This window comes from Amblyomma americanum, chromosome 1 (genome assembly GCF_052857255.1).
Source record: "Amblyomma americanum isolate KBUSLIRL-KWMA chromosome 1, ASM5285725v1, whole genome shotgun sequence".
NCBI classification, from domain to species: Eukaryota; Metazoa; Arthropoda; class Arachnida; order Ixodida; family Ixodidae; genus Amblyomma; species Amblyomma americanum.
Genome location: NC_135497.1, coordinates 493,394,446 through 493,466,534, shown reverse-complemented (window position 1 = coordinate 493,466,534; position 72,089 = coordinate 493,394,446). Strand labels below are relative to the sequence as shown.

At 46.7% G+C, this 72,089-nt stretch overlaps 1 pseudogene; it reads right to left on the bottom strand.

Moving 5' to 3' along the window:
* Positions 1–19,033: 19,033 nt before the first annotated feature.
* Positions 19,034–43,501, bottom strand: LOC144127659 (uncharacterized; annotated as a pseudogene).
* Positions 43,502–72,089: the final 28,588 nt, after the last annotated feature.

Genomic DNA, 72,089 nt, shown 5'->3' with positions numbered 1-72,089 from the left:
GCTACGGGAGCTTCCAGTGTTAACATCGGGGTGCCCAGGAAACGTCGAGGACGAAGAGGAGGAAAAACTTTATATTGAAGTGAAGAGTTAGGCGAGCTAAATGGGTGGGGCCCTCAATCCAGGCCTCCATCGGTTTGAGCTTCCCTGCGGACCTGTAATAAGAGGGCCCGTTGGTCCTCCTGGTTATCGCTGGTCAACAACGCCTCTCACCCCTCAAAGGACGTGTTTCCGTCTGTACAGTGGTTGATTTGGCCCCACATCCCCACGAAATGTGGAAGATTGTATGGTGGGCCTCGTCAAAGGACCCAGTGCAACCGCTAGGCTGTGCTACCGGCAGGCGGCTGAGCACACCTCAGTTATTCTGTTCGTTAATTGCTGCGACTTCGCATGGAAAGCTGTAGAAGAGAGCGTTCCAAAGGTGCCTTAAAGATGTAACTCACGTCGCTGCATGCGAGAAGTCGCACAAGCTCCCATCTTGATTGTCCTCTGCGATGCTCATAGAAGCGCACCCGGAAGCTCATCGCCCTGCGGCGCTCTCAGGGTCTTCTTCGTGAAGGCGGCAGTCGGTGCCATGCGACCCATTGTAGAGTCTCCACTCCTTTGGGTGGAGATGCGTGGAGTGCAATACGAATGCGCTCCTACAGAGGCCGCCATCAGGTCAGCATCACTTTTCATCTGCACCCTGCAGGCAATGAAACAAGATCGTCTAATGAGAATAAGAAAAAATGCACGAATAGCTCAGAGTTATGGAATAGGAAAAGAACAACTGGATCCGAAAAAATCATCGCGGCGGCCAGTGCACGTTAAAGATCCCCAGGCGGTAGAAATTATTCCGGAGCCCTCCACTACGGGCACCTCTTTCTTTCTTTCTTCTTTCACTCCCTCCTTTATTCCTTCCCATACAGCGCGGTTCAGGTGTCCAATGATATATGAGACAGATACTGCGAAATTTCCTTCCCCAAAAATCCAATTATTATTACTATTAATTATTAGTCAGCCGCTGGTGTAGAGCTAGCACATGCAGGCGTCATTCTCTTGGCGCAGAGTGCGGTGATCCTTATTACCTATTGATTGGTCATTACAGTTTCATGTTGGACATGATGATATCGTTTATGACGGCAAAGTGATCAAAATAGGATTCTCTTGTAGCGCCCATATCAGCGAAACATAGCTAAGTGGTTCCCTGCCTCGCCGGAATAACTCAGCTACGCAGGTCACAGTTACTAAACTAAACTTTCCTTAAAACAGTCAAACGTAAAAATGAGCTAGGCACTGTTCTGCGCCTGTTTTGGCGATGTGAATAAAAATAATAATTGGTTTGTTGGGGAGAGGAAATGGCGCAGTATCTGCTTCATATATCGTTGGACACGAACCGAGCCGTAAGGGAAGCAATAAAGGAGGGAGTGAAAGAAGAAAGGAAAAAAGAGGTGCCGTAGTGGAGGCCTCCCGAATAATTTCGGCTCTCTGGAGATCTTTCATGTGCACTGACATCGTACAGCACACGGGCGCCTTTGCGTTTTGCCTCCATAAAAACGTAGCCGCCGCGGTCGAGTTGATGGTGGTAGTGGTTTTAATAAAGATAATAGTAAAAAGGAAGGAAAAGATTATTGCTAGCCCCGGCATTTGCCATCGATACTGAAGCACCTAAGCTGGGGCAGCGGAAATAAAATATAGCAGGCACAATGGATAAATGAAATGAAAGAGGTGAGGGTACAGGAAGAGAGGACAGGAGGAGAAGTAATATGTACAAACTATTTACACAATAAGATATGTGTCCAGGTTGTGCGCGTGATTAGTTCATTTTAGAGGAATTAAATCACACACGCGCACAGCACTGGGTTGGTTACAACTGGAGTGGGGCGTCCAGTTAATAATTGTTCAAAGTAGATCTCGCGGAGCTCGAACCCGGGAATTTTCCGGCGCAGGAAGTTTCGACAACAAAGTACAAGGCTAAATTTGATGAGATGAATATATGTGCGGCTTGTAATAATAAAATGAACATCATATAGAACTTGGTTCTGAGGTGCAAAAAACTTCACGCTGCCCTTACTATGGAAACAGCGGAAGCATCGTGAGCGGCAGATGTGAGCCTCTGGGACTTGCCGGGGAGGACGGAAGAATAGATTAGAAATGCGTTGCCTTAACAGAGGGTAGGTTAAAGGTTTAGTGGAGCAGGTCAGGGATGTAAATTTACGAAAAATATTGTAAAATTAGACTTGTTAAAGACAAACAAAAATTAAAGGCACAAAAAGTCAATGGGGAGGGGGATCATATGCTATAGGCAGCGCAAGCTGCCGCCCGATACAAAGGACAAAGCCATCGACATCAATCCATCCAACCTGTCACAATGGCGTCATTTGTGCTTTTAAGGTGCCAAAATCTAGGAGTAAAACAAAATAACGGGCTGTAAGCATTGATGCCATCAGGTGTCGGCAAGACAACGAATTGTGGCCGATCGCAACGATCTTGAAGGTCCAATCGCCTTGGGCTGAACGGTTCCGGGAACGATTCTTATGGCGCTACCGACATCACCCACACTACGACCGGACTGTAATCGATCGGTTCAAGAGGCAGGGAGATTGGGATCCCAGGTGACCAAACTGATCTGCGACTATAGCCCACATTCTTTGTGAGTACCCTTCCTACAGCGCAGAAAGACAGTCTCTCTGCCGTGCATTGGAGCATCTTGACCTGCGCACACTGACGGAAAGAAGAATCTCGGCCAGTGGCCGCGCCGGTCGTCGGCGATGAAGACCTCCAAGGCACTGCTCTGCTTTTTGAGGACTTCTGGCCTGCACGTCAGGCTGGGACTTTACTGAATGCTGTGACATTGCTTAATGGCTTTATTTTCTGCACTTGTCTTTTCTCCTTCATCTTTTTCTCCCCTCACCCCTTTCTCACTGTGCAGGGTAGCAAACCGGCTATTTTTTGGTTAACCTCTCGGCCTTTCCTCCTCCACCTCCTCCACCGAACATTATTCATCGCTTGGAACACCCGCGGATTTGAAAGGACTGAGCATACTGCCAGCGAGACTCGGCGCTCTCCAAACACTGCTCAATGAAGTTACACTGCTATCAAGTCGCCTGTGCCTGGTGAAGAAGACGAGGTGAACTACACGCGTACAATCGCGTACAATCCTGGCCAATCCTCCACCGTGGGTATGTGCCATCGTTTTTGAGGCAACAACAACAACAACGGCAGAGTTGCCACCTACGCCGCAAGACTTAAGCTTGTTTCACGTGCTAGCGAAAACGCGAGCGATTCCTGCCGCGGCAGCAGAAAAACCTGTTTTGAGTCGTCGCGGCAATGAGCGGCGAGGTTCCAACAAGGTGGAAAATTTCCCTGCGACGCGCCGGTCAATCGCTCAGTCGCTTGCATGTGAGCCAGCCTTTAGCCAGCATGCCGAAAAAGCTCAGCGAACGAATGCCTGTCCAGGAGCGGATGCTACGAGGGCCTTTCGCGACGGTGGCCGGAGCGCTGCTATTAGCGCTCAAATATCAAGTAGTCGAAGGTAGAGCTGCAGCGAGTTAGCGACGCCGCAACAAGTGGCAGTTCTTATGGAAGTAGTACCAGCAAGGTACCCATAAAAACGAAGGCCTTTCCAGTAGTAGGGTTGCATCTACTGTAACCAGTATGCAAGTTACAGAAGCCAAGCAAGAGGAGCCAATTACAGCACTCCCGTTTAGTTTCTGAAGCAGAGTTTCGGACGTGCAGATGTGCTAATCCAGAAGCGCCTAACCCAACTGCCGGACTTGCCAACAGTACGAAGTGAGCAGGAGGTAAAAGATGAGTGAAGGAAGTTGGGCAAGTTGGCATATATTCATAATTCGCAACAGTGCAGCAAACAAGAAAAAAGTGGAGACTAGACAAAACAAGCGCTGAATTAAACTGAATGTCATTATGGGAGGGGAAGAATATATACGTCATTGAATCTTACAAAAAAAATAAACAAAAACGAAACCCGCATACGAGGCTCGAACTATATGCGCACATGCCCAAGAACAAAAACGCCCTGATCAGAGGAATATAACACTGGACACATCCTTAATGCTGCTATCAATCTAGAGAGGCACCCTTCAGGAAAGCGAGTTCATTTTATGAAACCACTACTGAAAGGCGGCTGATGCAAATGTCTCCATAATTATGCATGTAATGTGCTTCAATTGTTTCTCTAGCCAATTTGTGCTTATGCCTCAAAAGGATGGCCGCAGCACAAAACACCTTGATGCAACCACACGAACGACGTTGCAGGGTGAGGTCAACGGGTGACTTTGCCGAGTTATTGCAGGAATTGGAGCGGTCCTGAAGCCTTTTATTAACGCATCGTCTGGTCTCACCTTTATACACAGCACTGCGAGAAAACAGAAGCCTATAAACTCCAACACTGCACAAACTGAACTTTGGGCGATGCTTGACCTGACACTCACCCGTTTCAGCGCGCATGTTTATGTCAGATCTCATTTTCTGTTGTGAAAATATGCCACTCAACTTATTCGGTGCCAAAAATACAAACTACATGCCGTATTTGCCCCCTATCTTCTTTAAACCTTGGGAGAACCTATGGATATACGGTACAACCGCAACATTCTTTGAGGCACTGGGAATCTGTTGCTTTTTTGTGCCACTTTTATACCAATCTCGTCACCCTTTTACACGCTCTGGTTATAAGAGACAAACATAGGGGGCAAATACGGCGTGAAAAGAAGATCTGACAAGCCTGGAGGTAAAACAGGTGGGTGTCAGGTTAACCATCGCCTAAACTTCATTTCTTCCAGTGTTGGAGTTGTTTAAGGTTTCCGCTTTCTTGGTGTGCCGTGTATATTGGACCGACCGGACGTTGTTTTAATAAAAAGATTCAGGAACACTCCAATTGTTGCGACAACTCGGCGAAGTCATACATTGCACTTTTACTTCACTTTATTTCCTTAAAGACCCTCGTGTGAGGGTATTGCATAAGGGGTGGGACACTTATAGATTAACAACAGAAAGAGTACACAAAAATTGACCGAGTTTTACAAAGAAAAATGATTATCGTGATGCAAGCAAACGCGTAATTTGGTTAAGAAACACAGTTTGGCATGTGATGGCAGCAAGTTCATTTGGAAGGCCGTTCCAGTCGCTAGAAGTCCGGGGAAAGAATGATGAAGAAAAAGTTGTGCGTGCTTGTGGCCGAGATACCTGCTGCTGATGTCCGGTGCGAAGAGAAAAGCGTAGTGGGGAGGGCAGATATAGAGTTCCTGTGATAGCTCGGAATAAAAGAATTTATGAAATAGGGATAAACTAGCATGTGGCGACGAAGTGAAAGAGCAGGTAGATTAACATTGACCTCAGCCTGCACTGTCGTTCGTTTGGCTGCATCCAGGTATTTTGTGCTATAGCCGTTGCTTTTAAGAATAATGACGAATTGGCTGGACATATAATGGAAGCATAATATATACATAATTCTGGAGACATTTGCGTCAGCCGACCTTCAGTAGTGGTTTCAAAATATGAACTAGATTTCCTCAAGGATGCCGATCTAGACTGATAGCACGATTAAGGATGCGTTCAGCGATATCTTCCTCTGGTTAGTGTATTTTTGTTGTTAGACAAGTGCGCATATCATTCGTAAATTGTTTGCTGGTTCCATCTTTCTTTATTTTCCTAAGACTAGAAGATATATACAACCTTACGTTCCCGTAATAAAATTCATTTGAACTCGGCGTTTGTTTTGTCTAGTATCCCTTTTGTATTTGTTTGCGGCGATGTTGTGAATCAGAAGGTAAGAGACCTGCATCGCCTGAATGACCACATGCAGCGCAACGTAAACGCTCTCAAGGCGCTTGGCATTAAAATACAGCTGCAGATGCATCCTAGCCTTCTCACTGCTATGAATGCTCCCAAGCGACCTTGTCATGCAATACCAGAAGCGTCTTTTAACAGACAAGTGGGATGTGCTTTGCATTATTTTTTTGCAGCATTTTTCTCAGAAAGGCCACCGCGGTGGCTCAGTGGTTATGGCACTTGGCTGCTGAACCGAAAGATGCGGGTTCGATCCCGGCGGCTGCAGTCGAATTTTGATGGAGGCGAAATTCTAGAGGCCCGTGTACTGTGCGATGTCAGTACAAGTTAAAGAACTCCAGGTGGTCGATATTTCTGGAGACCTTCACTGTGGCGTCCCTCATAGCTTGAGTCATTTTTAGTCGTTAAACCCCATAAACCAAACCAAAACATTTTGTCAAGAACGAAGTGGAGTTTTTGGAGAAGGTGCTGCAAAGTGGCACGAGGGAAAGTAAGGTCACAAAACAATAACAGAGAATGGTAGAAAAGGAACTCCCAAACGCTCAGCAACGACTTTTTTTACTGATCAATATAACCGGACTGCGGCCTGTGCATTTCGTGCTTCAAAAGGTTACATTACTCACGAGTGCCAAACATTACTATTTTTAGAAGGATAGAAAAAGGCTGTGGAAAGCATGTCAATGTTTCCAGTTCTGAATCAGGGGTCATACTTCTAAGGAGTGTTGCAACTAGAGAGTCAAATGTGAAAACCGGGAAAGAAGGTGTATTTCTCAGATGTGTTACCAAACTTAGAAGTTATCAAATAGCTCGACAACCGATTTGCTTGAATACCAGCCCAGTGTATGCAGCCCTATCGGTAATCACCGAATGCTTGAAGCTCTGGCAGCCTGTGTAACGCCTACTCACTCAACAAAGAGTAGACGTATGCAAATAAACAGAAGTCGTCATTGAATGCCCAGAACAATGTCGCCAATTTGTGCATTCCTATGAGTTTTCACAGGACCCTGAAGAACTGAAACTTCAGAGTTGTGAAGCAGTATTACTAAAAGTATATCATATTAACAGCCGGAGGTATCGTGTAGTTGAAGGCCGCACACTTCACTGGTACAGAGCTCTTTGAACACAGCAATAAATGTCTCATTACCATGCTGATGGAAAAGGCAACATTTTTACCATTAAATTCGTTAATTATCTAGCAGTCACAGAAAACAATATTATTTCCTCTATGCTGTGCTCTTAATGGTGATCTCCATTGGTCGATTTGGAGCGGCGCCCTGAATCCACGCCACAATGACTGAATGTGCCAAGGGCAACCAAAGCACGGTGTAAGAATAAGTCACTATAAATAAGCCGTCAAGAGAACGAGTGGGGAGGGGGCGATGAAAGGACGACTTAAACCGCAAAGAAAAGTTGAGGGAACCTGAAAGAACTTCCAGCAATGAAGAATAGAGTCAGCGTGAGCCCCGCGATCCTCCCATTGTTATAAACCGGGCCCCTCTTCCGACGTGTACACGAGTGCCCGTGCGCTGACGCCGATGTCCACCACGGACTGATATCGGCGCCTGACCAAGGCTCGCTGGTGTCTCCTGCAGTGCGCATGCGGAGACCGGCTTTCGCGTACTCCAAGAGTGCCGATGCTGAGCGCGTACGCCCAGGAAGGGCCCATGGAGTTGGCGCTTTAATTTCACAGTAAAATTACCTAGAGCTGGAAGGCTCCGGCTCCTAGATTTGTGCTGGCATTTTCGCACCAGGGCATTTTAGTTGGGCATACAACCTTAGGGCCAAGAAGGCTTTGCTTGATTATTTATCCGGCCAATCCAAAGTCACAAAGAACGGGGTAGTCACTTCTTGTCTGAAGGCAGCCATCACCAAGTCTTGCCCACATGCAATCAGTGAAAGCGTTGCGTCCCAGTTGAAGAGGCTAAAAGGCAATGGGTAACCTCAGCATGTAATCGTGGGAGCTTGCGGAAGGTTGTCAAGGTGGATGAAAGCTGGGTCGTGACCCAAACACCGGGCAACAGAGAGTCGAAATGTTGCCGTCATGCCATACGAGCACAGATTGGCACATGAAGTTAAAAATGTAGCAGGGCGTTACAGAATTCCCATTGTGTTTTCCGCCCCTCGAAAGTTGAGAACAATCCGTTGACAGGTGCAGAGCCGGATGGAAGAAGGAGGCCAAAGAACGGCACAACAAAAAAGATGTGAACGCAGCATCAAACAAAAAGCGCCGTTCGTTATCTGTGCTAGGGGGCTTGTATACAAATTGCCGTTATCTTGAGGCGCACTATACATCGGCCAAACTGGACGATGGTCAATAAAAGATTAGGGAACACCGAAGATTACTCGGAGGAGATTCCCTTGATAATCTCCCTAAATGTTGCCGGACGTGTAGCCCAATCGACAAGAAAAAGAAAATCCGACGCAAACCGCTTTTCGATAAAACGACCATCCTATTCAGGAAGAGAGATCAACTCACGCGTGAGCTCATGGAAACCTTTCATATGCGCATCAGTGGAGATAAGTGCATTAGTGAGACTTCCGTCCGCTTCTCTGAAAGGAAGTACCTGTTCTAGACCAAATCATCGGGATTCACCGGGGAACATGTGATATGTTCATGACATTTTTGTTTTATTCTTGTTGGTTTTTCGATATTTATTCGAGCATATGTCTGGAATAAACATTAAGTTGTGAGAAGCGCTCGTCTGTGTCTGTCTACGTTTCTCCTAGTTTTTTCCGCGCCACCTTCTTCAGTATATGCATCAGAAGCGAGTGCCTTCTCCTGCCGGAAAAGATGTTGCTCAGCCTACGCAGCATGCCGACCACTCCGATCTTTTCTCATCGACCTGCTCTAAGTGGGCCCGCCAGAAAAGTGAAAGATGATAAAGCAACTCTGAGGTATTTGATAGTACGAACTTAATAATGACATGATGTCGATAAACAATAGAGATAGTAACTGGATAAGAGAGCGGAAAAATCAATAAAGCATATTTATTCACTCTGAGACGAGCATAACCGTCCTCATGTGTACGCCGTGTGCGGGGCAACTAGGAAAGACTCGCCGTAGGAGATATCCGACTGCAGTCCAACATCTCCCACCCCCAAGCCGAGTACGATCGAAACCCGGAAGAAACCTGGCCCACATTCCCATGCCGCTGACCAAATGCTTCTCGTCACTACTGTCACAGACTACCTCAGCCTTCACCGAGGTAAGCATCGCTTCTTGTGTGCCGCGACTACGATTGAGTTGCCAGCAGAACCTCTGCAGTCTTCGGTGAGCCGCACAGGCACCACTAGCCAGGCTAGGTATTTCATGATTAAACTTGTTTCCTTGATTGCGCATCCTGTGTCTCTTTTCCTCTCACTCTGAGTAGAACCCCGCATGTGAACGCATGATCCTAGTCGAGGGCACCACACTGCCTGACAGCCGTCCTTATTAGAATGGTAGTAGTACCTTAATGAAGGACTATGGTGGCTGTGCAGTCGTTATAGATATTGTTGCGGGAAAGAATATATTTACAATTATTTACAAAAACGAATGAACAGCTACGGGCGGCACTCAGAACACAGCCAGAGATGAGTTCTCGTCTTCTTCCTCGTCCACTCGTTCACTCGCTCAATGTCGTCGTCGTCGTCTACCCGCTGCAGGACCCCCGGCTGATGAAACGTCGTCTCGGCGTTAGAGTGGTGGCGTAGGAGCGTCGTGATAAGGTTTGAGGCGGCATACATGGACGACGTAGGTAGAGGGGCCAGAGGACGATCGCGAGGAAGCAAGGGGAGCAATTTCATAGTTCGTCGGTGACTCGGCGCCCCACACGGTAAGGGCCACGGTAGTGAGAAAGGAGCTTCTCGGAGAGACCGACGCTGCGCGACGGTGTCCAGAGAAGGACGAGTGATCCGGAGTGATATTCGACGGCCCGGTGCCGGCGGTCGTAGGCGGACCTCTGCGAAGCTTGAGAGGCACGGAGCCGACTACGGGCTATTTGGCGAGCCAGCGTGGCCTGGGCGATGGCGTCCTGAGCGTAAGCAGAGGTGGGGACTGAAGAAGGCGGCATGAGTGTGTCCAAAGGCAATAGGGGGTGCCTACCAAACAAAAGGTAGAAAGGGGAATAGCCTGTTGTGTCATGCCGTGAAGAGTTATACGCAAATGTCACATAAGGCAAGGCTGCGTCCCAATCGCGGTGGTCCGGGGAGACGTACATTGCTAACATATCGGTGAGCGTGCGGTTGAACCGTTCCGTAAGCCCATTGGTTTGTGGATGGTAAGCTGTCGCGAGCTGGTGCTGCGTGGCACACGAACGAAGAATGTCATCAATCACTCTGGACAGAAAATAACGACCGCGGTTGGTGAGCAGTTGACGAGGGGCGCCATGGTGAAGAATTACGTCTTGGAGAAGAAACTCGGCGACATCGGTAGCACAGCTGGTGGGCAAAGCACGCGTGATGGCGTACCGAGTCGTATAATCAGTTGCGACAGTGATCCACTTGTTACCAGAGAGGGACGTGGGAAAAGGGCCAAGATGGTCGAGGCCAACACGGTGAAAAGATTCCGGAGGTACGTCGATGGGTTGTAGAAGACCGGCAGGCAAAGTGGAGGGCCTTTTCCGGCGTTGACACAGGTCGCAAGCGGCAACGTAACGCTTGACGGAACGATACAGACCAGGCCAAAAGAAGCGGTGCCACACTCGAGCGTACGTGCGGGACACGCCAAGGTGGCCGGCTGTCGGCAGATCGTGCAATTCCTCAAGGACAGAAGAACGTAATGTCGGGGTATGACGAGGAGCAGCGGAGGACCGTCGGAGCGTAGGTTGCGGCGATACAAAATGCCATTCTGGAGCACATAAAGTTGCAGAGACGGAGATCGGTTTGCAGAGCGGAGGCCATCATAGATAGGTTGTAAAGATGAGTCGTTGCGCTGTTCGTTGGCGATATCGGTGAGAGCAGTGATAGCTAAGAGGCAGGGTAGGGTCTCAGCGTCTTCGAGGTCAGGTGGCTCCACAGGGTATCGGGATAAACAGTCAGCATCCTGGTGGTGACGACCGGACTTGTACACGACTGAGTATGAATAGTCTTGAAGGCGCAAAGCCCAGCGACCAAGGCGACCGGTGGGATCTTATAGTGAAGACAGCCAACAGAGAGCGTGGTGATCAGTGTCGACAGTGAATGAGCGGCCGAACAGGTATGGGCGGAATTTAGCGACAGCCCAGACAAGGGCGAGACACTCGCGCTCAGTAATGGAGTAATTTTGCTCTGCAGCGGAAAGTAGGCGGCTGGCATAAGCGATGACGCCATCTTGGCCCTGTTGACGTTGGGCTAGCACGGCACCGATCCCATATCCGGAGGCGTCGGTGCGAATCTCTGTGGGAAACGACGGGTCAAAATGGGCGAAGATGGGCGGAGAGGTTAGCAAATGAACGAGGGAGAAAAATGAGTTTTATTGAGCAGGGCCCCAGATAAAGGGCGTGTCGTTCTTAAGAAGGTCGGTGAGGGGGCGAGCGATGCCGGCGAAATCTTTGATAAAACGTCGAAAATAAGAGCACAAGCCGACAAAGCTGCGCACATCTTTCGACGACCTAGGAAGAGGAAACTCCTTCACGGCTTGAATTTTGACTGGATCTGGGCGTACACCAGAAGCATCAACCAGGTGTCCGAGAATAGTGAGTTGGCGGCGACCGAATTTGCATTTCGATGAGTTCAGCTAGAGTCCGGCGTTACGAAACACTGTCAAAATACTGGGGAGGCGTTCGCGGTGCGTGGCAAAAGTAGGCAAGAAAACCACAACATCGTCTAGGTAGCAGAGGCAGGTAGACCACTTAAAGCCGCGAAGAAGGGAGTCCATCATTCGTTCAAAGGTAGCCGGCGCGTTACAGAGTCCGAATGGCATGACTTTAAATTGGTATAAGCCATCAGGCGTCACGAAGGCGGTCTTTTCACGGTCCTTTTCATCTACGGCAATTTGCCAGTACCACGATCGAAGATCAATTGAAGAGAAATATTTGGCGCCGTGGAGGCAATCTAATGCAACATCTATCCTCGGGAGAGGATATACGTCTTTTTTTGTGATGCGTATTAGGTGCCGGTAATCAACGCAGAAGCGCCAGCTGCCGTCCTTCTTTTTTACCAGGACAACTGGAGAAGCCCAAGAGCTTGACGAGGGCTCGATGATGTCTTTTGCGAGCATCTTATCGACCTCTTGATTTATGACAGTGCGTTCAGCGCTGGACACGCGGTACGGACGTCTGTGGAGAGGAGCGGCATCACCGGTGTTTATCCGATGCGTCACCACAGAGGTACGAGTCAAAACACGGGCATCAAAGTCGAAGATGTCGCGAAAAGATGATAAGAGGCACCTAAGATCGCAAGCTTGCATCGCTGGTAGGTCAGAACAGATCATGTCGGCGTAGTCATCCGTTGGTTTCTCTGGTGATGTCGCCGCAGGCAACAGGCATTGATGAGTGGAAGGTAAGCAGCTGTCCACCACTGATATGACACATTCGGCAGCAGGGCACAGCGTGGCGAGTGAGACGCCTTGCGGGAGCGGTTGGATAGACGAGCCAAAGTTCAGAACCGGAAGGTACGCACGGCTTGCCGACATTGTAAAGACAGTGTGCGCAAGCGCAATACATCGCGTGAGGGCAACGTCAAAGTCCGGAGTGACTACGTAGGGGCCATCAGGGACAGGGGGAACAGATGAGAAATAAATGTAAGCTGCGGCTTGAGGCGGTAGACGGACAAAGTCGACAGCACAAAGACGAGGTACAACTGGGGACGGCGACTCAGCAGAAAGAGGAAGGCCAAGCTGGACAACACTGGTGGTCCAGTTGATGAGGGCTGAATGCTCAGACAGAAAGTCGAGGCCAAGAATTACGTCATGAGGGCACTGGTCCAGAACAGAGAATAGAACGGATGTATGGCGGCCGGATATGGTCACACGGGCTGTGCATAGTCCAACCACAGGAGGCGTTCCGCCGTCGGCAACGCGGAGAACGGCTGTTGGTGCAGGGGTCAGTCCCTTTCTGAGGCGGCGTCGTAGGGTGGAACTCATGACGGACACGTGCGCGCCCGTGTCGATCAGGGCTCTCACAGGGACTCCATCGACATAAATAGCGAGCAAATTTTGGTGTGCGCGAAGGGCTAAGCGAGGATTTTGGGACTGGGGCTGTACTGCAGCATCACCTCCAGACACTGCAGCGTCTAGTTTTCCGCTTGCGAGCGTCCGTGGGGGCCAGGAGAGGAGCGACGGCGTAGGGGCGAACGAGACTGCCGACGCAGGGGGGACGGGGAGCGGCTACAGCGGGAAATCTGGCCGTCAACGGTAGCACTCTGCTGGGCTGGAGGGGGCGTGAAGTGGCGGGGCTGGTCATCGTTGCGGTGAGAGCTTAGATGACTGTATGTGCTACGACGAGACCAATAATTGCGACAGTGACGGGAGATGTGGCCAATGCGGTGGCAGAGGAAACAAATGGGTCTGTCGTCGAGTGTCCGCCAGTCGTTAGGGTTACGGCGACGTGGAGCGAAGTAGGAAGGTCGTTCAGGAGCAATCGCAGTGATGTCGGGTGGTGATGAAGGACGCACAGGGCTGACGGGCTGGAGACCAAGGTTTGCAAGCTCTTGACGGACGACGGCTTGTACCATCGAGATGGTGGGCAAGTGGTTGTCGCAATCACGTAGAGGCAGGGAGGCAGGGGACATAGCTTCGAGTTCGCGTCGAATGATGCGGGTCACATTTTCTGGAGGCGCAGGAGTTTGCCGGTGCAGCAGGTCTTCACATGAGGAAGTCGCAGCCGTGTTGGGGAGGCGTGTGTACGGCTGACTAATACGTCTGCTTTTAGCTTCCTCGAAGCGGCGACATTCCTTAATAATGCCGTCGACTGTAGTGCAGTTCTTGCAGACGAGCAGGTTGAAGGCGTCGTCGGCGATCCCCTTCAACTCGTGACCCACTTTGTCAGATTCGGGCATGTTATTGTCGATTTTGTGGCAGAGGGCCAACACGTCCTGAATGTAGGAAACATAGGATTCCGTAGACGTTTTAGCTCTGGACGCAAGCTCCCTCTTAGCGGCGAGTGTTCGGACGAGCGGCCGTCCAAACAGCTCGCGCAGTTTCTGCTTGCAGACGTCCCAGCTGGTCAAATCATCTTCGTGAGTCTCGTACCAGACGCGGGCGGTGTCTTTTAGATAGAAGATGACATTCGCGAGCATAAGAGTCGGATCCCAGTGGTTGTACGTACTCACGCGTTCATACATGTTGATCCAGTCGTCCACGTCAACGTTGTCGGTGCCAGAAAATGTCCCAGGGTCACGAGGGGAAGAAAGAACGAGAAATGACATTGCCGATTGTGATGTTTGCTGGGAGGCGTCTTGGGTCATGGTGAGCGAAGTCAGCTGGCGGCCGCTGCGGAGCTCCGTCTTCGGTAGGCGTAGAGGAAAGCCGCACCTCCACCAAATATGTTGCGGGAAAGAATATATTTACAATTATTTACAAAAACGAATGAACAGCTACGGGCGGCACTCAGAACACAGCCAGAGATGAGTTCTCATCTTCTTCCTCGTCCACTCGTTCACTCGCTCAATGTCGTCGTCGTCGTCTACCCGCTGCAATATGTTTCAGTAAGATTATATTTGCCTCTTCTACACCTTGACTGCGCAATGCCTGAATAACTGAATAAATGTTCGTGGAATGTATTTATGTAACCTCGTACCAGAATAAATTTTAGTTGTTAGTGCGCACTTGTCCTGTGTCCATCGTTCCGGTGTCGTTTTGTTAGTGTGTAGCGCGTTATTCAAACCAAAATGTACAAACAACTAGCCCACATTGCTGCCTTAACTGTTTAGGTTTCGACTGCGTGGAATTCTTCCTCGTAATCTATGAAGGCTATATATAACAGATGTTTGAGGGAAGCATGTCACTTTTTAAAAATAGGCTGTTTGAGGTAAATAGATATATTTTACTGCTTTGAAATGCCAGCATTGGTATTATTTTAGCGTTTAGCCTTTTTTGGCTAGTGTTTTATTCCTTTAGAATTGACGCATGAAATTCCAAAATAGAGTGTTTTACAGTTTTTAAATTTAAGGCTAACTCTCACAGAAAAGTCGATGTGTTGGGAGTACCATCCAATGGCTAACAAACCTCTCTTACCTTTTCACTCATCCCGTTCTAAACTTGTTGATAGCAATTGCTAAGCAATGCCTGAATAATGCCCTGAAAAAATTCTGTTGCTATTCAATCTGCCGTAGTTTCCAAAGGCAGGCGACGCGCTTCGGGTCAGCAGGGTATCTGCTGAGCCTTATTGTATCTGTGTCCGAGGGGATGCTGAAAGAAGCAAAGAAAAGGGATATGAACAATAGTGACAGAAATGACATCAGAACAGCGGTAATTCCATACTTGCATAACACTTAGCATAGCCTGAAGAAGATTGCGAAACGCAGGGGCGTCAGAGTTGTGCTCTGTGCTCCTGAAAAGCTAGGAAAGCTGGTCAAAATGACTAATCCTTTCCAAAAGCCTAAAGAGCCATTCACTATCAAACACCGTGATCCTTTTGTGGCATGTGCTTCTTGTGTGGTTTACGAAATTCCCCTTTCTTGCGGCTCTAGGTACATAGGTCAAGATGGCCGATGCCTAAATGAAAGACTGCTTGAGCACAGGAGGAAAGTAGGCAACTACAGGGACGAAAATCTGTCTGTACATTGCTATGACTGCGCTGAAAAGAACAAAAAGCCATGTAAACCGTTCTTTAGCACGTGACAGATAGTAGCCAAGCATAAATGTCAGGATGAAAGAGAAATAGTTGAAGCAGATCTGATTAGGAAAGCGGGTGTGTCATGAGTCAGCACGCCATCTGTTGCACTGACAGCCAAAGAATTTAATTTTCTGAGTGTGGCCATTTGAGGTCGCCAGCGCGGTTAGATGACATCATACAGCAAGATGGATTCAATGTATGTTTCTGTCAATAAAGTTTTCAGTTGGAAGTAAGCCGTCGTGGTGTCTCAGTCCCTTTCTTCGTGTGTTTGCGTTTTTTGTGTGCTTGTACATATTTGCAATATTATGATGATTATGGATTTTTATGGCGCAATGGCAGCTATGGCCAAAGAGCGCCATGTCACAAGGTATTTTTTCTTTTTCTCAAGATGGGGTCAAAGACCCATTTCCCCAGCATTTCACCCTAAATAAGCCCAGCACCAGACCAGGAGAAAGCTTGTACCCATTGTATCACCGGTGGGTACCCGGCGGCACTGGGGATCAAACCCCGCACCTCCCGCATACGAGGCGGATGCTCAACCACTTGGCCACCGCTGCGGTATATTTGCAATATTAGTTAACCCTCCCACTAGTAGCACATCTTAGCTGTATTCTTATGTACTACACCACTCACAATGCTATGCCGCAAAAAGAGCTCTTCTAACTCATAAAGCATATTTTTAAATGTTGTATAAATTCTTACGTTCAAAACCCTGAATACTGTGATAGAGTGCGCAGGCAGCGCTCTACGAGATGCACCTGCGCGGTCTATTTCCGAGGGATTAAAGTTGTCAGGTGACTCTGTAGCAACAATGCTGTCGCGATGAAAAGAAATATCAATACGCCGTGCGCGGCTTGCGGCACAGGCGGCGCAGCTTTGTGTCAAGTTCCTTGCGCCATTTTCCCGATTACCTTGAGCGATAGCGCAAACGTATAATTTTCTACCACACGGATGCATTTTGCGTTTCACTTGCATCGAATTGCTGCGGCTAAACAATAATGTGTGCGACACACGTCTTCGCACTGCTCTAACGGCAGCTACGAGATGCACTAGGAGTAGATTTATTTTCCAAAGTTTCTGTCATGCAGCGCGCGGTGCTGAAGGGCAGCGGCGAGGTGCTTATGGTTAGCAAAAAATTGTATATGAAAAAAAAAAGACTAATGCGTGCGCCGGGGCGCTCAGTAGCGGGGAGGACTCTGCGTAGGTTTTGTTACTAATGCTATGCCTATATGCATACGCAATTAACGCGCCGCCGCGGAAGTAGAAGAGTTTAGTTTATAGGGGTTTAACGTCCCAAAGCGACTCAGGCAGTGAGGGACGCCGAAGTGTTGGGCTCCGGAAATTTAGACCACCTGGGGTTCTCTAATGTGCACTAACATGGCGCAGTACACGGGCCTCTAGCATTTCGCCTCCATGGAAATTCGACCGCCGCGGCCGGGATCGAACCCGCTTCTTTCGGGCCAGCAGCCGAGCGCCATAACCACTCAGCCACCATGGCGGCGGAAGTAGAAGACTCCTCTCTCTGAGTCGTCTCATGGCCTTCTCCCACGGCGATGCTAAAACTAGTGACTTGTCCACGCTAGCAACGCGATCGGCTTTGGGACTGTGGCACAGTGGGAAGCAGACGACACACCTATGCTCAGAAAGCAGCGGGGGTGAGATTGAGTGAAAAAATCGTCTCCCATTTCTATGTCCCTACTTTTTGCGAAATAGGGAAACGGCTTCAGTTTCGGTTTTGTTTTTTCCATAAGTTTTCAATTACTTTTACAAGCAGATGTGCCACAAACACGAGCAAAAAATTGGCTTTGTAGCCGCATATAGGAGGAATTTCAGTTTGTGGAAATGGCGCAGCAGTTCCACCATCGCCAAGACGTTTGCGCCAGCGTAAGAATTATATCGCACCGAAGCCAACGAATCCTCTAGAGAAAAGCTCGATGCGGGCCCCGCTAGGGTTGGGACAAGTTTTCTGCCCATTCGTCCAGTGGACACGGAAGCGTTGAGTGCCGTTAGCCATCGATATAATAGGCGCGAAATGCCAAGCGGGCTTCGCAGTATCAGTTTGTAGGAAAATTTGACTTCGTAAAGAAGATAAAAACGCTGGCTTCCATGGACGCTTCCTAGGAGTAAAAATCCCTTCGTTATATCCAATATTTCATTGTAAAGTCTCTTTATTGCGAGGTTTGATTGTATTGCGATTTTTTTGCAGAAAACTCAATCGATGTCGTTCAACTAATCAGTACTAAGAAAAGAGAGGTGTAAGCTATTCGCGTTGTAGTACAAATATTACCGAGCACTACTGATGCCGTTGACTAAAGCCATACTGCACAACAAACTTCCCTATTCAACGCGTTAATTTGAGTCATGGCAAAGGTTGACAATTATAAGATAAATTCAAGTGGAAACTAGCACGACGTGAAAGAAATATCCTTTTACCACAAATAGTCAAGCAGCTTTATGTTTTCTTCTATTCCGAAAAATGCTTCTTACTGCAGCCACGTTTTAAACATGCGACTGATCAAAGAGTCTCCGCAGAATTTTAGAGCGACAGCTCTACCCATATAAAGCTGAAGGTCATGTGGCTATGAAATTTGACCTTCAAACCTGGAGGAGCGGAAGCCTTGGCTGCGACGTCATGCCACGCGACTCGCCACCGCTGCGCGCTTTGAGAGGTGTTGGTGGAGCCGACGGCGCTTGTTGGCATCGAAACCATCGACTCACGTGACTCTACGCCACAGCTGCGTATGCAGAGCAGACGGCACTCTCGCAACTGCCGGAAATCGCGTGCCGCGCCATTCACTATATAACACCGTGTGCTTACCTTCACACAAAGCCATGAATGGGTAACGTGCTGGGACTAGTGCTTCGATGATGTATCATCTTCGTCAAGCGGAATCATGATTTGTACGATATAGAAATGCGTAGATTGGATAACCATGTTTAACACAGCTTTCGCTAGTCTTACCAGGCTCAGCCAGGTTGAACCACAGCTAATTTTTTTTAAATTGGGGGTGAATATCACGTAATTAAAGCTATGAGACAAGGGGCAGGTCCTTATTTCAATTCTGCCAAACGCAGCAAATCTCTAACTAATTCTTGCATCTCTAAGATAAGATAGCGCATCAATGGAATTGAGTCTTGACAATTCAAAGATCTAATTTTAATGTCTATTATGAACAGGAAACACTGTAGTGCCAATTGCTTCAGCGAAACAACACAGTCCTTTTTAGAAGTCCGACTAACACTTTCTTCCTTCTGCGAGCTTGTAAACAGGAAAAGAGGTCCACACAAGCTCCCCAATAAACCAGACAGCACGCGAGATAATACCCAGGGCAACGAAAACGGGAAGTAGGGCGTCATCGCAGACTTCAAGCTTGCACTCAGGATCCTATATAAAACAAATACTACCCTTAAAAGTAGTGCGGCAGCTAGTAATCTAGTGGTAGCAACAACATTGACTTGAGGGTAGCGGTGACTGGTTAGAAAAGCTGGTGGCTACAGGGACAGAGTTTCTTCCATTGTCATGTGTTCTCTACTGCAGTGCAAATTCCTGGGGTTCATGGTTCCTGGTGGCCACGCTTTGCGATTTGAGTTGATTCTCCCTGAACGCCTTTGCACAACTAGTGTGATGGCTTCTGTTGCCACCTGTGCCTCTTATGCCCCGGCGATAATCCTGCCCTCCACCACGATGAATGCTTTGAGCTTCAAGTGGTTCGCAGTACCTGCCACCTCCTCCATCAATTGGCGAACTTGGTGATGGTGAATCCTGATACCGGTCCCCTTGATAGTCTTGATCACGATGCGCCTCCCAGAAAGAGCTCGAGTTGCCTAATGTGCGTGCACTTGTGCTGCAAGCCTCCCTGCTCGAGTTTTTTTCGTCGTAAGTGTCTGAGTGGTAGGAGCCACTGTAGTCTTGCTGGTGATCATCGGAGGAGTGTGCGTTACATTCGGCTTCTCGACGATGCCGTGGCGGCCTGTTCCAGTTCTGCTGCTGCTGGGAACCGCCCCCCTCACTTTCCCATGGTGGTGCGGGCGTGGTCTCCGCGGTGTTTGGTCCGCGTCTAACTTTTGAAAGCCTCTCCGCAGAAGATGATGACGAACTGCCTCCAGAATGTTCAAAGTAGCCATTGCTGAGGTGGTGCTTGTCTTAGCTCTCATTGGCGTCCCTCTGCTGTCTGTGGGAGGGCCTTGAATGCCGTTTCTCCGAAGGCCTCCAAAACTGAGGCTCTAGCTGCCTGTCGGACAAGTCGTGGAGAGGCGCGTCACTGGTTCGTGCAGGGGCTATGCTGCTTGTATGTCGCAGAGGCGAACCCCAACCCCTCAACTTGAAGGCTCCGAAACATTTGGGTGTCTCTGGCACACTGTTGCTCTCAGGAGCCTAAAGAAGTAGAATTCAAAACAGACAAGCAGTGCACTCTATGCTGCTAATATGGACCACGTAACAACATTGACTGAAATGTTACTGAAGCACTGAGGACAGTAAAAAGTACGTTTGGAATGCAGCTAAAACCTTACATATGAGGAAAAAAACTAAAAATTATTTCTGACCTCTCTCAGGGCAAATGAATTAAAGTAACAAATGCAGCACTATTATTTATTAATCTGTTAGAAGAGTGTGAAATTGATGTGTTGAGGTAACAATTTCTGTCCTGTCCGACTTCTGTGTATGCTTCAACAAGCACCACAAAAACATTAAAAACAAACATTACCTATTCCATATCTTAACTTAATTGTACAGACTGCACGTCCAGTTGAATTAACTTCAACAAATTTACCCAATCAGCAGCATGACGTCAAGAAGCTTCATCATAGTTTGGAGTCATATGCAGCTACTGGCGACTGACCTGCTACTGACTGCGTGTTCATGACACAATCTGGTTGTCAGAGATTTGAAAGCCTATCTGATCACCAGCTTTGTTTGCCACAGTGCCCCTTGATGCCACAGAAAGTCTTCGTTAGAACACATGATGAAATAATTATTTGTTTTGTACGGAACAAAACGAAGTACCACAGGAAACATTTTTTCAATGAAGAAAAAAATAAGCTTCAATTTGGAGTCTAGACCGCCTAAAAATAACCTGAAACACTTTGCGAAGAAGAAGAATGTATTCAGTATTAAAGGTTCCGCGAGGACAAACTGAAGTTAGCCTATGCCAATCGATTACAGCATTCTAGCAACAAAGGGGCTATTTTTGCCAGAAAAGGAGCTCTAGTAAACTTCAAATATTCCAAAAAGAGTACAGGTATTGCCACAGCAGGCGATTCTCGGAAGCAAAGTGTTATGTCGTCAATTATTTGTTTTGTGTGGATCTCTGATGCTATTTTGTTATGCCACATTCTTCCAGGAAGCAATCATGGATTCTATGATGTTCTCGATGTCATCATCATATCTGAGTTTCAATAGAGTGGCGAGTAAAAAACTTCATTTTCGATCCCAAATATCTTGGCAACAAATATGCCTTCTGCTGGTGAATGAATATCAACACACTCATAAAAAGGGAAATGCACCTGGACTTAGAACAACAGTTGGATAGGGTTGTCCCCGGTGCCCCTTTGAAGAACCTTACACAGACAAAATAATCCACTTCAGCCAAATGTTTTTCTTCTCGTTTGTTTCACCCCATCCTTCACCCATTCCTTTACAATACACTTCGTGTGTCCACTGTGATTAAGAGTTATTGATCTGTTTCTTTGTTCACAGCAATTCCTACACTGAAGGCAGCCATAATTTCTTCAACTGCTTACCTCCACATAATCTCAAACAGAAATTGGCTATGATAAAACTAAATGTGCAGTAACCTCACTCTTGGTGGACACCTCAACCACACCATACCTAGCGGGATGATAGTTACCATGTTCAAAAAAGTGCTTTGGAGTCACTTTAATAAAAAAGGAAAGGAGTAGCCAGCTCCAAAGCATGATCCCGAAATCCCCTCTACACATCCAAATAAAAAGAACGAGAAAAAGGAACCGAAGGGGCGCACAACAGAGATCTCGAGGAGGAACTTGTTCTTCTCAGCATCCACATTGAAGATGCCGCCCTGGCGCTGCTGGCGCACATACAGCTTGCTCATGCTGCGCTGCAGCCGCTCTAGCTCGGGTGTCATGTGGAAGTCTGGCTGCCGCTGCTGCTCGACGGGCAGCGGTGCTCCTGCTCCACCAGACCCAGCAATGGCGACAGTGGCAGCCGGCATACGGGGCAAAGCACCTGGTCACAAAACACTGCAGTACAGCTCTTTTTTTTTCTTGTAGTTTCAGAGCACTACTAGTGTGTGCTTGTTTCGCAACAAACTTGTCAAATACGTGAAAAACTATGCAACTTTGAAACTTTTTCAAACAGTAAACATTTTTTTAATAAACTGCAATTCCTGCTCTTATTCCCTAATGTTTAATTTTTGCCCTCTACAGGAAACATCAGTCAATGTGCTCATGACCTGCTATTACATAAACGATGCCACATATTGTCTGCAGAACTAAGCAATTGTTTAAGTCCTTTCAGTTTCTGTTCCGAGAGACACTAACTTTGCAGAGCAAGGCATTTATTATATTTGCAATACGTAGGCTTACTTTGATGCTAACAAATTTTTAAGAAACAACACAACTGGCATAGGGATCCCACCTTTGACATACATGTTGTCAGCTTGAGGGACAATAGAGTAGGTAGGAAATGTGAGTATGTATTTGAATTTAATTAACCAAGACTGTTCAGCAAAATTGAAAACTGAGCAACCTGGAAAGAGCAAGATTGCTCAATCAGCATTTTAGTTAATGGCTATGGGGTTCATTTTGTTTTGCAGCAGTACACAGCTGTACGCTAAATCTATTTTTTGCGCACATAACAAGCTGCCAGTTGCTCCTGATCAAGCTTTTTCTTTAGAAATATTTTGAGATAAGTAGCCTCAATAAGATGGACCCCATTAGAGCTTTATGTGGGCCATAAAAACGTTCTATTTAAACCAATGTTTCAAGGGTTTCTTGCATGTGATGGAAGTAAAGTTCCCCAAAGCTTGACAGCACGAGACCAGTGCACTGCACACACTCAAGCGCATTGTTGCCATGCATCTTTTGAAATGCAAGCTTATGAAAGAGCCTGGGTTCTAGAATTTTTTATCACACATGTACATGTCCCTTATGTAGGAATGACTATTGACCAGCAATTATACTGAACTGAAACGAAGGCGGCATATTGAAGCCCATAAGAAGCATTTGGATGTCCTGAGAACATAAGTCCAGAATTAAGGCAAAGACCTAAGAACCAAAGAAAGACACCACACCCATGACAATGCTCTGTAGTCATAACTTTTTCATCCCCATGTAAGCAATAAGTTGCGTTTCTATTGTCAGAATATCTGGATCATGAAGTGTAAGCAGCAATGTACCAACCATTCCTCAGGTCAAAACACCCCTAAACCTGATGACAGAAGACAACACTATTAAGGTATCAATAGGTGTAACTAAACCACACAGGTGTAAGTAGTGCCTTCAAGTAAGCAGGTGGGAATTCTGTTAATTCAGCCTTGTATCGTATCACCAACGAAATTCACAAAGCAATGTGCAGACAGTGGAACATTGATATGTTATAAAGCCATGACTACTTTTTTTATGAATAGTAGAGGAAATAAACACTTATATTGCGTGATTACTTTAAAAGTCTGCAGATATTTTTTGCAAAACTGTGAGAGATATTTCAGTGCAGTATGAGCAGGTGCACTGCATAAATGCCCTCTATAAATCCACCCCTGCTCCCCTGCTACAGCAGGAATGCTCACACTTGGTCCTGTGGAACTCTTGGTTCCCGGAGTGCGATACGGGTGTCACAAAATTCGGCGCATATTAAAAAAAAACGGCGCTGCGCGTAAGCAATCGCGCCCGGCCGCGGTGAAATAAAACAAAAAAAACAGCGGGGAAGAACCCCGGACATCGCGTAAACCTTGCGTGGGCATTTCACTTAGCTCGCCGGCGGGCGCCAAAGTAAACATGGCCACGCGCGGCGTCGGTTTGTCTAGAATGTCGAAGTTTCTGCTCGTTGCCCACGGAAAGGGGGTAACCTTGTCCGCGCCAAAATGATACCCTCTCCCCTTCGTTCCGGCGCCGATGACTCAGCTTGGCGAGAATGACCTAGATTTTTCTGGACGGTGATTTCCGCTCTCGACCAATGGGGCCGTGCGCCCGGCGCGAGAAGGAGATTGTGCAGTTGAAGCTGCGTGTATGTGCACGCCTGCCTTGGCGCGAAGAACAAAGGGACGCGGGCTGCGCCTATATATACGGGGCTGCAACCATTGTCTGTTAGCCCAAGCCGCCGTTTAAGCTTCCGAGAAGCGCGCCCACTCGACTCCCGGGAGAACACCACACGCCCAGCCCGGAACAGCGAGGCAACGTGCGCCAACCTGCGAGACGGCCCCGTCGAGCTCCTCAGGTCGCCGGACTGTCGCAGTGCCCGGTAAACAAATCGTGTTTTGGTTGTTTGTCTCTCTATGTGTTAAAGTGCAAAGGTTCTGTTAAATTGTAATCTGTCTCGATTGTTACTTTGTATGAGTTGCTTTGTATTTGAAATCACTTTGTATCTGCTCGTGCAAGTGATAGTGAAATCCTTTGTATCGTCTCTTCGCTGTATAAACTTTGTTTTGTTTGTGAACCTTTGGCTCCGACCCATTCTCTGGCTTGCGACCGGCGAAAGCTGCGTACCAAACGACCAACCCCCTTGTCACTTGGTACCTGGTCTCCGGCTGAGCTTGCCAGGCTTAGTCGAGGACATCTTCTTTGTGACCGAGACCGCTGCCCCCACACGCTCTAAGGGTGTCTGGGAGCGCACGCAAAAGTGCGAGAAGTGATGATAACGGGTACCCTGACCAACTAAGTCCGTGCATGCCTCAACCCATCAACGTCCCGTTCCATTACCGACTTTTTTGGGGACTAATCAGACTAACCGCTTATGAAAAGCAGGCTTTTCTCTACAGCCAGTCATTACAAAGTGAATTAAGGCACTTTCTCAGAACTATCACCTTTATGCACTTTTCTGCATGCATGCTAAGCAGGAAAAAATCGAATTCAACACACAGCAGGTTCCTTGGAACCTAAAGCTGCAAGGTTCCCCAAAGCTAAATATGCCGAAATCCTGTACTATAATACGAATATCTTTCCATTCGCCCAGCTTTCAGTGGATCTTACATTATGCTTGGACAGCGTGTCTCATTATAAAGGGAACACCGGCTGCCCAACAAGTAATTAGCGATATTTTCCCTGCCTTGGTAGCCGCTGCTTCTTCGTTGCCCCCAGTGGCGGCAGCGGCAGGCGGTGTCAGGCGCGCCTTGTCGCTCTCTTCCTGGGCGATCTGCTCGAGCGCGTGACGCAGGTACCGGGCCAAACAGTGCGAGTGGAAGTAATGGTTGCACTGCGTTTTGATAAACACATCGCCTTCGGCAAATCCGTACAGGCAAATGGTGCACTGGCAGCACGGGATGTTCTCCTGTGTCAGGTGTTCCCTTGCTACCTGCATGTTCGTCGCTGTGAGTGAACTTTCTGCTGCACAGCAAGAAAAAATTTGTTTGCTGGTTTGCACTTGCTGATTTGCACTCGTCTCACTGCTGCAATACAAACACAAATTTGCATGAGAACAGCGCTGATTTTCCGGGCACTTGCTTAGAAAGTGATTGGTGCAGCATGAGCTGCAATGAACAGGTGGAAATAACACAAGCATGGCACACTGAAATCGTGAAGGCACCGAAAAACTACAGTGAACTCCTTGCTTGCAGTACAACTGCTCAATACAATACAAACACCGAAAGGAACGACATGTAGCCACAAATGACCAATGGAGCCATGCATAAGAAAAGCTTTTTTCTCCTCTTGCCACAAACTCTTAGAGCTTTACATGGGTGCCGTGATTTTTAGAAAGGTCGCTAAACAGAGTATCTTGTCTTTCCTTTTTTTAAACTTAAACATCTCTGAAGATCAGCTCAGATACAACAAGGTATTCATACTCTAGTGTCTGCTGTCTTGAGAAAAATAGCCCTGTGGATATGCTTCAGGCCATGCAGTGTGACTCATTCTCGCATTACCAGTGTTCTAAATCTCTTGTAGGTGAAGAAAAACCCTTGTCCTCCTCTCTCTGCAAAGCTCAGGATTTCTATGGGTGCTAGAATTAGAAGCTAACCCCAAGGGTTGTATTTTTTGATAAAGGTTGTATATCTGAAACACTACTGAAAACAATCAGATAAAATATTTTTCTTCACTGAATAAAGTAAAACAAAGAGACGGTCCAATAATTTACTACTCCTAGTGTGGACTACCCTGCTAATACCTATGTGGTTCACACTAACTGAGTTTACAGGACTTTTGCTGCAAGCAAGAGAATATACAGCACAGTTCCAAAAATGTTCTGCAGGGAAGCAAACATATGCTACACAACTACAAAGAAGCATCTTCAACACCTCTGAAATTTGTCACCTCATGTTGCCTTTCAACCACTTCATACACTTGCAATTAGTATTATAAGGTGACTCTTCCCTAAACGAGCACTGTGAGCACACAAACTGTGCACACGCATTGCGTGCATGCTTTCGCTTTTTCCAGTGATGCATCAAGGCTGCCAACACTCTGTCAAATTGCAAGCTGTGTAACTGCGAAGCTCCTGCGCAGATGGCTAGAATCGAAACATAGGCTATGCTGTTCTTAACCAGCTTCTGTACAAGCTCATGCTATTTCGGAATATTTGTTCCATTTATCTCGGGAAATTTAAGGTTTGTGAAGGATTCCAAGGTTCTTGCATGGCCTGAAATTTTCATAACAGACCCCCTTCATGGACACTGAGCCAGCTTCAATTCAATGCTGCTTGCCCTTGTAATGGCAAAACAACAAAAATCAAGAACAATGCATGAATAGTTTACTTGTTTTATTACATGGAGCATGTAAGGTTGGTTCCCATAACATGTTTGTCCATCAGCCACTAAGCATGCATATTCAGAACATCACTCACACCTAGACCAAGGTCACTGACGACATTGTTAGGTACACACGGGGTAGCCGAACTGATGAATAATGAAAGCGGTTCATATTGAGAGCTCGTGAAAAAAAGAGGTCGTTTACAGTACTTCTATCTTTCCGCTGTTTCAGAGAAGGTGCCAAACTAGCATGAAAAATCTTGGCTGGTTCTTCCTTCTTACCTCAATGAGCTGATACAACATTGGGCCACCAACATTTTCTTGTGCTGTGTTCTCCAATTCTTGCTGAATCAGTGATTTTCTCATCAGACAGGCCACGAGGATTGCGAATCGTGATTTCGGGAAAAACTTCCGGGTACTGTGCATTGGAACAATCAAAAACAAAATACCAGTGCATAAATATTCAAAGCACATTTATTATGCAGGAAACTATGCTGCTGGATAGGCGTGTGAAATGCGACACACATGCCATATCCGTGCCTTTACGCAAGACTATGTGTCTGCATAAAATGTGAGAGAATGGGGCTGACAGTTCCAATTGACTGCTTACACATAAAGAAGTAATGATTTCACGAACTGAATATCTAGCAATTTGCAAAGCAATCATTTAGCTATGGACTGCTTCAGACGACTAGCTCTATGCACAACATTAGATTAGTTTGGATTGCCGCGTGCATTAAACTATTACCAATTATCAATCTGAGATTCTGCAGTTAGCTCTCATGGAGATGTGTGAGCTCATTAAGCGCGGAGAGAGAGAGAGATACTCTTTAATGAAGAAACAGAGAATTTAGCCGGCGTTTCAATATCGCTGGCATGCTATTCTGCGTAGGGAGGGGAATTTGGGAGATAAAGACTGAAGGAGAGCAGCGTGAAAGAGGTGGAAAAAAAACAAAGATAAAATGCAGCCTTGAAATTGGTACTAAGGATGCAGTGGCGAGTATTGATGTAACCTATGGAATGATGGAGTGCACAGTCCGACGAATGGGCTGACGAAGTTCACTGCAAGAAGAATGCATGAAGGTAACCTGCAAGTGAATTTAGAGCCTATCGAGATGTCCAATGTCTTTTAAATATGTAAAAAGAAAGTTCATTGCAAGTCTCTGTTGCCTGAAGCAGGCTAAGGGGCCTAAAACTTTGTCCATTGTTAGGGGCACTGGGCAGAGCTTCTGCATGCAATGTTCATAGTACGCACGCTCGTTAGCATACACAGGGCACTCAAGCAGGATATGTTCCACAGTTTCTATCGAAGCACAGTTGTCACAGTGCGGACTGTTCATTTGTCCAAAACGGTATCGCAGGCCATTTGTATATGCAGCATTCAGACGAAGTCGGTGATAAAGTGTTTCGAGTTGTCGAGGAATTCTGGGTGAGAGTCTTGATCTAAGATGTGGGTCGATTGAGTGAAGAAATTGGTACTGATGTGTCGGCAAACTCCAAAGCCGATACGTTTCTTCGTACGCAAAACTTTTAGCCATTTGGGACGCATCAGATTTCGTGAGAAAACTTCGAATGTATCTCTGATGTTGATGGCCCTTACGGGCCGCTTCATCTGCTTTTTCATTAGCCATAATGCCACAGTGAGCAGGTACCCACTGAAATGTTATGCAGTGGCCTGCGGAAATAGCTAAATGATGGATATACCCAATGTCCAGGGAAACTGGCTGGTGATTCGTTTTCTTCAGCAGGTTGGCCAGGATCTGCAGAGATGCTTTTGAATCGGTGAAGATAACCCAACGGCCGGCGGTTCGGCGCAGGATGTAAGAAACAGCTTCCTTAATGCCGTGAAGCTCAGCTGTTGTAGAGGAGGTCCTCCGCTGCAGCCGGTAAGAAAGGGCATGGCCTGTTGAGGGCACATAAAGGCCACAAGAAGAAGTTTCTTTAGTAGATGAACCATCGATGAAGATATGGGTGTGCTGCGTATATTCTTAGATTAAGTAGGCGAGAGTAGCTTGCAGAAGTGCTGCCTGTGGCATGCGGCTCTTTGCATTCACACCTGGAACAGACTTCTTCACCTTTAGAGGGGAGAGTGTCCATGGAGGAAAGGCCAGAGGTAGTAGTTTCTGAGGCTGATTAATAGTAGGAAGGGGCAGGAGCTGCACTGCCTGGCCAAAGCTAGAATTGCTGTGAGTTAGGTGGACACGGTGTAGGAAGTGCTTCTTCCCTTGCAGGACATGGCGGAGATGGGTACGCATAGTTTCCTTGGCGGCAATTACCTCTAGTGGGAGACATCCTGCCTCCGCTGCTGTTCCTGATGCAGAGGAACCCTTTGGGAGGCCAAGACAGAGTCGCAGGCAGTTGTTCCGTGCGGCATTGAGAGTCTTATTGCTTGATGTAGATAATCTTTGAAGCACTGGTAGAAAGTAGCGCAAGGTTCCTTCAACGTAGGCTTTTTCAAGCAGAAGCATTGATCGGCAGTTGCTACCCCACCTTGTTCCCGCCATGAACCTGAACACTTGCGATGCTGCAGTAATCCTCGCACGGAGCTTTTTGATCTGAGGTGACCATGACAGATTATAGTCGATTACAACACCCAGGAATCGCTGAGATCGTACATATGGCAGCGATCGTCCGCCTAGGAGCAGCGGATATCGGGTCATCGTTTTTCTTGTAAACGCCATTGCAACTCTTTTCTGGCGAGAGACGAAGGCCTCTGGAAGCCAGGTACATCGAAATGTGCAATAGTGCTCTCTGAAGACGTTTCTGGGTAATATAGCGCGAACGTGACGCGGTCCAGATGCAGATATCATCAGCATAAATTGTTATGCGGACCCCTCGCGGAAGGTGTCTTCTTATGTGAATAAGGACAATATTGAACAGGAGAGGGCTGAGCACCGCTCCCTGTGGTACGCCCCTCTCCACTGCGTGAAAGCGTGTTGGACCGTTTGGAGTGGTAATAAAAATTTGTCGTTCTTTTAAATAATGCCCAATCCACTTGTATAGCCTTCCTCCAAGGCCAAGACTGCCATAGGCTGCGAGAATTGCATGGTGAAAGACGGAGTCAAAAGCGGCCTTGATGTCTAGGAAAACGGCTGTTGGGATGTACCCAGCATGAAGGTACTCCTCAATTGATGAGACGAGGGCGATGATATTGTCAGTCGCAGATCTGTTTTGACGAAACCCGTTCATTTCTTGGGGGAACTCATTTCGGCTTTCTAGGAACCAAGTTATGCGCTTGCAGATCATGCGCTCCATGAGCTTACCTATGCAGCTCAGTAAGGCAATGGGCCGGAATGATGCGTAGCTTGTTGGCTGCTTACAGGGTTTCAAAACGGGCACGATTTTCGCCAGCTTCCATTCCGTGGGGACCTCACCAGCCATCCAGGAAGAATTGTAATACTCCAGGAGTCGAAGACGGGAGGTGTGGGGTAGCTTTGCTATGGCGTCATAGGTCACCTCATTATGACCTGGAGACGTGTGCCTGTTTGTCTCCGCGATAGCTGTGGATAGTTCTTCCATTGTGAAAGGCAGGTCCAACGCTGGCACTGCCGCCTTTGGGATGCCTGTTTGACCATCTGCGGAGAGTGTCGAATGGCCTGACCCTGCCGACAGCAGCTTGCAGTATTCTTCTGAGACTTCTTTTATAGATTTTTGTTCGTGAAGGGAGAGTGCAGCGAAGGGGTGGAGTTGTTGAAGTGGCGTGCGCATACCTCTAACTATCCGCAATATTGGTTACTGGTTTGCGCACATTCAGCGTAGAACAAAAGTCAGGCCACTTTTGCCGACTGAGTTTATCCATGTAGCGTCGAATGTGACGTTGTGCCCGTCGGCATGCACGTAGGTCATCGAGGCTTTTGGTGCGCAGAGCTTTCCTTTCAGCTCACCTGCGTATAGCGCAAAGCCTTTGGAATGTGTCATCATTTGAAGGTAGGTTATCATTTTTAGCTGTAAGTTGTGTACTCGCCCTCAGGCAATACGCAATTGTCGATGCTAATTCATCATTGCGAGTTGCCGCAGTAATTCCTCTGCTTACAGCGTCCTTGTATGCGTCCCAGTCTGTAGATTTTATAAGGAATTTCTTTGGGTTCCTCTGCGCATGGAAAGCCGATATGAGGATTGGGTAATGGTCGCTTCCAGGTGTCTCCAAATCAGTGCACCAGCCAAAGTTTTCGGCGAATGAACTTGTGACAAATGTCACGTCGATGCTGCTGGTAGTCGTCGGGCCTCGGAGGTAGGTGATGCTGCCGTCATTTAATGGCTGAACTGAATGCTTGGAGAGAAGTTTTGCAAGCTTGGCACCTCGGGCACATGTATGTGAGCTGCCCCAAATTTCATTATGAGCGTTGAAGTCTCCGCAAATAATATGCGGAGAGGGCGTCCTTGCTATCAAGTCTTCAAGTCTCAAAGCATCAAATGGCGTGCCTGGCTCAAGATATACTCCAATCAGAGTGTACTGTTGTCCGGCAATAACTGTGACAGCGCATACGTATTCATTGTCACTGTGAGGCGGTACATCAACCGGTGAGGCCGGGATATCCTTGCGAAAGCCTATCAGCAATCTGCTGACGTTATCTGGTCGTTGTGAATGATGGAAATAGTATCCATTGAGTCGGAAAGTTTCCTCGACGCGTGATTCACAGATGACTATGAAGGGGAAGCGGTACGCACGCACGAGCTGTCGGAAATCTGAGAGTTTAGAGCGTAGCCCGCGAGCGTTCCACTGGAAAATGGTGCATGTACGAAAGATGTTGTGGATTGTTAGCTGCAGTGAAGTTCTCGCTGTGGAAGCCATGATTACTGAAGTGTGGTATTACGCCCCTGCGGAGCGTAGGAGACCGACACCAACGGCTCCATTGCAAGGACAGCTTCTACTTCTGGGAGTCTTCCTCACGAGGGGTTTGCACGGATAAGAGCCTTGATGGCTGCAAACAGCATCGGAATCAGTAGGCATGTGACATCTTGTTCAGAGCTTCCGGTTTGCTGCCTGCCGCTGATCTTCTTGTCATGTTGTGGCGCCCTAGGGTCAGAGCAAGCGACGCTGTTTTTCGGGTCTTGTGTAGTGCGTTGCAGTAGCTTCGATGAAGGAGAAGAACCAACGGACTTCCCACGCTTCTTTTTTACCGCATCTGCGTAGGTCTTGTCAGCTGCTCTGCCACGCTGTGTTGACTGATTCTCGGAAAGAGCTGCCGTAGTCGTGAAAACCACGTCGGGGTTAAGTGGTGGTTCATGGCGCTTAGGGGGTTTCCCTTGTGTTTGCTCTGCCGTGCGAGCAACTGTGGCTGCTTTCTTTTTATAACACCCTCCATAGGAAGCAGGGTGGGGGTCACCGCAGTTAGCGCATTCAGGTTGCGCTCTCGAAGTGCATTCTTTGTGCGAGTGGGGGCCAGCACACACTTTGCAGCGCACGGGGCCGTTACAGTGTCTTGATATGTGGCCATGCCTCTGACATTTATAGCACTGAGTTGCTGCTCCGACGTATTCACTTACAGGGTAACTACCGAACCCCAGCGTTACTCGTTTTGGTAGCGGCGCATCTTTTGCGAATTCCAATATAACTGTGTGGCGGCGTACCGCTTTTATCTTTTCACTATCCTCAGGAGTGTAGGCGATTAGCCTCCTTGCTGAGAGGACACCTTGGTCGCGTAGATATTCCTGCAGATCTTCGTCTGTGTAGGTGACAGGTACATCTTGTATTTGGCCTCTACAGCCACTCCAGCCAGCTTATTTACCGTGAGCAGACGGTTGGCGGCGGGCAGCGTCGATACTGTAACCATCAGGCTCCCATCCTTGTGAATGCGATGGCTGAGGACTTTTTCTTGAGCCGATGCTACAACCGCCGAAGCCACAATGTTGGGGTTGGCTTTCCATAGGCTTCCTCCTTCCTCAGTTGGCCTGAAAACTACAGGAACACCGGTAGCTCTCTTTTTCTTGTTCGATACAACTGTAAATGATGCTTGGTCCATGTCCTCTGGATGGTCGGTCAGAGGCTCGTTGCTGGCTTGGTCGTCGCGCAGTCTCTTGTTTGGCGGGGCCTGGTCTGTAGCCGCAACTACAGGGGCCGTTGGACCCGCCGCTGGCGCTGCTGCCATCAGTGCAGCATGGAGTTCAGCTGGCGGTGATGTTCCGTGTCGGCGTTGATGCGGCGCACAACGCCGAGGAGGTCGCTTGACGTGCTTTTGCCGGCGGCCAGGGACCCCCAGGTCGTCGCACGTCGAGGACACACGCCAAAAAGACTGGAAAACCTGAAGGGATTTACAATAATCCACCCAATTCTTCGTTACAAAGACGTTGAAAAGCCCAAGCCTTGAAGGACTGAACCTCTACTAGGCACACCAATGTTTAAATACGACCGAAAAGACAATAGTTCACAAGTTCAAGCAAATTCGCCACGTGAAATAGCAATGAAGCTGTCGAAATTGGGAATTTTTTTTTACCTCAGTGGGAATATCGAGAACGAGGTCCAGACGAACGTATTGCTTTTCAGCATTGTCGGCAGTGGCCGGATGCAGAGATACCTTCACGCATGTCAGCCGCTTGCTGCAACCACATGGAAAGAAGAGGAAACTGATGAAAGAAGGAAACATTTACGGGTATTAAGAACCTCTGCCGTCGTCACCTATGCTCCCACGGAGTAAGTGCCAACACAGCTTGCAACACGCAAGCAGCAGCGATACTACAGTATTTCCTGCTCAGTTTAATCCAAACGCCATAATATTTAATCTGAGTGCCATTCAATTTAATCCAGGTGCCACAGAAATTAATCCAAGAGTCAAAACATTTAATCAAAACGCCAACCAATTTAATCCTCATGCATTCTCACACTAGACCGCTCAAACTTAAAACGCGGTCTACAAATCCGAGACGCGTTATCGATGACTTGTTACTGACGGAGCATTACGCACCCAATGAGCAAGTAATAATAACAGCTTTTAATCATAACAAATAACGGCCAGGTATTCATACCACCCACCACATCAACCGAAGTGCAGGGTGAGCGCGAAGCATATTCCAGATATGCATCGGCGGTGTCCTGCAACTCCCTTCACCATGTCACACCTTTATTATACTCATAAAATGAGCGATTTACACTAAGGTGATGACTAAGACAAACTTTCTGTGATCAGCCGATATTCCACTCACATGACTCCGCATCACTTGCAACCTGACGTCCCACATTCTCAACCAAAGTCATGAGGGCTATGGAACGAAACGTTATGTCGAATGTAATGACGCTATCACTTCGGGACACCTTTCTCTAGCACATTAAGTGTGCTCCTACATGGCATTATAAACTGCACAAAGATGTGCGATTCTTCCCACCTTATAAAGTCACGTGACTTTCAGCAAAGGAGAGACACTTTCGCGACCCAACAACATTGGTATCGAATTTCCCTCGACAATACGGCTGTCGTTTGCACACAGCTATTTTGATGAGTCCACTGTCCGGTCTCACGCGACTTGCTGTATCATGCATCACATCAAGTCGCTATTGCAATGTTATCGCTATCGCTAACTCTAAACTATTTGGCTGCATCATTACAAGTTGTGACGTCACAAGGAGCGGCTTTCATCATGACGGGACATTATGGCAACCATGCAGTGGTGGGTATCAAACCAATCGGTTTTCCCTGTGTAATAAGGCTGTCGTGATGATGATGCGAATTAGCCAAGTCATCATTTGGCGTCATGTGACTTGCAGTATCATGAATTACGACACGTCACGTTCGCAACCATATGATGTTTGGCATGAAACGAATCGGTTTTTCGCTTGGAATAAGGCTCTCGTTAGGTCGAAAACACTTTTGATGCGGCACTATAAACTTTGACGTCACATGAATCGACTTTAACCACGATGAGACTTTTTTGCTACCTTCCAGTGATTGGCACCAAACGCTGCGGTTTTCCCAGTTTAATAAGGCTATCGTGAAGATGATACATTTTCGCCGAGTCATTATGCGGGTCACGTGGCATGGAGTATCCTGAATCACGACATATCACTTTGGCAACCCTATGAAGTTGGCTATGAAACAAATCTCTTTTTCTAGCGTAATAAGGCTGTCCTGAAGATGCCACATAGTCGTCACCCGGGGTCATGTGAGTTGCAGTATCATGCATCACGACGCGTCACTTTATCAACCCTATGCAGTTTGGTATCAAACCAATCGCTTTTACGTGGGGAATAAGGCTGTGGTGAAGATTAATTTTCGCCGAGTCATCATAGGGAGTCAAGTGACTTGCAGTATCATGCATCATGATACGTCACTTTGGAAACTCTATCATGTTAGGTGTCAAATGAATCGGATTTTCGCGCGGAATAATGCTATCGCTGGATCCAAGCACTTTCGCATCGTCTTTATGAGTTGTCAGGTGACATGAAGCAACTTATTATGATGGCCATATTAGCGACAACAGAGAGATTGTTATGAAATGCATCGTTATTTTCAGAGTAATAAGGCTGTCGTAGGGACGATGAGTTTTTGCAGAATTGCAGACCCAAGTGATACGTGATGTCGTGCGCCATAACACGTCACTTTTGGAATTGTAGTATGCTTGTTATGAAATTATTCTGTTTTCATAGAGTAAATAAACTGTCGATAGGTCTGCACCACCGCATTTTTGTGGAGGCAAGACAAATTTGTGCGACAATAGGTATTGCCGGTTCGGCGCAGGGGGGATGATTTGAATGACTTACACACAGAATAATCAAGAATACTTCGCCGCAAAATCAGCATAAGTGTGAAGTTTTAGCCTTTCAGGGATTTACCGGAGTTCAATACCTTTTTTGTAAACCTTTTATATATTCATCTAAATGAGAATTTGATGACTCAACATGCGCTCCGAAGTGGACAAATTTATTCTTGGGAGACTAGGAAGGACTGGTTCGTTAGCCGAGAGAGTCAAATTATTTACATGCGAAGAGTGATTTAATTGCAGCTCATAGTGGACGTGTGTGGGTCGTCTTGCATTGCGAGTTTCATGTCACATGCCATCACAATTCCGCGCGGAAGACACGAAGGAGAAGTTGTGCCTGTCGTATACGGCGCCCTCTTAAGCAGTAATTTGCTTCAAGCATCCTTCCGCGGCACTGGCCAGAATTGCGCGCCTATTGGCTTCCTTTTTGATATCCGCTGTGGTGTTCAGCTAATGGTGTTCATGATCACGGAGGAAGCTTTTACGGAGGATTTGGTTTTTGAACATAATTCTTTTGTGGGATTGAAAAACTGGCTGTATGGAGGAAGCCGCCTCAGATAGTGGTTTTCCGCAGCGAGGATAGCACTTTCGGCGCGGCTGTGCGCTGGCGCCTTGTCGAATGTGAACATTCCCTGCTTATCGGGGTCCTGTTCGCTTACTTTTCGTGAAGCCTCAGCAAGGAAGTCGTTGAATGTGGCCCAGTGAACTTTGTCCACTATGCTGTAGTGGAGCCGTCCTTCTGTCGACATGCAAACCAAGATATTCACGATTGCGCCTTTCGTGCATGGCACGAGTCGCACAGCTGGCACGCCGCGCTGGGCTCTCGCGAAGCTGCGTGAACATTAAACATTGTAATTCGTTTCATCCACATAGTAGCGGGCCACAGCGGTTTCATGGTTCTGCAGCCATTGCGCGTAATTTCTGCGGTCGCGCTTCACGTCATTCCGGTTTCTTTCAACTGGCCTTGGCGTTGCAGGTTTCAGTGTGTAGCTGCGCCCGTCGAGAAGGCGATCAAAAGTGGACTTCCTGATCTGAATCCCCGGGATCGTCTAAATTATTGCGCTTCTATTCTGATCGAATGTCGAAGCAGAACTGCTGTCAGGCCGAACTTTTGGGTTGAGCCACCGCGTTTCTTAGCCTCTTTTCTATCAGTCGCTGTAATCCACGGGAATCTCTTTATAGTTATACTAAGTGCGGCAGCAAGCTGGTTGAGGTCGCCACCGCGCTTCGACATATCGACGATTCTTGCCCGATCAGTTGCGGATACCGGCCGGTAGTTTTTCTTGTGCTCGACAGGCAGTTTTCTAGGTCGTCCTCGTTTCTTGACGCCCTTCGTCTCAGTCGATTGTGGAGTGTGCTTTCTGCACCGTCGTGCGAACATTTTGGTTGGAGCTTCACAAGAAGACCACAACAACGGACCATACAAATTGCGCTGCCAGCGGCACTTCTGTACGTCTGCTTAGCCTGGCACGCGCGAGCCTCCGTACAGTTCTGCTTTAAAAGGCCAGCACTACGGATAAAAGGGATGACGAAAGATTACAAACTTTTCTTTTTGCTAAGTTTAATAGGACAGTTTTTACTATTGCCTCGTTTTGATGAGCCATCTCGCTTTTACTGCCAAAGCAGAAATCTGTTCCCGCTCTCATAGGTCGTATGAGAGTGAGCAGAAAGTAACAAAGTTAAATAAAGGGATGACGCTCGTCGTCTGTTTCTCGCGGCGCACAGCGGCGCCACGTGCCCGTCCCAAAAGCACTTCGCGGCAGTTGCTTCGGCTTAGCTCATTATCGTGTTTGGGCATTCTGCTTGAGCAGCGTCATCAGGAAAGCCTGGAAGAGAGGAGCGGTCAGATTCTATGGTGGCATTATTTTAATATGTACGTACAATGTGAGCGTTTCTATATCGCCTTGATGGCTTCGGCAGCAGCAGTGATGGATATCTACGCATATCTCCCCCCACCTTCTTCTTGGTGCCTCGGCAGGCGCGTCTTTTCATATCTTCTTATTTGAATTTCATTTCGAAGGCCAAGTAATTCGCCGCTGTCCTCTAGCAATGTGCGCTAGTCATGGCAGATAATTCACCAAAAAAAGTGAAAAAGGAAAGTAAAGGCGTTGTAGGCAGATACAATTGCACCATCAGCAACGCTGAGCATGCGCAGGGAGAAGAGGTGGTGAGATCAAGTTATAAAAGCCTCTACTTTTTAAGATTTGTATGAAGACGATATTAGTGCCATCTGCTAACTACTTCAGCTTCATTTCATTTTGGTACTTTCTGATCACTCGCTGACGACGTATGAGAGCGGGAACTGATTTCTGCTTTGGCAGTAAAAGCAATATGTGTTATCAAAACGAGGCAATAGTTAAAACTGTCCTATTAAATTTAGCAAAAAGAATCGTTCGTAATTTTTCGTCAACACTCTCATCCGTAGTGCTGGCCTTTTAAAGCAGAACTGTACGGATGCTGTCGCGTGCCCGGCTAAGCAGACGTACAGAAAGGCCGCTGGCAGCGCAATTTGTATGGCCCGTTGTTGCGGTCTTCTTGTCAAACTTCAACCGATCTGTTCGCACGACGGTGCAGAAAGCACACTCCACAATCGACTGAGACGAAGGGCTTCAAGAAACGAGGACGACCTAGAAAACTGTCTTTCGAGCACAAGAAAAACTACCGGCTGGTGTCTGCAACAGATCGGGCAAGGATCGTCGATATGTAGAAGCGCGGTGGCGACCTCAACCAGCTCGCTGCCGCACTTAGTATAACTATAAAGACTGTCCCGTGGATTACAGCGACTGATAGAAAAGAGGCTAAGAAACGCGGTGGTTCAACCCAAAAGTTCGGACAGACAGCAGTTCTGCTTCGACACTCGATCAGAATAGAAGCGCAATATTTGAGAGGATCCCGGGGACTCAGATCAGCAAGTCCACTATTTATCGCCTTCTAGACGGGCGCGGCTACACACTGAAACCTGCAACGCCAAGGCCAGTTGAAAGAAACCGGAATGACGTGAAGCGCGACCGCAGAAATTACGCGCAATGGCTGCAGAACCATGAAACCGCTGTGGCCCGCTACTATATGGATGAAACGAACTACAATGGTGTTCACGCAGCTTCGCGAGAGCCCAGCGCGGCGTGCCAGCTGTGCGACTCGTGCCATGCACGAAAGGCGCAATCGTGAATATCTTGGTTTGCATGTCGACAGAAGGACGGCTCCACTACAGCATAGTGGACAAAGTTCACTGGGGCACATTCAACGACTTCCTTGCTGAGTCTTCACGAAAAGTGAGCGAACAGGACCCCGATAAACAGGGAATGTTCACATTCGACAAGGCGCCAGCGCACAGCCGCGCCGAAAGTGCTATCCTCGCTGCGGAAAACCATTATCTGAGGCGGCTTCCTCCATACAGTCAGTTTTTCAATCCCACAGAAGAATTATGTTCAAAAATCAAATCCTCCGTAAAAGCTTCCTCCGTGATCATGAACACCATTTGCTGAACACCACAGCGGATCTCAAAAAGGAAGCCAATAGGCGCGCTATTCTGGCCAGTGCCGGGGAAGGATCCTTGAAGCAAATTACTGCTTAAGAGGGCGCCGCATACGACAGGCACAACTTCTCCCTCGTGTCACCCGCGCGGAATTGTGATGACATGAGACATGGAACTCGCAATGCAAGGCGACCCACACACGTCCACTACGAACTGCAATTAAATCACTCTTCGCTTGTAAGTAATTTTACTCTTTCGGCTAAGGAAACCAGTCCTGCTTCTTCTCCCTCGATTAAATTTGTCCACTTTCAGAGCGCATGTTGAGTCATCAAATTCACATGCAGATGAACATATACAAGGTTTGAAAAAAGGTATAGAACTGCTTTAAATTCCTGAAAGGCTAATGCTTCACACCGACGCTGATTTCGCGGCGAAGTATTCTTGATTATTCTGTGTGTAAGTCATTCAAATCGTCCACTCTGCGCCAAACCGGCAATACCTATTGTGGAACAAATTTGTGCTGCCTAGACAAAAATGCTGCGGTGGAGAATTATCTACGGTTTATTTACTCTCTGAAAACAGATTAATTTCATAACATGCATGCTAGGATTGCAAAATTGCCGTGTTATCGCGCACGATACCACATGTCACTTGGGTCTGCAAGTCTGCAAAAACGCATCGTGCCTACGACAGCCTTATTACTCTGAAAAAAAAAACGATGCATTTCACACCAATCTCTCTGTTGCCGCTAATATGCCCATCATGATAAGTTGCTTCATGTCACCTGACAACTCGTAAAGACGATGCGAAAGTGCTTGGATCCAGCGATAGTATTATTCCGCACGAAAACCCGTTTCTTTTTACACCTATCATGATAGGGTTGCTAAACTGACGTGATGATACTGCATGATACTGCAAGTCACGTGACCGCGGATGAAGACTCGGCGAAAATGTATAATCTTCACGACAACCTTATCAGACTGGGAAAACCGATTGGTTTGACACACAACATCATAGGGTTGCCAAAGTGACGTGCCGTGATCCAAGATCCTCCAAGTCACGTAACCACTAATGGTGACTCGACGAAAATGTATTTTCTTCAAGAGAGCTTTATTCCGCAATTAAAACCGATTGGTTTGATAACCAACATCATAGTGTTGCCAAAGACACTTGTCCTGATGCATGATACTGCAAATCGCGTGACCCCCGATGATGACTCGGAGAAAATAATTTAACTTCACGACATCCTTATTCGGCACGTAAAACCGATTGGTTTGATAACCAACTTCATAGGGTTGCCAAAGTGACGTGTCGTGATGCATAATACTGCAAATCACGTGACCCCGATGATGACTCGGCGAAAATGAATTACCTTCACGAAATTCTTTCCTCACGTAAAACCGATTGGTTTCATACCCAACTTCATAGGGTTGCCAAGGTGACGTGTCGTGATTCACGATCCTCCAAGTAACGTGACCACGGATGATGACTCGGCGGAAATGAATTTTCTTCACGAAAGCCTTATTGTGAACGTAAAACCGATTGGTTTGACACCCAACATCAAAGGGTTGCCAAAGTGACGTGTCGTGATTCAAGATCATCGAAGTCATGTCACCACGAATGGTGACTCGGCGAAAATGTATTTTCTTCAAGACAGCCTTCTTCCGCAGGTAAAACCGTTTGGTTTGATACCCAAAATAGTGTTGCCAAAGAGACTTGTCCTGACGCATGATACTGCAAGTCACGTGACCCTCGATGATGACTCGGAGAAAATGAATTATCTTCACTACATCCTTATTGCGCACGTAAAACCGATTGGTTTGGCACCCAAGATCATAGGGTTGCCAAAGTGACGTGTCGTGATTCAAGATCCTCCAAGTCACGTGACCTAGGATGGTGACCTGGCGAAAATGTGTTTCTTCAAGACAGCCTTATTCCGCAATTAAATCCAATTAGTTTGATACCCAAAATCATATGGTTGGTTGCCAAAGAGGCTTGTCCTGATTAATGATACTGCAAATCATGTGACCCCGATGATGACTCTGCGAAAATTAGTTATCTTCACGACATCCTTATTCCGAACGTAAGACCGATTGGTTTGAAACCCAACTTCATAGGTTTGCCAAAGTGACCTGTCGTGGTTCACGATCCTCCTTGTCACGTGACCACAGATGATGACTCGGCGAAAGTGAATTATCTTCACGACAGCCATATTGCGCACGTAAAACCGATTGGTTTGACACTCAACTACATAGGGTTGCCAAAGTGACGTGTCGTGATTGAACATCCTCCAAGTCACGTGACCACGGATGGTGACTTGGCGAAAATGTGTTTTCTTCAAGACAGCCTTATTCCGCAATTAAAACCGATTGGATTGATACCCAAGATCATAGGGTTGCAAAGAGGCTTGTCCTGATGCATGATACTGCAAATCACGTTACCCCCGATGATCACTCGGCGAAAATTAATCATCGTTACTACAGCCTTATTGCGCGCGTAAAACCAATTGGTTTGACACCCAATATCATAGGGTTGCCAAAGCGACGTGTCGTGATCCAAGATCCTCCAAGTGACGTGACCACGAATGGTGACTCGCCGAAAATGTATTTTCTTCAAGACAGCCTTATTCTGCAATTAAACCGATTGGTTTGGTAGCCAACATCATAGGGCTGCCAAAGTAACGTTAGTGATGCATGATACTGCAAGTCACGTGATCCCAATGATCACTCGGCGAAAATGAATTTTCTTCACGACCGCCTTATTCCGCACGTAAAACCGATTTGTTTGATACCCAACTTCATAGGGTTGCCAGTCACGTGTCGTGATTCACGATTCTGCAAGTCACGTGACCACGGATGATGACTCGTCGAAAATGTATCGTCTTCACAACAGCCTTATTACCCTTGGAAAACCGGTTGGTTTGATACCCAACAAAATAGGGTTGTCAAAGTGACGTGTCGGGATTCACGATCCTCCAAGTCACGTGACCACAGATGATGAGTCAGCGAAAATAATTATCTTCACGACAGCCTTATTCCCCACGTAAAACCGATTGGTCTGACACATAACTTCTTAGGGTTGACAAAATGACGTGTCGTGATGCATGATACTGCAAGTCACATGACCCCGGGTGATGACACGGGGAAGATGTGTTTTCACGACCGCCTTGTTACGCCAGAAAAAACGATTCGTTTCTTAGCCAACTTTATAGGGTTGCCAAAATGATATGTCGTGATTCACGATACTTCATGTCACGTGACCCCGCATGATGACTCGGCGAAAATGTATCATCTTCAAGACAGCCTTATTAAACTAGGAAAATCGCAAACCGTTTGATGCCCATCACTGGAAGGTAGCAATAAAGTCTCTTCATGATTAAAGTCGATCCATGCGACGTCACAGCTCATAGTGCCACATCAAAAGTGTTTTCGACCTAACGACAGCCTTATTCTGCACGAAAACCGATTCGTTTCATACCCAACATCATAGGGTTGTGAAGTGACGTGTTATAATTCATGATACTGCAAGTAACATGACGCCGAATGGCGACTTAGCTAACTCGTATCATCACGGCAGCCTTTTTACACAGGGAAAGCCGATTGGTTTGATACCCATCACTGCAGAGTTGCCATAACGTCCCGTCATTATGAAAGCCGCTCCTTGTGACGTCACAACTTGTAATGATGCAGCCAAATAGTTTAGAGTTAGCGATAGCGATAACATTGCAATAGCGACTTGATGTGATGCATGATACTGCAAGTCGCGTGAGACCGGACAGTGGACGCATCTAAATAGCTGTGTGCAAACGATATCCGTATTGTCCAGGGAAATCCGATACCAATGTTGTTGGATCGCGAAAGTGCCTCCCCTTTGCTGAAAGTCACGTGAATTTATAAGGTGGGAAGAATTGCACATCTTTGTGCAGTTTATTATTGTCATGTAGGAACACACTTAATGTGCTAGCTAAAGGTGTGTCGAAGTGATAGCGTCATTACATTCGACATAACGTTCCGATCCAAACCCCTCATGACTTTGGTTGAGAATGTGGGACGCCTGGTTTCAAGTGATGCGAAGTCATTTGAGTGGACTATCGGCTGATCACAGGAAGTTTTAGACATAACCTTAGAGCGAGTCGCTCATCTTATCAGGATAACAAAGGCGTGACATTATGATGCGAGTTAGAGGACACCGCCGATGCATATCAGCAAAGTGCTTCGCATTCGACTTGTACTTCGGTTGATGTGGTGGTTGGTGTAAATACCCGGCCCATATTTGTTATGATTAAAATATTTTTTATTATTACTTGCTCATTGGGAGTCTAATGCTTCGTCAGTATCAACTGATCGATAACGCATCTGGGATTTGTAGACCGTGTTTTAAGTTTGAGTTGTCTAGTGTGAGAATGCATGAAGACTAAATTGGCTAGCGTTTGGATGAAATGCTTTGGCGCTTCGATTAATTTTTTTGGCGCCTGGATTAAATTGAGTGGCCCTTAGAATAAATATTCTGGCGTTTGGACTAAATTGAGCGGGAAATACTGTAGGATGGACTCAGAGCGTGTGAAGTGTGGCGCGTACCTTTCGTCACAGTTGACTTCCAGCTCGTGGATGTAAATGTCCCTCAACGCCTCGATCTCGATATCTAGCGAGCTGAAAATAACAACGGGAAGCCATCAAAGTCGACCAGCAGCTGACCGGGGTAGTTGCGCTTTCGTCATGCAGACAAAGGCGCACTGGAAAGGCACGGAATTGGTTTGTATGCTTCCCACCCGAGTTACCCGTGTGAAACAAACGAAATGGCGACAAACGTCCACGCTCATTATGCGGTGCCACCACTTTCAGCTACCAGCCCTCGTTGTGACATAGCCGCACTCAACTTCTTGCCGTCTCAAACACATCCCCGTAATAAAAGCAAAGGACTTACCTGTCCTCTTCGCTGCTCATATTTGACGGGTGGAAGCTGAAACTGAGCAAGTCACGATAGCTTTGAACGCTCGAAGTCGTTGGAAGATTTTAAACTACAATTTTTCCACACCAGGGCGTTTCAACAGTTTCAGCTCAGCTACTGATCACTGTTTACCCTTCGTCGCAGCCATAGCAGGTCATAGTTGCTGGGCCCCAGCCCGCTATTTTCACCGTTTCCGCGTCGCAAAACAAAAAGCCGCTGCTTCTGCCTGTCGACAGAAATACTAATTTGCAGCAAGATGTAGGTGATGTCCAAAATACTTCGGACGTTGCTTCACAGCTTAGCTCTGTCACATGAATTCGGCCTTGCTGGTTTTTCTGCGGTTATGTTTGTATAGGCATTGCTTGCAGACATGCGGTTTCGACCTTTGTTTCCCTAATACACGAAAGAGGTTTGAAGAAGACGAGGTTGGAGGTAAGGATGGCGTGGATTAACCGAAAACTAAAGATTAAGAAGGATTCGGTGTGTTGGAAAGAGATGATTGGTGGAGAAGAGAAGAATAAAAAGACGACGACAAGGATTTCGTGGACTAACGCCAAGGATATAAAAGCGCGAGGGAGAGCGATGTCCGGAACCCGTAGAGTATCTGTTACGGGTCCAATGGACTTATTTTTGGAAATGTGGCGGAGAGTTTGAAGGATGCTTCACTCCCGCCATCGGTTGGCCCGGTATTGCACTGCCTCCGGGATCGGCCTTGTCTTTAGCGCGCCTGTACTATCCTGTCTTTCTATCCCATCATTCATCTGTCCTACTATCTGCACGTGGTAGCGATTGTGGCTCGGCTTGAGCCAGTGAGCAGGCCTGTGCACTTTCCTTTTCTTTCTTTCTGGCAACAACAGACAGACGATACACGGTGGAAAGAACAGGGAAGCGGAGCCTCCGGCGGGTGAGGGACGCTTCGGCTGGAAGACAGCGACTCCGGCTACTGCTCCGGGGAGCTCGCGTTCTACGGCCTCGCATCGTGGACTTCCTGCCGATCCTGAGCCCGTTCCAAAGAGCCAACCAAGGACGCTGCCACCAGCTACGGCCAGGAGTGTCTCCAGCGCTGTTGCCACCCGTTTTGGTGGTGCCCCTGAACGCCAACATCACCGGCATCACCTCCACGGGCGCTTGGACCGGGAGCTTGTACGACGCAGACAGCGACGCCGCCATCGACGCCAGCCTGAGCACGTTGAACGCCAACTCGGCAACGGCTGCAGGACACATGCAAAACCGCATCCGCACCGAACCAACCGTGAGCACGAACGACGACCGCTAACAGTAGAACACTAGTAGTAGACGCTAGTAGCAGTGTTCCCGGGTCGTGTGTAGTGATAGCATTTCTCTTTTGTTTTAGATTTGCTAGTTTTGTGTGCTAGTGTGTCACGTAGGGTGCATTAAATGTGCGTCTGTATGGTACTCCTGTCGCCTAGTCCATTCTTTCGGTCCGAGTGTTATCCAGGGAGGTCCGTGACATACGCGCTGTCTCAAACTGCAGGAACTTCAAAGCAATGGAATGCAACATGTTCCGAGTGTCATCAAGTAGTGAACTCGAAAACAGTAGGCCATTGTGATCCGTTGGCAGACTGCCTGCTGCGAGCTCCACGGACAGCTCTTGGCTTGGCTTCGAGAATTTTGTGGGCGGTAAACGTTTTAGAGCATTGTGGAAGTTTGGGGATTTGGTTAAGTAGGCTGTTTCTCTCTTTAAGGTGCACCAATTTCTCTCTCGGACAACTTCGGACACAGCCGTTCTCGCATGACTGCGGTTGCACCGCGCGTTCGTAAGGGGAGGGGGGGGGGAAGATATGTGCTGTTCGGCCTCCGTCACTACAGCTCGACAAGATGTTAGAGAACAGAACGATTTATTGCTCAGGAATTTGTGCAGCATGCGAGTTGCTCGAATTCAGAGCTAACACTTCAGGCCCATGCGATCGCAAGTCAGCTCCCGAAACGGCGACACCGTCCACGGCGGGGTCCTGTTGCCTGACATTGCTGGTCGCTGTATATGTTTACGAGCACTTTTGAGATTTATGAATTGTTTTATGTGCACATATTTCCAAACTTCATGCCCAAAGTGAAACACGTTTTCACCAGCAGACCAGTCGATCGATTGAGCACACAGCAGGTGTGCTGAAAGCTGTTACGTTAAAGTTACCCGCTTGTGTGGTGCCGCATGTGGCAGTTTTGTTTATCCGTTTCCTGTGTGCGGGGAAGGTGGGTGACAGACAAGCTGACCACATTACAAAGTGATAAGAATTATTCACCACCATTCTTTTCATATTGAGAGGCAGTAAGTTATGAGGAGGTTCACTTCAGGATAACCGAACTTAAAAAAATATAGCAGCTACATAGTCTAGCTGTTTATCACCTTTCATGGTACAGCACATAGGAGAGCTGACATCTGAGAATAATGCTATAATACTGAACTGTCGCTGTGCAGCTGTCAGAAAATTCGGCGCAAAGTAGAAAGCGCGCAGCGAGCAATCGCTCCCGCGCGCTGTAAAATAAAACAAAAAAAGCGGGGAAAGACCCCCGGAGAGTGCGTAGCATTGCACGTGCGGCTGCCCTTTCCACTCATCTCGCCGGCGCGGCGCCGAGGGAGGCATGCCCGCGCGCGGCGTCGATTTCTTTAGAATGTCAGAGAAGTTTCTACTCCTCGTCGCCGGAGAGGGAATGACCTTGACCGCGCGCTAAAATGATAACCCCTACCCATCGCTCGCGCACCGATGACTTCGCGTGGCGAGAATGAGCCGGATACTTCTCGAAGGCGGTTTCCGCACTCGACCAATGGGGTCGCGCGCCCGGCGTGAAAAGGAGCTTGTACAGTTGATACTACGTGTATGTGCGCGCCTGCCTTGGAGCGCAGAACGAACAGACGCGGACTGCGCCTATAAATGAGGGGCTGCAACCGCTGTCTGTTAGCCCGAGCCGCAGTTTAAGCTTCTGAGGAGCGCGCCCGCTCGATTCCCGGGAGAGCACCACTCGTCCAGCCTGGACCAGCGAGACGTGCGCCAACGTGCGGGACGGCCCCGTCGAGTTCCTCAGGTCGCCGGACTGCCGCAGTGCCTGGTGAACAAATCGTGTTTTGGTTGTTGGTCTCTCTATGTGTTAGTGAACTTTAGGTGCAAAGGCTCTGTTAAATTGTAATCTCTCTCGATTGTTACTTTGCATGAGTTGCTTTGTATTTGTAGATCACTTTGTATCTGCTCGTACGAGTGATAGTGAAATCCTTTGTATCGTCTCTTCGCTGTATAAACATTGTTTTGTTTGTGCACCTTTGGCTCCAACACATTCTCTGGCTTGCGACCGGCGAGAGCTGGGCACCAAACGACCAACCCCGTTGTCACTTGCTAGCTGGTCTCCGGTATAGCTTGCCACGCTGAGTCAAGGGCATCTCCTTTTTGACCGAGACCGCTACCCCAACACGCTCAAAGGGTGTCTGGGAGCGCACGCAAAAGTGCGCGAAGTTGTGACAGCAGCACAGCATTATTTGAAAACTCTATCTGCTGAACATGCATGTGAGATAGATAAATATCTGCATCTCTAGCCTCTAGCTTACATGTGGTGCACTGCATACTTGCAAGCGGGATTTTTGTACTGAAAGGTTCACTTATTCAGAGTGACGTTGGCGATTTCAAAAGTGCAGAATGCTGCACGGATGGCAAAGGTCGGCCGGGTCAATTATCCGTAAGCATAAAGGGTAATAAACATGCTATAAAACTACTACTTTCAAAAGGCCAAGGAGCACATTGTGTTCAGAGACATTCCAGACTTTTGGTACCAGTAGTGTCTTAGGGACGGTTTTGCCAAAGTCGGTTAACATACAAGCTATGCCGCAGTGTTCACGCCGAAACTAAAATTGGATTGGAATGCCTTTCTTTCAACATGGTACAAGACTTCGCCAAAGGAACTTGTGAGAAATGCTAAAGACAACTCTGATCAAGCCTTTGTGTGTGCTGGAAAAGCCTAAGCATGATTTTTTAACGCTCTACTGTGCTATTTATTATAATTTACTATTTGTCGCTCAGATGTCCTGCATTTCAATAATTTAATACATGCTGTGCTGTATAATTCGTGCCTGCAACAGTTATTGCGAAACAAAGGGTATATTAGATGCTATTACCCACATGACAAGAACAATATCAAATTAACAGCTGATGAACTTTTTCATTTTGCAGTTAAACAGAAAAGCTGCCTCTGTGAAGGGTTAGTTCTGCTTTTGGCTGCGGTCAGCTTTCTGTCTTTGTGCCTGACTTTCTTTATGTTGTGGTGCCTCTAGCAAAGTTGTGCAGCAGGCATTGATGCTTTGTTTTGACTTGGGGTTTTCATTAGCAAAAACACAAAGCAAGCTAATCTTCTGCCTAGATGCTTGTGTTATTTCTTGCCTACCTTACCTTGAACGTTCTGCATGCAATGCATAAGTTGTATATTTCCACCTTTCTGTATATATGCATCAACAGCTGAGCTGTTCGCCATTGGGGACATTTGTTCGTACATTAGCTGGTGGTTCTTCGGCTCCGGGCGCTATGCTCAGGGATACTTTGCAATGCGCACACTAGAAAATGAACCAGTCAGAGCTGCGAGGCGCTACGACTTCACGACAGTAAAATGGCTACAGGCTCTCCTCTGCCTTGATGGGAAGCCACATTGATTTAGTTTCTGAAGCTAGTGTACATTTATAAGATGTCATAAAACAAAGCATTTATTTTATTTCTTCTTTTTCTTCTACATAAAGCAGCCACCAGTATTGGGGAAATCAAGCACAGCAAATCCTAACATTCAGAGCGGCAATTTATAAGTAAATAGCATGTAATGTCCCACATCACCATGCAAGCCGTGAAATGCATAGCAGTGCATAACAATGTGTGGTCAGTTTGAGTGTGAGTGAGGTTCTTATGCAGGTACCGAAGCCTCAGTAAATCGGTGCACCTCTCTCAATGCTAAAATAGCTGCTATGGCACTTACCTCTCCATGCCCTTGAGGCACATTAGTAGAGGTGTTGAGCCACAAAGTATCGGCGCATGCTCGGTGCAATTCGTACCGGCAGAAAGAATACAGTAGGGCTGAAAATTAAACACATTTGTCAATCGGTTGCATTTTTGCATTAATGACGAGCTGAAATTCAGTTGCTTGAGACAGTTGTTATGCATTCCAGCTAGTGCAGTAATTATTCTATAAGCCATAGCAAATATTCGGCAAAAGCAGTTGAGCTGACAAGAACATAACCGACAGTAGAACAGATTGTGCGCCTTTGCTAAAGTTGTGAAGCATTCTTAAGTACAGACATTTGGGTGGAGTTTAACGAGACGCATGTGCAAATTTTAGCGCAACTGAAACGCGGTCTATCTTGCTTGCAGGCAACGACAGCTCCGTCGCTACCGCGTAGCAAGAAACCCTTGCAGCTCCGATGCAGTGCACATGAAAGCTTTGTAGACTAGGAAATTGTAAAATATTGAAAATTGTATAGTGTCACGTCCAGAAACGATACGTGGGCAATAAGGGACGCCGTAGTGAAGTGCTCCGGATTAGTTTACACGGGTTCTACCGCAGAGCACACGGGCACGCCTTTCGCGCTCTGCCGCCATCTAAACGCGGTCACCCTGTCTCGGATTGATCCCGGGTCCTCCGACTCGGTAGGCTAGTGCGCTAACCAGTAGACCACCGCGGCTGGTATAGAAAAAGCACCACAAGTACTCCGAGGATTTGCATGATGCAAGCTCTTCGCCGTCGTAGTCACTCAGCTACAATGTGCGCAGCAGTGCGCTCGAATTTGTAATGCTAGGCAACCGTTGCTGGTAGCCCATATATTAAGTACCTGGTAGCGCGAAACCTCTCGGAAATGTGTAACCTAACATATATTAAGAGATCAATGTAGCAGCGGGGTAACAACAGGAAAACTTTTCAGCGAGTGAATGAAGCGTCCTAAACTTCTGCGCGAACAGACGATGCACGCCGAAACATTCGCACTTGCAACGCTGTTTCGCCTTTAATTCAAAAACGGAACGTCGAGCGTGGACATAATAATGCACGTACAGCATGCTCACCTTTTTACCGACTTTATTCGCGCGTATTAACACACGAAGTGCCAAATTCAAGCTTGTCAATTCTGTATTTGAAGCAAAGCGCTGTACACATACATCTCGCCGAACGACCCAGAAGTCGGAGTACACCGCATGCGTTGCGGGTCGTTCAGATTGGACACCACCCAACTGAGCCCTTAGTACGAATTTGGAAAGCCCTAAAATTTAAACCAGTTTTTTTTTCATTAGCTTTTTAAATTAGTGGCTTAGCTTTCCATGCCGCCGGCGCCGCCGTCAAAAATATTACAGATGACACTTTGGGAATTCTATAGTGTGCTTAGCGAAAAGCCCTGCGGTGAACCCGCTGCATATATCCTGTTGTGCATGGCGCCGCAGTGGAATGGCACAGTGTTCGCCGATATCCCTTAAAATTACACAGCGCTGTTTGTAGTAAACGAGGGACTCTCTATACATTCTGTGTCTTTATTCATGGTATTGGTACCCGGAGATCCAATCAGTCGCTGTTGGCGTTTCCGTTCTGCCTCCATTGCTTTCGCATCTGTCAAGTTCATTCGTCGCATGCGCATTCGCTCCTTGTTTTTCTGGTGTTTGGTGTTGGGGGGATCCGGCGTCCACTGCCGCTTCCCCGAACTGCGTGGCGTGGAATCACTGGGCCACTTCGGAGCCATGCGTCTCAACTCACTCGACTGCAACTAGAGGTCTGGCGAAGGAGCGGTGTTGCAGCTGCCACCGCGGACGAGCGCGCGCTCGTTCTACCGCTGCTGTGTGACCTCACGGTTGCTATGCACAGTGCGCCCCCCCCCCCCCTTCCCCACCGGCGCGCAGGTTGCTTAAGGTGAATTCACACGACGGACCGAATCGCAGATCTCGCGGACGAACCGCGCATACGTAGGCTTGACGTCACGGATTCAGGCCAACCAACTCATGACCGCGGACGACGCCGACGGAAAATGCGAGGCGCTTTTTCGCTTTGGGATTCTGGTGGGAAACAAACACGAATTCAGAATGAAACGCCACGTTGTCTGGCCACCTTGTTACTTTTCGTGCATTTTTTGCGACAGCCGCATTAGAGTAAGCATCACTGCTTACATGCGAAACGTGTGCTTGCGTGCGCATGTCTAGTGTACTCGTCGCGTCTTCGTCGTTCTCTGCCCAACGTGCGCGCCATGAGTTTGTGTGACGACGCTGCGCTTTTCTTAATTAATCTCGTAGAGCAGTTCCCAACGCTTTGGGACATTGCCCGCAATGATTATTCCAACACCGAGTTGAAGCAGGCGTTGTGGAATAAAATAGCTGAACAAATAACAATGGCCAGCCTACGCTCCCTACCATACAGGTATGTGATATTTTGTAAATTCCGAAATGCACCTCGCCTATTGTTTTTTCGTGCTTTCTTGTAGCCTTGTTTATTTCGTCATATTACACGATGTGACGATAAAGTAACTGCTGCGAAAAAAGAAAAAACCCAGCATGATTGACACGCAGTGCACTGTGTGAAAGTCCGATGTATGTACATTTGTTTGATATGAATAATGATTGTTCTTTCATTTCACGCAGAATCATTGAAGACCTTTTTTAATAACAAAAGGCACATGTACCGCCTAGAGAAGAAAAAAATGCTCGCCACAAAAAGTGGCCAGGCAGCCGACGAGGCGTACACTGGGAAGTGGAGATTTTTCAAAACCCTGCGATTCTTAGATGGCGTGCGAATGCCTGCTCACCGCTCATCAACGGGCAGTACGAAATCAATGCAGCAAGCGTAGAAGTGGTAAGATATTTTGTGTTGCGCCTCGCATATCTGACCCTCACTCCATTAGTAGTATATTATTGGCAGTTTTCCTTTCGAAAGCTTGGAAAATGCGAAAACCTGTGACCCGTTTGTTTGGAACAGCGCATGTGCGCATGACCTCCAGTAAAAATAGCAGATTAAGCCTGCAGAGCGGACAAGGATAGAGAAATGAGGGGCTCGTTATGGCGCAAATAAGAAAGCCAGCCGCTTTCGCAGACCAGGCAAGCCTAGAGGAATGTTGCTTGTTTTTTGTTTGCAGAGCTTATAAATGGGAAGTTAAGTATCATAATGTTATCGCTCAAGAATATTTCCACTTATTTTTAAGGCATAATATAATTATAGTTGCTATCCCAATTGTCAACCCCACAAACCAAAAAAATTGAAACATTCGCCTTGTTTTTCCTGTTTTTAGGCGGCTGTTGGCTTCCGTCATATTATGCTTGCAGTAAGAACTGCACGTTTGGGGCAAGAGTTCAGTATTTACCTATGTTTTGAAGTTCGAATTGGAGGTTCGAGAAAAAGTTTTCCTGCAATAACTGTACTTGCTACTTTTCCGTAACAATTACAATAACTTCCAAGACCTCCGACCATGTGTATTGAACACACTGAAAGCAGTAATCAGGACCATTATAATTTTTTATCATTTCAGTCTCCAGAGCAAGACATAAATTAAGATGTAGGGGGAACTGCAGCAGAGTCTGGCTTACTTGAGACCCAGGCAGCACCATCCCCACCCTCTCCAGGTCAGCAACCATGCAAGAAGAGGAGGAGAAGTGAACGAACTCAAGAGTCGAGTGCTCGCTGGAGCGACCGCCAGCAAATACTGGAAAAATTGGCCAGTTCATTTGAAGTGCATGTGCAGCCAGAGGATCCAGCAGACCAGTTCGGAAAACTGGTCGCTGCACATATTAAATCTGTGCCCAGAGAGAAAGTGCTGTCCTGTCAGGCAGAGATTTTGAAGGTCATTGAGAGATTTTCAAGTGATATGAGTTAGTCAGGAATAAAAACTTTTTTAAATATTTTATTTAAACACTGTTTCACTGTTCTCAATACTTGCTCACGTCTACGTGGGCAGCCTCACGCTGCCATGGCACAGCACCTTCGTTGCCAAAGAAGTTGCACAATTGTTGTCGTACTGCTGCACCGATGGCATTAATCCTTCCACGAGGTGAAGGCTGCATAGAAAGTTCTGAGGTTTTGCCAAGCTTGAGATGTGCATCTCCATCACTTATACCATCCATTCCCAAAAAGTTGTGTAGCACACACGCCGCGTCCACAATCGCTGTCGCACGTTCTGGCTTGGCATTGATCACGGTGTGGAGGCAGCGAAACCGATTGGCAAGTATTCCAAAGGCATTCTCAACAACGCGTCGTGCACGGGCAACCTGAAAAGCAAAAATACAAATCAGTCTACAAAGCACGCACACAAAAGTGCAAACACAGGCACGGACAGTGCCTAAAACAATGAAAAGGGGAGGACAAGATGATGTACTAACAAACATCTGGATCAAGTGACTGCATGAATCACAGTTTTAAAGCACGAAATGTTGTACTCAGTATTTACCTGTAGTTGAATATCTTCTTGTCCTCAGTGAGCATTCTGTCACTGAACGGCTTCATGAGATTCCTGCCTATTGGAAATGCATCATCACCAACTAATACAGGTGGCACCAAAATGTCAGGTGAACTTGCAACTTTCCCGCTGTCTGGCAGGCCGGCTGTTTCGTTGGCGATGTCTTTCTGCAGAGGTATTGTTTGCCTGACCCCCGCGTCTGCTTGCGATCCTGGTGCACCAACGTCAGTGTAGATAAACCTGTAGTTGGCGTCCACCACAGCAAACAGTATTATGCTGAACGTCTTCTTATAGATATAGTAGATCAAGCCCGACTTTGCAGGTTTGTTAATGGTGACATGCTTGCCGTCAATTGCCCCGGCACAGTTGGGGAAGTTCCATTGACGTCCAAAGCCCTGCATCACTTCTGTCCACGCTTCCTCTGTTTTTGGCGTTTTTATGTACTCCGCTTTCAATTCATGGCATATAGCAGTGCAGGTTTCATGAATGATATCAATCACGCTTGAATGGCCGAGCCGGAACTGGCAACTCAGTGAATGATGGCTCTCTCCTGGGAAGACAGAGCATAATTCAATGTAAATTCGATAGCAAATTAAAAGAAGTGCACAAATATTTTCAATTTGGAATTTGTTTCACAAGAGCACCACAATATAGCAACCCTTGAGATGTTTGTTACTCTAGCGTAACGAAGCTTCTCGGGTGACTAAGTCCCCAGTCCTTTGCATCTCGTGGATGTCAAGATGTTAACAATCAAAGCAAACGAATATGCCGCACCAATACATTCCATAAGTTCTCGTGTTACACGGTACCGCTAACTTGAAGACTCGTAGACTGGTAAAAATTTATATTATAGACATGCGGAGCCCCCACCAGCTTCATTTTATCTTTATCGTCAATTGCATTTCTCAAGCAATTCCGGGAATAAGATTCCCACGTTCCCTTCAGCTGCCCCCAAAGAAAGAAAAAACTTCCTCTTCACTGCCGCTACAAGCACCTACACAGAAATGTACGACACTCACCTGAGGCAAGGTACCGTAGTGTCACCTGCAGCCGTGTCTTCGCAGGAATGGCTTTCCTCATGACAATATCTTGCCTTTCAATCCATACCCACGCGTGCCAACAGCTGCAGGAATTGTTCTTCGTTCACTTGGAGCAGCCGGCGGTATTCGGCTCGATCTGCTTCCAAAAGCTCTTCGTACAACTGGTTTTGCAACCCAAGCTCCTTTCTGGCAATCCAGTTCCTTTGCCAGCAACTGCATTTTGTGCAGTAATTATCACAATTATCATCGAGCAGGTCTAATTCGATTACCACTGCAGCGATCGCTGCTAACTGACGCATCCGCTGCACCTCCATTTTGACGACTATTCTCGAACCAGGTCTCAGCTGCCGTTCGCAGTAAACCTGGTATCGAGAGCTTGGCTGCTCCTTCCGTTTCCGTCCGCTCTGTCGTCTGCTATTCACGTCCGTCGTGTGAATGCTTTTAGCTCGCGGACGGAACATGACGTCACGGATTCGTTCCGCGAGGTCTGCGATTCGGTCCGTCGTGCCGATCCACCTTTAGGAGCGGAGGAGTTTGCGCCGCTGCGCGGAGGAGAGGCCACAATTGGCACGATTCCAGCGCATGGTCGGACGCGACCGCGAGCATGAGCCATTAAAGGCTTTCGCCTTAAAAAGGCCTTGAGCCGCGGCCGATGAATACCAGGCGCCGCACCGCCGGCTAGAAACGACCGCCACGCCTCCACCGTTTAGAAACCGACACGGCGCACAGGCGTTTGACACGCTAGCGCTTCCTCTATTTTTACAATGCCAGCCGCATCACCCGCTTTGCAATGGGAGCCGCTAGTATGCCTGACTTCAGTTACGCCTGACTGCTTGCGTCATGCTTGCCAACGGTCGAGCGGTCCTGACGTTATCTGTCCTACTACTATTCTACAGACCTACACCACGCGTCTGTCAAATTCCTGCTTCGTACTCTTTCTTGCTTGTGTCTCGATTCATCCGCGGCGAAGCACTTTTTCGAACGACAATCAGCTGGGGCAGCAGCTTTGCCCGCCGTTTGCAGAGGTGGGCTCAGGAGTTCGCTCCGCCTATCACTTGAGGATGCTGTTCCTTGTCAGACGAATACAGCATTGTAAGTTGTTACGTTTGTTTGTTCCGTGGAACCATGATTAAAGGAAATTGTTTTGCGCGGATGAATCGTGTGGTCCGCGACGCTGACGCGGTGTCCTCGCAGCAGCACTAAAATGGAAATGGCACCGGTTAATTATGGCAAGCACGGCTAATAATAATAATAATAATAATAATAATAATTGTTTTTTTTTGTGAGCGGAAATGGCGCAGTATCTGTCTCATATATCGTTGGGCACCTGAACCGCGTCGTAAGGGAAGGGGGGATAAAGGAGGGAGTGAAAGAAGAAATGAAGAAAGGTGCAGTAGTGGAGGGCTCAGGTCCACCAACTGTGGACCTTTAACGTGCACTGACATCGCCCAGCACACGGGGGACTTAGCGTTTTGCCTCCATAAAAACGTCGCCGCCGAGGTAGGGTTTGAACCCTGGCAAGCATGGCTGCTGCTATCAGTTTTGTGCGAAGTGTGGGAAATTTTAAGCTCTTTTGTAGAAAAGATGGGGACGTTCACGTGCTTTTCTTTACATATGTTTACAACTGTTTATAGCAATAACATATACAATAATTTGCATGTGTCTGCTGCTTCTATAAATAACTCTGTGTCTATAGCCATTTACATTTCTAGAATCTGAGTATTTGCTTGTATTGACACTTATTTAAAAACTTAATATGCATCGTAGCGAAACGACATTTGTACGCTCGAGGAGGGCAAAGCATCTCGTGCGCGAGCGGAACATAACAACAGTGAACGAAACAAAACACACCTAACGCCCATATGGACAACCAAAAACGTTCGTACGCCCCCGTGTGTTTGATCGCCCCCTCCTGCGGCCTGAAGCTACAACAACGGTAGAATAAACGCTGATGCTGCGCCGAAGAAACGCTGCCTTGCGGTTCGGCCTTTACGGTAACTGTTCATGAAGACGTGCTCAAGAGGACTTGATTTCAATTTTATCTGCCTCATTTCCTTCAAGTGCTTTTTTTAGTTTTGCCTCGTTTTATTAGCGCCTGGTTGTAGTCAAGACCAGGCAGAACACGCGAAGTGCTTCGGCATCAGATGCTGCCTCGTGCATTTGCGACTGGAGTTCTTTTCGCTTCTTAAAACAATCGTAGCTCCAGTCTGCCACGCACAAAGAAAAATCTTCATCTAGTTGTCGTAACGATGACAGCTTAGCCTGCAAAAACAGAACTACGACTTGAAAGCTACTGCTACTTGGCAGTTTCAAAAAATGCCTTCTCTGGAAAATATATCATTCCTTCCTTATTTCATTCTCCCATTTTCCTTAGTCAACAAGACTGAATTGCAAATCAATAGAGTGAAACGTATTACTAACTACCTTTACACTCTGATTTCATATTTCTGCCGAGCAGTTTCAGTACCTTTCCCGGAATGTATCAGCGTTGTAGCTAAAAGACAAATGTGATTCGAGCAAGTCGCCACAGCCTTTCGTTACATTGCCAACGCCGCTGCACCGCACTCTCTGTGGCTCCTTTTAAAACCTGTGCCAGCAGCGGCTCGGCGGTGAGCAGCGCCACGAACGCCGCGCTCTATGACGCGTCAATACCTGACAGGCAGCCTGGTTACTATGAGGGATGCTGAGCGCCGCCTCACGAAGAAAGAAAAAACGTTTAAAAAGTTGGCTTCGTCCGCTTTTGGTCGTCAGGCGCCACTCAGATGACACTCTCCCTCACAGGCCTAGAGCAGGCGCGAAGGCTAGCCGAATGGGGAGAGCAGGAAAGGAGGATAGGAGAGGGTGTTGGACGGTCAGATCGGCCGTACTCGGCAGGCATTGTAAAAATAGAGCAGAGACACGCTCTCTCTTCTTGTTCACTCTATCGGAATTTAATGCTAGACTTCTGTGAGCGGGAAGCTAATGAAGGAAGGAAATGAAAACCTTCCGCTGGATGGATGGATGGATGGATGTGGATGGATGGATGGATGGAAGGAAGGTAGGAGCGTCCCCTTTGAAACGGGATGATCGCAGTTGCCACCATGCTCAGCTTTTTTCCCTTTATTTTTGTTTAACTGTGTTGTAATATTTAAAATAGGTGGTGTCCAAACTACGCGGATATTGGGTCACGGCGAAGCTCCGTCGCGTGAATTTGTACTTCCGGGCATTCCTGCGGTTTCATTTGTATAGGAATTTCTTGCATACGTGCGGTTTCGACGTTTCTTTCCTTAATACCAACGCTCACACCGCTGAAAAAATGGTGTTGTGCGCCGCCTCAAACTGCACCAACTTCACTTGCAACGGAATGCAACATGTTTCGAGTGCCGTCCAATAGTGAACGGCGAAAACTGTACGCCGTTGCGATCCGCTAGCAGACTGCCTGGTATACGGGCTCCACGTCCTAACAAAAACTTCTTTATAAAGTGTATAGACTGTATATGTACTTCTGTCAATAAGGTATATATACTGTCTATAGACAAATCCTATAGACTAGTCTATAGACAATCTCTAGATTTATGGTCATACACTTTTAGTCGACTTTTGTCTATAGACTGTCTATAGCCAACATCAATCGACAGTCTATAGAGAGTGTATAGACTTATGCACAATAGACTTTTGACTAAAAATGGCCTACAGACATTTTTCTATAGTTTGTCTATAAATATTCTATAGATTTATGGCTATCACCTTTCAATAGACTTGTTTATAGGCCGTCTATACAAATGTCTATTAAACCAGTAGACCTTTGTCTATAGCCCATCTATAGAGTGTCTACAGACATATATCCATTAAACCAGTAAACTTTTTTTTATAGAGTGTCTATAGACAGGCTATAGATTTAAGGCCAAACACCTGTAGTAGACTTCTGTCTAAAGACTGTCTATAGACATATGTTTATTAAACCAGTAGATTTTGTATATAGATTGTCTATACACATATGTCTATGAAGCCAGTGGACTTTTGTCTATAGACGATCTACAGATTTAGGGCCATACACTTATAGTACAGTTGCCACAGACTTTCAGAAAGATATTCTTTCGTCGGAGTTTGTAATTTTCTGGGCGAAATTAATATTTCGCTGAAAGCTCAATAGCATTACTTAGCCCATAAACATTGCCCGCAGGCAATTGAATTATACTAATTTTAAGTGTCAAAAACCTACATGAAATTGTTAATGCTAATTCTTGCTTGTCTTATGTAGGCACACACATTTGTAGCAAACATTGAGCCATTTCTGTTTTTCAAAAATACATGCAAAACATCTAATAAACATCACATCAATGAATAGTTAATGGCCAGGTTATATGTGCAACCCTGAAGAGCTGGTGAAAGGGCACATCATTAACTCAATATTTGAACCAAAAGAATGTTTAGAGACTGCACAAATATATCATATGCACATGCACAATAGCTTCTAGAGTACATGTTTGAGAACACTCTAAACGTTGGCTGTTTGCTCGTTAATGGTACGCACCTCAGGTGCATGCAAAGTGCATGTTTATTTTTTGTCATGCCAAAATATAGATGCACACACGATACGTTCAACTATTTATTCTATACATATATTAAACAATAATGACAAGCAAGGCTTTTGCTATACATACCTAGAAAAGTAAGAAAACAAATTTTTCTTTAGTTGCAGTGTTGTGGCCAAGCATGCCCTGATTTTGTGTAAGTTTAGCTATTTATTCTATATACCGTATTTACACGCATAATGCATGCACTCCGAAAATTACTGTCGCAAGTCGTCTGCTTGCCGTAGCAAGTACCATCTACTGACAACGGCCACAACTAAATGCCATGGTTGGGCGCCCGCGCTACTAGGTGGCGGTACTGTGCTATCATCCTCGTACCGCGGAGGGGGAAGTGACACCGCCACCGCGCACCACCACTATGCCATTTTGTGAAGGTGTCTCGTAGCCCTAGATTACGTATGGCACCGTGCTCTTTGGGCCGCTTCGCCAAGGGGCCCTATGCAAGCTACACAGCTGCTTCTAAGCTGAATGCTATTGAGCACGCGTTAGGACATGGCAACCGCGCCGCCAGCAGACACTACAGCGTCGAGTTTTGCGTCCGTAATTGGAGATGACGACGAGTAAGAAACGCCGGGCCTTCCATGGACCGAAGACTGCGAAATTCCCTGCCGTGAAAACATCTGTGTTGGAATATATCAAGGCTCGACGAGCGGATGGGTGTGCTGTGTCGATTGCATTGATACGGAACCACGCGCTCGTAATCGCAAGAAAACAGTGCATCCCGTTGCAAGACTTCCGCAATAGTAACGGGTGAGCCACACGATTTATGCGGCGCAATGGACTCTCGCTCAGGACGCGAACGACGCTTTGCCAGCACCTGCTCGCAGCCTATGAAGAAAAAATCGTCGACTTAATCGATTCATTATCAAGATCCGGCATGAGAAAAACTTCTTGCTCTCACAGTTAGGGAACGCGGACCAAACTCTGCTGAATTTCTACATGCCCATCAGCAGGACAGTAGAACAGACAGGCGCGCGGACTGCACGTCAGGTCTACAGGTGCCGGAAAACGGGTGCACGGTCGTGCTAGGCCTGACGGCAGACGGGCGGAAGCTCCCACCGTAAGTAGTTTTCATGCGCAAGACCCTCCCGAAAGAAAAGCTCCACCTGGTGTACACGTGCACTTCCGAAAGAAAGGTGTATGACCGCGCACCATATGATGGACGGGATTAAGACTGTGTGGGAGCGGCGACCGAGAGCGCTTTTTTTCCCGTCGCTCCTCGTGGTTGACAGCTTTCGGAGCCATCTTCAAAAGTCGGTTCGGGCGAAGTCAAGGTAACTGCGCACGGACCTGGCTGTTATACCCGGCGGCCTCACGTCAATGCTACAGCCTCTTGACGCATCTTTCAACAAGCCATTTAAAGATAACGTCCGGCGGCTTTACGCAGAATGGATGGCTGAAGGTCAACATCCTCTGACGCCGGGCGGCAATATCAGAAGTCCCTCCATGGAGCTGCTGTGCAGCTGGGTATCGGAGTCATGGAACATGATTACCGCAGACATGTTGATCAGAAGCTTTAAAAAAACGGGAATTTCGAACGCCCTGAATGCGACTGAAGACCACCTTGTGTGGGCCGACGATGAAGCATCGGAAGCTGAAAAAAATCAATGCCGCAGCGACCACCGATTTCAATGTCAACATGAACTCTGACCCCGACTGTGATCAAGTGTACAATTGCCTGCAGGACGCTATACTACACAACGCGAAAATCAATGATGAGGTTGCGTGCGGCAAAGAAAGAGCTTTAGTACCTTGAGGTTATGTTGACCCTGTACTCACACCCATCCAACTTTGCATTTAACACTCCGAAACATTTTCTTGAAAATTTTTCCCGCATAATTATCGCATATCCAAACTTCGCGTTGATTTTCAGGAAACAAATGTGCGAGGATTACGCGAGTAAATACAGTATACATGAAAAAAACGACTAGCAAGACTTTTGCTATACGACTAGAAAAGTAACAGCAACATACAGGTTATTTCTCTTTAGCGAGCATTGCGGCCAAGCTTGCCTTGACTTTGGTGTCAGTGGTATTGAATAGGGTTCATGTGTACCTGCAAAAAGAAAATAGAATTAGGTGAATTGTGCAAATATATATATATATATATATATATATATATATATATATATATATATATATATATATATATATATATATATATATATATATATATATATATATATATATATATATATGCCCGCACTTTACCCATGCGCCCATGCTCCATCGCTGTGGCACCTATGCAGCCATTTTACATGTGATGTAGGATATGCAGCCAGACTAATGTAAGTGGGACTACTGGTCCATAGGTGTCGCTGGGCAAAGATCGCTAACATTACGCGTGATGTTTCTGCACTGATAACTCCAGAATAATCGACGCAGGACTTACGAAGGCTACAGACTGAAATATACTCCTGTTTTCACACATAGTGCCGCCAGAGTGAAGCACGGCAAGCCCCCATCGCGGTTGCGCCCAATTATCCGTCGTATAGCCCAGGTTCATGAACACACATTTTGCCATTGAATAGTCCACACTAAGCCCTTTTCTAACAAATATGTAGGCGGGGAAGATGTGGGAATGGCAGAGATGTGCCCATGCGCCGCCCACGTATTTTCTGCGCAGTGCCTTTGTAGGCTGTAGGCGGGAATATTGGATGTTTGCCCACACGCAGCTAGCCTCCTTGGATCTTTCAGGGTGCTGCAGGGGCAGCCTCTATTGGGGTTGCCCGCACTTCACCTTCATGTAACCCCATATTTATGCACACGAACTGCATGCAGCCCAAGCTTAGCCCTTTCATGCCCTGTTTAGGATACAGGCGGGGAAGATGCGGGAACGACAAATGTGCCCACGCCTATCCCTTGTGGGACCAACGTAGGCGTTACTCAGACAGCCCAAACTGCATGCCTACAACGCTCCGCCGCTGTGCAGCCCAAAGTGTAGTCCCTGTATTTTCCACACAGGACCCATCTAGGCAGAAGGCGGCAATACTATCTCTCTGCCCACACAAAACCACCGTGGCTCCCTCAAGGTGCTGTACGGGCACTTCGCCATGATAGTGCCCGCACTGTTGCCCGCATGTATCTGTGGTGGGTCCTGGGTGGGCTCCCCAGTCTATTTAAGCCCATGCGAAGCTGACCAGGGGCCCACTCAGGCATAAAATGGGCAGCCCAAACCTTTTTTTCCAGCACTGCGCCCACGAGGGACCGATGTAGGTTTATTGCGGGCAGCCACCAGCCCTCATTTCCCATGTCGGACCCGCATGGGCCCGCCACCTTGTGCTATTGGAGGATCGTCATATTCTTGGTGATGAAAAGTTCCGCCATGCTTGCACAAAAACGAAATCATTTTTTTGCAACAGATTACTCTGCTGTGTTCTTAAGAAAGGTTCCGTAACGTGCATGCATATTGCCTCCGTTGACTCCTAACAGATTTCACATAAAGGGCATGCATACTTCCTCCGTTCGCTCATAACAATTATTTCGTGATGTGTATGTGTACTTCGCCCGTTCACTCTTAGCGAAGGTTTTATAATGTGCATGCAATGTACTTTAATTTTCCGTATGCCTTCTGCTGCAGATACGCAGCTTGTTTATTTGTTTACATAAAGCTCTTTCATGTCTGTTTGTCTGAGGAAAGTGTCATATGGCATTCTAGAGAGCATGCACGTTTTGGCTTACATGCATATGACAGAGAATGGCATGGTTAAATAGGCAGTGTATTTATTCCTGAAAAATGCTGTACACTAATGAGCTGTATATTTTTGTGTTAACACATTGTTTCCACAATTCCTGGTTGAACAGGAGGAGAAAAAAGTCAAGTGCAGGATTAGTTGGAGGTTTTAATAAATGCATTGGTATAAAATAGTGTAATAATTTATAGGAAGCCGCCCTAAGTATCTAACGCATATTATACTCTAGCCAGACTTGAAGGGGTTGTCAGCATTAGGTCGTGTATACATACAAAATATTTGAAACATTCTGGTAGTTGCCTGAGCATGGTTTGAAATCAAACATCAACACTGCATAATACTGTAAAAAAATCACGAGCTTCAAAAACTTGCGTTTTTTTTTAAAGCAGCAGCATTGAACTTAGCGTTTCATAGAAAAAAGCGGAACTACGACAATTTCAACCTGCTGGTGGCACATCAAAATTTCAAAAACATTAGTCCAACACTGAAAGTTTGCAAAAACCTAGCATTATTTCACAACCCCAAAGAATGAAACACCTTTCTGTTTTGTGTGTTGCATGTATCGATGGATGCACAGTGCATGGTCATCCTTTCTGCTGTTCAAACAAGATGCATGGTGCTTCTGCTAGTCAAAACAGAAAGCAAGGCGCAACATGGAGTCTGTGCTCCACGAGAGAGCTCAGAAACTGAAGCTTACAATCTGAATGCCTTAAAACATTGAAAAATATGCATCACTTGCCAAAGACATTCAGGTGTTGAGTCGGAGATTTGCCGCCAGTTTCATAGTTTTGGCATTAAAAATTGTCCGGCACTTTCGCGTTCCATTCCACCTGGTCCCTTTGGTGGGGATGATGTCAAAGATTTCTCTGTAAGAATAACAGGAGCATTCTCAAATTATCCTAATGTCAGCTTTAGAGACCAGATGCGCAATGCTTAGCATGTCAGCACGTATCATTGTTTTGTAGAACAAAGAAGATTTAGAAAAAAGTACAGGCAACTTCTCTGAATAATTTTTTTTTAATGAAACAGCCATATTCTTTCCAGAATCTCTTTCTCTAGTATGAGCAATTGGGGAGGAAACTCCGCATGCTACAACTGCTGAAACAGGCAGACACCGTCTTACGCAAAGGCAAGTTGCCATAATTACCTATTATTTCTAGCAAGTAAAAGTATTTCACATTACTCACATCACATCTTTAATCACATGTTTAACTGAATATTCATGTGCACTAGCTTGGCAGGCGCCCACAAACTCTTTTGTTGCACCATGTGATTGCTTGCAAGCTATACAAACTCTGTCTTTCTAAATGTGCTTTTGAAGGTATGGTGCCTAGAGTGACTTTTTTGGCCCAACTACGAGTGAGGAAAGCGCAATGTTTTATTTATTTGTTTCTTTGTAATATCCTATTTGGTCTACGACTGAGACATTACTTGATGGTTTGCTGGAACAAGCACTGCATTTTGCATCGCCAAAATGTGAAATCATATGGAATAAATATCACAAGATGTACTGAGATGACCATTGCTGGGACCTGAAGAACCTGCTGACTCAAACTTTTTCTGGTTTGTGCCCTGCGAAAAGTCCGCGAATCATCGCGGATGTAAGCATTTTTCGCCGAAATTTGTTACCGGCAACATAATCCTTTTTCAATGCTTTTTGCTACAGCAATAGTGTGGACTACAATACGATGAAAAAATGACTGTTTCATCTTATTTGCATAAATATTCAAGAAGCAGTTTGAGAACTCGGGAGAATAATAAAATAGATATAATTACAATGCAATCTCAAGGTGTTCAGGCCAACCATAGCTGATGGCCCCAATGAAAGGCAGATGACAGGTTGAAATGCGAAAGTAGCGAATAAATCCATGTAAGAGACTACGCTTCAGATGCGCGCCGCGATCGAGCGAAGCTACGCCTCCAATGCTGCAATGAGCGCAGCCTCACAAGCAGCAGCGGCCGCCGTCACTGCACTGCTTCCGCTACTTGGCGTTTTGAGCTGCTTAGCCCTGATCAACTATGCTATCTTTTGCTTTCTCCACTTCAATCTAATCTTTCAGTACCTTCTATTTCTCAGCGACCTGCACCGTCTCCTTTCCATATCCACAGCCAACAACTTCTGCTTTGCACTTGCGCGTTTTGCTCCGAGGAGATTAAAGCTGGCTTCTTCCAGCAGCTACAAAGCCGTGCAAAGAAGGCAACTTTACCTTATTAGTAAACCTCGGACATAAAAAAAAAAAGTCGCACTGTATTCCTGCCTTGCTTCCGAATCTAGTGCGAATGACATTCTGAAGTGCTTTTTGATGTGTTCCGCTGATGTTCGTTGATGATTTGCTCTTGATTCGCGGTATTTAAAATTTTCCGGCGCAGAAAGTTTCAACAGCAAAGAAAGTACAGGGCTAAATTTCAAGAGCTGAATATATGCGCGGCTTGTAAAATTAAAATTAACATCATAGAGCACTTGGTTCTGAGGTGCACAAATCTGCACGCTGCCCTTACAAAGGAAACAGCGGCAGCATCGTGAGCGGCAGATTAGAGGAGGCGCTGGGACCTGCCGGGAACGACGGACGAATAGATTAGAATTGCGTTGCGTTAGCGGAGGGTAGGTTAAAGGTTTAGTGGAGGAGGTTAGGGGAGTGTAGATGCACGAAACATATCGTCAAATTAGACGTTTTACAAGAAAAAAAAATGAAAGGCACAAAAAGGCAATGGGGAGGGGGATCATAGGCTATAGGCAGCGCAAGCTGCCGCCCGATACAAAAGACAAAGCTATTGACATCCATCCATCCAACCTGACACAATGGCTTCATTTGTGCGTGCCAGGTGCCAAAATTCTGGAGTAAAACGAAATAACGCTCTGTAACCATTGATGCTAACAGGCGTCGGCAAGACAACGTATTCTGGGACATGATCGCAACGATCTCAGAGGTGCAATCGCCTTGGGCTGAAGCATTCCGGGAACGATTCCTATCGCGCTACTGACATCACCCACAATACGACCGGAATACAATGAATCGGCTCAAGAGACAGGGAGCTTGGGATTCCAGGCGATCAAACTGATTTCCGTCTATATCCCACATTCCTTGCGAATGTCCTGCTTACAGCGCCGAAAAACAGTCTCTCTGTCGTGCACTGGAGCGTCGAGAAATGAGCCCGCTGACGGAAAAGAAGATTCTCGACCACTGGCAGCGGCGGTCGTCGGCAGTGAAGACCTCCAATGCACTGCTCCGCTTTTTGAGGACTTCTGGCCTGCACGACCGGCTGTGATTTTACTGAACGCTGTGCCTTTCCACAATGTCTCATTTCCAGCAACTGTATTTTCTCCTTCACCTTTTCTCCCCTCACCCATTTCCCCCTGTGCATGGTAGCAAACCGGCTACTTTTCTGGTTAACCTCCCTGCCTTTCCTCTTCCTCCTCTTCCTCCTCCTCCTTCTTCTCCGAACCTGATTCATCTCTTGAAACATTCGCGAACTTTGAAGAGACTGAACACACTGTCAGCGAGACAGCGCTCTCCAAACACTGTTCAATGAAGTTACACTGCTATCCAGTCGCCTGTGCCTGGTGAAGAAGACGAGGTGAACTACACGCGTTCAATCGCGTACAACCCTGGCCAATCCCCCACCGTGGGTATGTGCCATCATTTATGATGCAACAACAAGACCAACAACAGCAGAGTTGCCACCTACGCCGCATGACTTAAGCCTGTTTCACGTGCTAGCGAAATTGCTAGCGATTCCTGCCGCGGCAGCAGAAAAACCTGTTTTGAGTCGTCGCGGCAATGAGCGGCGAGGTTCCAACAAGTTGGAAAATTTCGTTGCAACGCGCCGCTCAATCGCTCAGTCGCTTGCATGTCAGCCAGCCTTTAGCCGGCATGCCGAAAAAGCTCAGCGAACGAATGCCTGTCCAGGAGCGGATGCTACATGAGCCTTTCGGGACGATGGCCGGAGCGCTACTATTAGCGCTCAAATATAGTTACCGAAAGTAGATCTGCAGCGATTTAGCGACGCCACAATGGGTGGCAACCCTTATAGAAGCATTAGTAGCAATGTACTCAGAAAAACGCCCTTTCCAGTGGGAGGGTTGCATCTACTGTGGCCGGTATTCAAATAACAGAAACCAAGTAACAGGTGCCAATTACAGCACTCCAATTTATTTTCTGAATCGGAGTTTCGAACGTACAGATGTGCTAATCTAGAAGCACCTAACCCAACGGCCGGACTTGCCAACAGTACGAAGCGAGCAGGAGGTAATAGATGAGTGAATAAAGTTGGGGAAGTTGCATATATTCATGATTCGCAACAGTGCAGCAAACAAGAACAAAAGGGAGACTAGACAAAACAAGCGCTGAAGTAAACTGAAATTTATTCTGAGAACAGAAGAATATATACATCATTGAATCTTACAAAATAATAAAAAAACGGAACCGGCATACAAGGCACGAACTTTATGCGCACATGTCCAACAATATAAACGCACTGACCAGAGGAAGATAACGATGGACACATCATTAAACGTGCTATAAGTCTAGTTAGGCACCCTTCAGAAAATCGAGCTCATTTTATGAAACAAATACTTAAGGAAGGCTGATCCAAATGTTTCCATAATTATGCACGTAATGGGCTTCCATTGTTTCTTGAGCAAATTATTAATTATGCCTAAAAAGAATGGCTGTAGCACAAAACACCTAGATGCAAACACACGAACGACGGTGCAGGGTGAGTTCAATGGGCGACTTTGCCGAATTGTTGCCGGAATTGGAGTGTTCCTCAAGCCCTTTATTAACGCATCGTCTGGTCTGACGAATATACACAGCACTGAAAGAGAACAGAAACCTGTAAACTCCAACACTGCAAACAATGAACTTTGGGCGACGCTTGACCTGACGGCCACCCGGTGCAACGCGCAGGCTTATGTCAGATCTCCTTTTATGTTTTCAAAAGATGCCACTCAAATTATTGGGTGCCAATAATACAACCAACATGCCGTATTGGCGCCCTATCACCCATGGGAGAACCTATGGACATACGGTACAAGAGCAACCTTCTTTCAGTCACTGGGAATCTGCTGCTCTCTTGCACCACTTTTTGGCAATCTCATCGCCTTTCCACACGCTCTGTTTATAATGGACGAACATAGGGGCAAATACGGCGTGAAAAGGAGATCTGACATAAGCCTGCACGAAACACAGGTAGATCTCAGGTCAACCATCGCCCAAACTTCATTTCGTGCAGTGTTGGAGTTGTTTAAGCTTTCCGCTTTCTTGCTGTGCCGTTTATATTGGGCAGACCGGACGTTGTTTTAATAAAAGGCTTCAGGAACACTCCAATTCCTGCGATAACTAGGTAAAGCCATACATTGACCTCACGCGGTACCGTCGTTCGTGTGGCTGCATCCAGGCATTTTGGGCTGTAGCCATTTTTTTATGCATGAGGACCGACTGGCTTTAGAAATAATGGAAGCATATTACATGCATAATTCTGGAGTCATTTCCGTCAGTCGACTTTCAGTAGTGGTTTCAAACAATGAAGTAGATTTCCTCAAGGATGCCGATCTAGATTGATAGCACGATTAAGGATTCCTCAAGCGTTATCTTCCTCTGGTCAGAGTGTTTTTGTTGTTGGACACATGCGCAAATTGTTCGAGCCTTTTATGCTGGTTCCACTTTTGTTTATTTTTCTAAGACTCGAAGTTGCATATATTGTTCCCTTCCCGTAATAAATTTCATTTAAACTCGACGCGTGTTTTGTCCAGTCTACCTTTTGTCATTGTGTGCGCCGATGTTGTGAATCAGAAGGTAAGAGACCTGTATCGCCTCAATGACCACGTGCAGCGCAACGTAAACGCTCTTCAGGGGCTTGGCATTAATATACAGCTACAGATGGATGCTAACCTTCTCACTGCTATGAATGTTCCCAAGCGACCTTTTCATTGTATACCACAAGCGTTCTTCAGTAGACTAGGGGGTTGTGTTTTGCATTATTACTTTGCAGCATTTTGCTCAGAAAGGCCACCGCGGTGACTCTGCCGTTATGGCACTCGACTGCTGAACAGAAACGTGCGGGTTCGATCCAGGCCGCTGCAGGTGAATTTCGATGGAGGCGAAATTTTAGTGGCCTGTGTACTGTGCGATGTCAGTGCATGTTAAAGAACTCCACGTGGTCCACATTTCTGAAGACCTGCACTACGGCGTCCCTCATAGCCTGAGTCATTTTGGGACGTTAAACCTCCTAAACCAAACAAAACCATTTTCTCAAGAACGAAGTGGAGAGTAGGGAGTAGGTGGCAAGATGGAAAGTAAGATCACAAGTCAGAAAACAAGAACAGAGAATTAAAGAAAAAGAACTCCCAAAGACTCAGCAGCTTCTCTTTTTACTGGTCTATGTAGACAGACTGCAGCCTGCGCATTTTGTGCTTCGAAAGGTCATATTACTCACGAGTCCCAAACATCACCCTTTTTTTAAGAATTGAAAAAGGCTGTGGAATGCAGGTCAATGTTTCCAGTTCTGAATCATAATTCATACTTCTAAGGAGTGTTGCAACGAGAGAGTCAAATGTGAAAACTGTTGAAGAGGATTCATTACTCAGATGGGTGAACGAAATCAGAAATTAGCAATAGCTGGACAACCGAGTTGCTTGAATACCAGCCGATTGGATGCACCCCTATTGCTATGCGCGGACCGCCTAAAGCTCTGGCAGCCTGTGTAACGCATACTCTCTCAACAAGGAATAGCCTTATGCAAATAAACAGCAGTCGTCATTGAATACCCAGAACAATGTCACCATTTTGTGCATGCCTCTGAGTTTTCACAGGACCGCGATGAACTGAAACTTAAGAGGTGTCAAGCAGTATTACTAAATGTATATCATAATAACTGCCGTAAGTACTGTGTACTTGAAGGTCGCGCATTTGATTTGTGCAGAGCTTTTTGAACACCGCAATAAAGGTCTTACTACCATGCTGTTGTAAATGTCGAACACTTCTACCGTTAAATCCTTTAATTATCTAGCAAAGAAAACAATATCATTGCATCTATATTGTGCTACTTAATCGTGATTTCCATTGGTCGATTTGGAGCGGCGCGTAATTTAGATTTGGAGCTGCGGGAAATGGTCGAATCCCTCCAAATTCATTATGCTTGTGAACAATGTGTGAGCACTCCATCCCTCTCCTTGTGGGATGTCACTGTTGTTCACTTCCGGAGATGTCATGTAAAAGTTTCTTTATTTCAAACGTCACGCAATGAACGATATTAATTATAAGTCAGACTTCATGCCTTATGGTTAAAAAAGTTGGATTGATTTCCTGTGGGAACCTTTAAAAGTGGTCGTAGCAGCTTTATACAGGATGTTCTACCTTATACTTTACACAGTTTTTAAAAACGGGATTATATAGATAGAAGAGCACTTTTTACGGCATAGCATTGCCAGCGGTATAGCGCATCACAATAGAGCTAATATGTGCTAACAGGCTTGTTAACTAATATTGAATGGTTAACTTTTTAACTACTACTGCTAGGCTCCCTAATTAATGAGAGGCATGTTGCGCACCACAGGTCATCTCCATATCAATTTCTATAACTTCAAAAACAGGTTGAACCTCGGCTCTGTGCCCCAATTTTTTGCTGCTGCGACGGCTTAAGTGCACTGGAGAGGTAGCTTTTCCTGCAAGATCCTCGAAAGCGCATCTATTTCGGCACTAGGCAGCCAAAAATTGTTGGGCCACAGCGCTGTGGTTAACTGAATTTTCGAAATTCTAAACACTGATATGGATAATTATTACGGTGAGCTACACGCCTCTCAATAATTAGGGAGCCTAACATTAGTAGTTAAGAAATTAATTATTCAATATTGAGTGATACGCTTGCTAGTTAGCAGCTCTTAGTAGTATTCTTTTGTACTACACTACTGACAATGCTATGCCAAAAAAACGCTCTTCTAACAGAATCATCCAATTTTAAATAAATTGTGTGAAGTCTTAAGGGAAACACTGTACGTTGCGTGCGAACTAAAAAACCTACTATAAGCCAGTTGTGCTGATATTGAGTCTATTTTTTGAGCTCACACCGGAAAGTATCTGCAGCAGAGAAATTTCTTTCATAAAAACTTCCAATCACCCCTCATTCGATCATTCAAAGCATAACTTGCACAAGTGACTTGTGCCATTAAATGCATTTACCTTGGTTACAATTTAATCGTAGTACTCCTAATTATTATACTATATTCTTGCAGACAGCACTTTTCAGACCCAATGCTATATTGCATGAGAGCAAAAAATGCTCTTTTCTGAGCCAACAAACATTGGCGAGGCGACGCGTCTTGCCGTCCCTGCCTACTTCGTCTTCCACATGTCTTACCCTGAGAAAGCTGCGACAACTTTTGAACTTTTACGGAGGTGAGTTTCCCGTTTATACTTTCGAAACATGCCTGATTTACTCAGCTCTTAAAGCTGATACATTGTACTGGCACAATAACTGTAACATTAAGGAGTGCATCATGATCATGTCTTAGCACTGCTACATACCTTCAAACAACGAACGTGCCACTGCTTATGCTACCGAATAAAAGTGTTTACTTCACATCTTGCCACTTGGAGCTTTGATTAAGCCGTTAATGGCCAGCATTTCGAATTCACGAGATCCTTTCTGCATGCTGTGTGCTCATTACTACATGGCGCGTGCATTCAAAGTATGATGTCAAAATGTTCTCAGCAGCCAGCACAATCTGATCAATATATTTGGCGTTACTGTGTGCAAGCTAGATAACGAGGAGGGCATGCGTGTGAAAACTCCAGCCAGCCTCGGACAATTCCTCATCTCTCATTCAACAAAAATGCAGGGGAAAAAATAGGGACCTATTTGTCAGATAAAAAAAAACATATTTTTAACGTGCATGAGCCTTCGAGTTGGCTCGAGGTCTTTGGTTAGACCTTTCACACTACTCGGTCCAGGTGCACAAAATCGACAAAATCCTAAGTGTTGCAATTTGGTGACATGCTAATTTCTTAGCAGAGGCAGTGCAAAAGTTTTAACTTCGGCTTTCAAATCAAGTTAGGCTATGGCGAAACCCACTTCAAGATTCGGATCAACTTTTCTGGCTCGGCAGTGAATGCAAATGCCACTGGTCGATATGGATCCCGTTTGTGACTTTCGCTGGCTGTAACATCTGAGCACTCTTTCTTGATCCGCCAAGGAGAGCCGGATTTAGCCGGAATTCCGAGGGTACGGTGCTGTCACTTCCAGAATGGCCGCGCCGTGTTTTCACTTTTAGGCATGATTTTAAATATCGTTGTTAACCCTTGGTGGTTGTTTATATTCTAATGGCATTGTAACCAGTCACTAATTATTACCAAGACACTATGGTTGCAAAGAAGAGTGATGTTTCTCACCTCGTATAAATCGAGAAGTGGTTGAACGAGCCCAGAGACCAGCGCCAGCAATGATATCAAGTTGTATGCTCATATAGAGGTATTAATAGGCTTCTTGTATTTCATTGCAAACTGTTGAAAAATCATTAGCTACATCAACCACAGTGTCAAATTTGAGATGCGCACTAAAGACATACGCAGGGCATGCACTCAAACCTTGTATTCAGCCGTGTTGTCACTGACCGTTGGGCATGACGACATACGATGCACCGCACAAGCTAAGAACAAGATGCCACCTAATTGTGCCATCATTGCTTGTTATCGTCAAGTGAAGATGTGCAGACGGGTGCCAGACCCAACTTCTGGAAACGGTTGCGCGTGAGAGGTTCTCTTGGGCTTCTTGCCAGAGCATGTTCATGTTTCGCTAGTCGATCGGACTGGGTTGCCCCATGACACATTGAGTCATTCTGGCGTGGATTCATGGCATCGCTACAAATCGACGAATGGAAATCAC